General features: G+C 41.9%; 1 pseudogene; it reads right to left on the bottom strand.

Annotated features, from left to right (window-relative positions):
* Positions 1-47,999: 47,999 nt before the first annotated feature.
* LOC104660114 lies at positions 48,000-67,715 on the bottom strand (annotated as a pseudogene).
* Between the last annotated feature and the right edge of the window lie 4,374 nt (positions 67,716-72,089).

Genomic DNA, 72,089 nt, shown 5'->3' with positions numbered 1-72,089 from the left:
TCTTCCACAATGGTTGAACTAATTTACCCTCCTGCCAACAGTGTAAAAGTGTTCCTATTTCTCCACATCCTCTCCAGCATCTACTGTTTCCTTTTTAATGATCACCATTCTAACTGGCGTGAGATGGTATCTCATTGTGGTTTTGATTTGTGTTTCTCTAATGACAAGTGATGATGAGCTTTTTTTTCATGTTTGTTGACTGCATAAATATCTTCTTTAGAGAAGCATCTGTCTATATCCTTTGCCCACTTTTTGATGGGGTTGTTTATTTTTTCTTGTAAATTTAAGTTCCTTGTAGATTCTGGATATTAATCCTTTGTCAGATGGATACATTTCAAAAATGTTCTCCCATTCTGTAGGTTGCTTGTTCATTCTGATGATGGTTTCTTTTGCTGTGCAGAAGCTCTTTCATTTAATTAGATCCCATTTGTCAATTTTGGCTTTTGTTGCCATTCCTGTTGGTGTTTTCGTCATGAAGTCTTTGCCCATGCCTATGTCCTGAATGGTATTGCCTAGGTTTTCTTCTGAGGCTTTTATGGTTTTAGCTCTTGCATTTAAGTCTTATCCATCCTGAGTTGATTTTTGTATAAGGTGTAAGGAAGGGGTCCAGTCTCAGTTTTCTGCATATGGCTAGACAATTTTCCCAACACCATCTGTTAAATAGGGAATCCTTTCCCCATTGCTTATTTTTGTCAAGTTTGTCAAAGATCAGATGGTTACAGATGTGCGGTGTTATTTCTGAGGGCTCTGTTCTGTGCCATTGGTATACATATTTGTTTTGGTACCAGTACCATGCTCTTTTGGTTATTGTAGCCTTGTAGTGTAGTTTGAAGTCAGGTAGTATGATGCCTCCAGGCTTTGTTCTTTTTGTTTAGGATTGTCTTAGCTATATGAGCTCTTTTTTGGTTCCATATGAAATTTAAAGTAGTTTTTTTTTTTTTTTTTCTAATTCTGTGAAGAAAGTCAATGGTAGCTTGATGAAGATAGCATTGAATCTATAAATTACTTTGGGCAGTATGGCCATTTTCATGATATTGATTCTTCCTATCCATGAGCATGGAATGTTTTTCCATTTGTTTGTGTCTTCTCTTATTTGATTGAGCAGTGACTTGTAGTTTTCCTTGAAGAGGTCCTTCACATCCCTTGTAAGTTGTATTCCTGGGTATTCTGTTCTCTTTGTAGCAATTGTGAATGAGAGTTCACTCATAATTTGGCTGTCTGCTTGTCTGTTATTGGTGTATAGGAATGCTTGTGACTTTTGCACATTGATTTTGTATCCTGAGACTTTGCAGAAGTTGCTTATCAGCTTAAGGAGATTTTGGGCTGAGACGATGGGGTTTTCTAAATATACAATCACGTCATCTGCAAAAAGAGACAGTTTGACTTCCTTTCTTCCTATTTGAACACACTTTGTTCTTTCTCTTGCCTGATTGCCCTGGCCAGAACTTCCAATACTACATTGAATAGGAGTGGTGAGAGAGGGTATCCTTGTCTTGTGCCGGTTTTCAAAGGGAATGCTTCCAGTTTTTGCCCATTCAGTATGATATTGGCTATAGGTTTGTCATGAACAGCTGTTATTATTTTGACATACGTTCCATCAGTACCTAGTTTAATAAGAGTTTTTAGCATGAAGGGTGTTGAATTTTATCAAAGGCCTTTTCTGCATCTATTGAGATAATCATGTGGTTTTTGTCATTGGTTCTGTTTATGTGATGGATTATGTTTATTGATTTGCATATGTTGAACCAGCCTTGCATCCCAGGGATGAAGCTGACTTGTTTGTGGTGGATAAGCTTTTTGATGTGCTGCTGGATTCAGTTTCCCAGTATTTTTTTGACGATTTTCACATCGATGTTCATCGTGGATATTGGCCTGGAATGTTTTGTTGTTGTGTCTCTGCCAGGTTTTGGTATCAGGATGGTGCTGGCCTCATAAAATAAGTTAAGGAGGAGTCCCTCTTTTCCTATTGTTTGGAATAGTTTCAGAAGGAATGGTATCAGCTCCTCTTTGTACCTCTGGTAGAATTTGGCTGTGTATCTGTCTGGTGCTGGTTGGTAGACTATTAATTATTGTCTAAATTTCAGACCTTGTTATTGGTCTATTCAGGGATTCGACTTCTTCCTGGCATAGTCTTGCAAAGGTGTATGTGTCCATGAATTTACCCATTTTCTCTAGACTTCAAGTTTATTTGCATAGAGGTGTTTATAGTATTCTATAATGGTAGTTTGTATTTCTGTGGGATCAGTGATGATATCCCCTTTATCATTTGTATTGTGTCTATTTGATTCTTCTCTCTTTTCTTACGTATTAGTCTGGCTAGTGGTCTATGTATTTTGTTAATCTTTTCAGAAAACCAGTCCTGGATTCATTGATTTTTTTGAAGGGTTTTTTTGTGTCTCTATCTCCTTCAGTTCTGCTCTGATCTTAGTTATTTCTTGTTTTCTGCTAGCTTTTGAATTTGTTTGCTCTTGCTTCTCTAGTTATTTTAATTGTGATATTAGGATGTCAATTGTACATTTTTTCCCACTTTCTCCTGTGGGCATTTAGGGCTATACATTTCCCTCTAAACACTGCTTTAGCTCTGTCCCAGAGATTCTGGTGCACTGTGTCTTTGTTCTCATTTATTCCAAATAACATTTATTTCTGCCTTAATTTCGTTATTTATCTAGTAGTCATTCAGGAGCAGTTGTTCAGTTTCTACATAGTTGTGTGGTTTTGAGTGAGTTTCTTAATCCTGAGTTCTAATTTGATTTCACTGTGGTCTGAGAGAGTTTGTTATGATTTCCATTCTTTTGCATTTGCTGAGAATGTTTTACTTCCAATTATGTGGTCAGTTTTAGAATAAGTGTGATGTGGTGCTAAGAAGAATGTATATTCTATTGATTTGGTTGGAGAATTCTGTAGATGTCTATTAGGTCAACTTGGTCCAGAGCTGAGTTCAAGTCCTGAATATCCTTGTTAATTTTCTGTCTTGTTGATCTGTCTAATATTGACAGTGGGGTGTTAAAGTCTCCTACTATTATTGTGTGAGAGTCTATGTCTCTTTGTAGGTCTCTAAGGATCTGCTTTATGAATCTGAGTGCTCCTGTATTGGGTGCATATATATTTAGGATAGTTAGCTCTTCTTGTTGCGTTGATGCCTTTACCATTATGTAATGCCCTTCTTTTTTGCCCTTCTTTTTTGATCTTTATTGGTTTAAAGTCTGTTTTATCAGAGACTAGGATTGCAACCCCTGCTTTTTTTTGCTTTCTGTTTGCTTGGTGAATCTTCCTTCATCCCTTTATTTTGAGCCTGTGTGTGTCTTTGCATGTGAGATGGGTCTCCTGAATACAGCACACTGAGGGGTCTTGACTCTTTATCCAATTTGCCAGTCTGTGTCTTTTAATTGGGGCAGTTAACCCATTTTTATTTAAGGTTAATATTGTTATGTGTGAATTTGATCTGTCATTTTGATGCTAGCTGGTTATTTTGCCCATTAGTTGATGTAGTTTCTCCATAGTGTTGAAGGTCTTTACAATTTGGTATGTTTTTGCAGTGGCTGGTACCGATTTTTCCTTTCCATATTTGGTGTTTCCTACAGGAGCTCTTGTAAGGCAGGCCTGGTGGTGACAAAATCTCTCAGCATTTGCTTGTATGTAAAGGATTTTGTTTCTCCTTCGCTTATGAAGCTTAGTTTGGCTGGATATGAAATTCTGGGTTGAAAATTCTTTTCTTTAAGAATGTTGAATATTGTTAAAGAGAGTCCCCACTCTCTTCCGGCTTGTAGGGTTTCTGCAGAGAGATCCACTGTTTGTCTGATGGGCTTCTCTTTGTGGGTAACCTTATCTTTCTCTCTGGCTGCCCTTAACACTTTTTCCTTCATTTCAACCTTGGTGAATCTGATGATTATGTCTTAGGGTTGCTCTTCTCGAAGAGTATCTTTGTGGTGTTCTCTGTATTTACTGAATTTGAATGTTGGCCTGCCTTGCTGGATTGGGGACATTCTCCTGGATAATATACTGAAGAGTGTTTTCCAACTTGGTTCCATTCTCCCCATCACTTTCAGGTATACCAATCAAACATAGGTTTGGTCTTTTCACATAATCCCATATTTCTTGGAGGCTTTGTTTGTTCCTTTTCATTCTTTTTTCTCTAATCTTTTCTTCGTGATTTGTTTCATTAAGTTGATCTTCAGTCACTGATACCCTTTCTTCCACTTGATCGAATCAGCTACTGAAGCTTGTGCATGTGTCATGTAGTTCTCATGCTATGGTTTTCAGCTCCATCAGGTCATTTAAGTTCTTCTCTACACTGGTTATTCTAGTTAGCAATTTGTCTAGCCTTTTTTCAAAGTTCTCAGCTTCCTTCCATTGGGTTAGAACATGCTCTTTTAGCTTGGAGGAGTTTGTTATTATCCACCTTCTGAAGCCCACTTGTGTCAATTAATCAAATTCATTCTACGTCCAGTTTTGTTCCCTTGCTGGTAAGGAGTTGTGATCCTTTGGAGGAGAAGAGGGCTTCTGGTTTTTGCAATTTTCGGCCTTTTTGTGCTGGTTTCTCCCCATCTTTGTGGATTTATCTACCTTTGGTCTTTGATGTTGGTGACTGTTGGATGGGGTCTTTGAGTGGATTTACTATTCCTTTCTGTTTATTAGTTTTCCTTCTAACAGTCAGGCCCCTCTGCTGCAGGTCTGCTGGAGTTTGCTAGAGGTCCACTCCAGACCCTGTTTGCCTGGGTATCACTAACAGAGGCTGCAGAACAGGAAAGACTGCTGCCTGTTCCTTCCTCTGGAAGCTTCGTCTGAGAGGGGCACCTGCCAGATGCCAGCCAGAGCTCTCCCATATGAGGTGTCGATCCCTGCTGGGAGGTGCCTCCCAGTCAGGAGGCATGGGGGTCAGGGACCCATTTGACAAGGCAGTCTGTCCCTTAGCAGAGCTCGAGAGCCATGCTGGGAGATCCTCTGCTCTCTTCAGAGCCAGCAGGCAGGAACGTTTAAGTCTGCTGGAGTTGTTCCTGCAGCCACCCCTTCCCCCAGGTGCTCTGTCCCAGGGAGATGGGAGTTTTACTGCTGCCTTTCTTTCAGAGGTGCCCTGCCCAGAGAGGAGGAATCTAGAGGGGCAGTCTAGCTACAGCGGCTTCGCCAAGCTGTGGTGGGATCTACCCAGTTTGAACTTCCCAGAGGCTTTGTTTACACTGTGAGGGGAAAACCGCCTACACAAACCTCAGTAATGGTGGATGTCCCTCCACCCACCAAGCTGGAGCATCCCAGGTCGACTTCAGACTGTTGTGCTGGCAGCAATAATTTCAAGTCATTGGATCTTAGCTTGCTGTGCTCCGTGGGGTTGGGATCCACTGAGCTAGACCACTTGGCTCCCTGGTTTCAGCCGCCTGTCCAGGGCAGTGAACAGGTCTGTCTCACTGGTGTTCCAGACACCACTGGGGTATGAATAAAAACTCCTGCAGCTAGCTCAGTGTCTGCCCAAACGGCCACCAAGTTTTGTGTTTGAAACCCAGGGCCCTGATGGTGTAGGCACTGGAGGGAATCGCCTGGTCTGTGGGTTGCAAAGACTATGGGAAAAGTGTAGTGTGTGGGCCAGAATGCACCGTTCCTCATAGCATGGTCCCTCACAGCTTCCCTTGGCTAAGGGAGGGAGTCCCCCAACCCCTTGTGCTTCCCAGGTGAGGCAATGCCCCAACCTGCTTCTGCTTGCCCTCTGTGGGCTGCACCCACTGTCTAACCAGTCCCAGTGAGATGAGCCGAGTATCTCAGTTGGAAATGCAGAAATCACCCTCCTTCTCTGTTGATCTCACTGGGAGCTGTAGACCGGAGCTGTTCCTGTTCAGCCATCCTGCCATCCACCCCAATCTCTGCTTCTATATTTTATATCTCACAGCTTGGCCATTGTCTGGGGACTCTGTCTCTTTCCCTTTCTTCAGCTTGCAAACTCCAAGGAAGGATTCTGATTGGGCTGGTTTCAAAGCCCACTCTTGGATCCCAATCATCTGTGGCCAGATTGGAGTCAACAGTGAAATGGTCACTCCATTCAAGTTCCACAAGTGGAGTATGTAAGAGAACATTTCCTAGAAGAAGGGATGTTGCTGTTACCACAGATCTCAAGAGCAGAAAGAGAGGCAGGGATGGGGGCTGAATAACCAAAAAACTGATGTTTCCCACACAGGCCTGCTTTTCACGACCCCAGCATATACCACGTACCCTCTCCTGTTAAACTTTCTCTCCAAATTTCTTCCAGTCCACTAAACTACTTGTCTTAGTCCATTTGGGCTGCTATAATAAAATACCTTAGATTCGTAATTTATAAAGGAGAGAAATGCATTGCTCACAGTTCTAGAGACAGAGAAGTCCAAACTCAAGATGCCAGCAGATTCAGTGTCTGGTGAGGGCTTTCTCTCTGCTTCAAAGATGGCACCCTCTCATATTGGAAAACAGCAAGTGAGTTGCTGCAAGCCTCTTTAATAATGGCATCAATCCCATTCATGAAGGTGGAGCCCCCATGACCTAACTGCCTCCCAAAGGCCCCACTTCTGATACTATCCCATTGGAGATTACATTTTAAACATGAATTTTGGGGAGGCAAACATTCAGACCACAGCACTACCTTTCTATTAAAGTACGAAAAAAGACTTCATCAAAGACCTAGACATAAATAGCCCATTTACATCAATAAATTAAATGAGTTCCTGTGAAGGTTTCCTACAACTGATATTCAGACACATCACTTTTACTTGAGCCCTATTAGTCCATTTTCATCAACCCTCAGGGAAGTTAACTGGAATGAAATGACATGACTGAATCTAAAGTTCTTACTGAAACAATCTTTTTATGTAATAATTTCACCAGGATGTCTATCCATGATACTTGTTTGTGCTCTCTGCCCCCCATGTGCACTAAAACAGACACAGTAGGTCTCCTGTCATTTCACAGCACGGGGTGCCAGTGCCTTTGGTTCATGCATTTGTTTCTCCAGGGTACTTGCTGTAGGCTGATATTCACTGGTGTTGCATCTAATGACTATCATACCTTTGGAAATTCATCAACTTGTAATAATCGGCCTTAGCCTTAACATTACTTTCCTTTGTGATTTATGTGGACAATATGTGATCCAGGAAAAATTAAAAGACATACAAAATTGTATCTATATTTTGCCAGAAATAAGTCACAAAGTAAATGACAATCACATACACTTACACACACTCACACAGACTCTCTCATACACACAGAGATACACACTTACCTCTCTCTGTGCTTCACAATAACAGCATTGTTTCAGATTATCTTAGAAGAAAATATTTTTTTCTAAACAGAAGCGTTAAGAAATTTTTACTGATTTTTTTTACAAGGGGTCTATAAACATGCTCAGCTTCTAATAAAGCTAGTATTGATTCTATTCAACCACATGATTTACTTCATCCTAGTACATATGAGAAAAATCAGAGTCTAATGATACTACAGATTTATAGAAGATGGTATAGCACACCTACAGAAAAACTGCACTTGCTGTACTACAAATGACTGCTTTTCAAAATACAGTAACTTTCCTAATCACAGCCACAGAACAAAGCAAACAAAATTCCATTTGTTAAGCAATACCCAAAGAGTGAAATCCATTTTCATCTCAACCACAGAAATCCCTCTATTAAAAAGAGACACAGCCATGGTCATTGGCAAACGCATCTTTGTGCATCGGTTTCACTATTTGCAGTTCATTAGCCTCTAGAGGTGACACATTTGCTAGGAACCATGCAAAGGAAAGTATGACATGGTTCCCACACCGTGGGGCTTATAATCAAGAAGAAACAACCAGGAAATATTAAGCAAGACCAAAAATAGGGGTAAAGAGCTGGCACAGAGAGGAGAGAAATTCGAAAAAGAAATCTAAGGCATGGAGAGAAAAGGCATTGAAATTTGAATTCCTCTTCAGGGTTAAATTCATCATCCAATATTAGAAAGCAGCTCAAATGCTTGAGGAAATACAATATTCCAGTGGACCAGAAGAAAAAGTTGGAAATAAAAGAAATGGTAAATTCCTTCATGTCAGAGGTGGTAGTTTAATCTCCACAGTCTTTAACCGAAGAGTAGCAACATGAAACACAAGTAGGCTAGCAATAATCGTCAAATAAAAGGATCAGTGAAACCACTCTTTAGAGCTGTATTGCTTAAAGATTTTTCTGAAGCACATTGTGCAAGCTAAGTGGTCTGTAGACAGGGGTCTTTGTGGTCAAGTAAGTGCACTAGTGCTGTCCAATGTCACTTATAAGATGCATGAAGACCCTGGGCATATTAAAGCCTCAGAGAAATCCAGCAGTAGAGAAAGTTTGTAAATGTATTGACCCTATTTCTCTCAACTCATGTGACCTCAGAATCTTTCTGGAGTTTTTTGTTTTTTGTGTTTTGTTTTTCATTCATCACCTGTTGGTAACCCAAGACTCTATTCTAAGGCACAGACTTTGAGAAATACTGCCTTTAAAAGCCTTAAAAAGCAAGAGCAGAGAATATAAGAAATGGTTTTTTAGAAAGACTGTTAGTTTTAAGAGGTCAAAGACTGTGTCGGTTTGACTTGCTGGTTGTATCTCCAGAGCCTGAAATAATAGCCAGACAAAAAGTGGTCAGTAAACATTTGATGAGTGAACGAATGGAGGAAGAAGGAGAACAGGTTAGGATAATTGGTTAACCTAATGGGTCCTGGTCTGTTAGACAAGATAAGGGAGATAATTAGTCTGGCAATTGACAGGTTGAGGTTGTGGCAACTGTAGAAAATCTAAATGGAAATTTCCAGTTGGATGGATGGCACTCAAACCAAACTCAAGATCTGAGATAGAGCTAATCAATTTGGATTATTATCTATCTTAGTCCAATCGGGCTGCTATAACAAATATATCATAGATAGGGTGGTTTAAACAACAAACATTTATTTCTCACAGTTCTGGAGGCTGCAGGGTGCTGGCATGGTTGAGTTCTGGTGAGGGCCTGCTTCCTGGTTCGCAGATGGCCGTCTTCTCACTGTGCCCTCACACAGTGTAGAGACAAGAGAGCTCTCTGCAGTCTCTTTTATAAGAGCACTAATTCCATTCAAGAAGGCTTAGCCCTCATGACCTAATCATCCCCCAAAGTCTCTACCTCCTAGTACCATCACAGTGGAGTTTAGGTTTCAACATATGAGTTCTGAAGAGACACAAATATTCAGCCTTTAGCAGTGTCCTTTAAAATAGAAAAGAAAGATGAACCAAGAATACATGCCTGAAAAAACAGTTAGTTGCCAAGGAGTAGTTAATGTCATTGGAAGGGGTTCATCCACTGTCCTCCCGCATATTTTCCCACCCTAGCCCCAATCTCCCCTCTGCTCTTTGTCTTGTTTTCCCTACCTGAGAAAATGGCACACAACTATCTTGCCCCACAGTGCAGAAACCTGAGGCTCATCCTCCGTTACAAGGCCTCCCTCATCAACACTTATTGACTCCAGCCAGAATCCTGACTTCTGTTGGATGTTGAATGATTAGCACCAATACATGGAATAAATAATACCAGGGACAATACTATCCTGTCTTTAGATCTCTACAGCACATTTTCAAAGATACTGTCTCTAATTCTGAAAAGAATCCTGCATCCTACATCATTATCTCTCAGAGGAGAAAACTGAAAATACATAACTTTACTCAGCACACACAACCAATGAGAAGCAGATCTAGGAATGGAAACAAAGGGACAGTGTGTTGTCTCTTTCACAATTAATTAAAATATATGCACGTAACACTTAAGCCTTAGAAACTCTTTAGAATCAAAGACATGTAAGGCTTAACCATTTTCAAATTCTGGCTCCTTGAAAACATCAGCAAACCAACTTGAAGATAAGAAGAGCAGAGATTATTACTTACCACAATAAGGCAGAACTCTCCCTTGATGCAGTCTTAATATCACATTGGAGAGGACAGGTGAAGTTGAGATATTTATAAGGTTTTGGAGTCCAGACACTAAGACATTTTTCAGTGTTGGGGCTTAACTGGGATTGAGTAAAGATCATGGTACAATAGTCTAGGATCAGTGGACAAAGCAATGAGAAAGCTTTGGTGCACAAGAAGAACTGGGGAGTAAATAGTCCCTTAAGGCTATGTATTCCGCAATGCTCATTTAAGTGGATTTTTGCAGAATGGCCCTGGTATAAACAATAAAATTATTATTATTTTTTTCTGAGCAAGAGTCTCCTAGAATAGTAAAGACATGTTGATGAAAACAGTGGAGTAGTAAAATTAGTAAAGACAAACAAATAATACAATCATGTTAACATAGACAACAAGTGTGTGAGTATAAATAATTTTAGTTCTCACTACCAAAGTGGTATTGTATGGAAGAAAGAACAGAAATCCACACCTAGATTTGAAAAAAACACTTCCCACATACTACCTTTATAAGCTTGGCCAAGTTACTTAACCTCTCTGAATACCATCACACAATGTAATCTTATTTGAGATGCTTTGTAAAAATAATAATAATAAATAAATGCAATCCATTAGACCCTAAGAAAGAACAAAAATAACCTAAACCAGCAGTATTTTGAGGCAATGGTGGAATACACAGGTGGATCTAATTTCACACTCTGGTGATGAAAACATGATAAAGGAAAATATCTCTATCAGTAAGCTAACATTTTCTAGGATCCATGCCTTTACATTTTTTCCCCTTTGAGTGCCCTTTTTGTTGATGGAATGGAATAATAAAGAATCTTTTAACTATATCAAAGGGAAGGAGGGAAAGGATGAGGCAATTCATTACAACCTATTAATAAACAAATTTTACCCTGCCTGGCAAGATTATATTTTAAATCAAATGTTTGAGCTAATTATAATCATACTAAGGTCCACTTAAGTTCTACTAGTGTGCTGACCCTTTACCCTGTTGAACGTCAGCTAGTGCCAGGCCCTAAAGCAGATATACCAGCACTACCTCCTTTAAAGTGTTAACTGAGCTAGAGCAAAACTCCCTTTTACAGAAGTACTGATTTTCTTATTGCTTTCAAATATGGAAAACATGTGGCAGATCAAATATCAATTCCATGATCTTCAAATGAAACATGAGACTCCAAGAAATGTTAAGAGATCAACTTAATGAAAATGATGCAAGAAAATGAATGAGAAAATATTTCCTTTTTGAGTGACAAAACACCATAAAGAAAATGTTAAGGAAGCTAGTTGTTCAATCATTGAAATGGTGTAACTTGTGACACAGAAGAATTTGAACCAAAAAATCCTGTCATCCTTTGGAGAAGGAAAAAAGCAATAAAGTGGTTTTGCACTATGTGGCAGCCTATCTCCAAATCTGAATTGGAAATAGAGACTTTAGAGAATAAAAGTTCTGTTACCATTGACAAAACTGAAAGGTTAGACACCGAAACTCATCATATTGACTGACAAAATTCACATACTTTGTTATGACAATAAATTCATTAAATTAAAACTGAAATTGGGGCTGGGCGCGGTGGCTCACGCCTGTAATCCCAGCACTTTGGGAGGCTGAGGCAGGCAGATCATGAGGTCAGCAAATGGAGGCAGGCGAACACAGTGAAACCCTGTCTCTACTAAAAATGCAAAAAACTTAGCTGGGTGTGGTGGCAGGCACCTGTAGTCCCACCTACTCGGGAGGCTGGGGCAGGAGAATGGCATGGAGCTTGCAGTGAGTGGAGATCGCACCACTGCACTCCAGCCTGGGTGACAGAGCGACACTCTGTCTCAAAAACAAAAACAAAAACCAAAAAACCGAAATTGGAATTGAAATAGTGCAGACACCAAGAACCAAAAAACATTATAGAAACTAAGGACCCAAATTTCTCCCTACAGGAGGTAGAATTGAAAATGATTTCTGTAATGAAACATGAAGAGATGAAGTTTGGTAATACATCAAAGAATGTTTTTCTATTTAAAAAACGGTTTAATAGAAGACAAATATCAATGTCTTGGAAGGAGATACTTCCTGGCTAACCAAAACATTGTGTTCATGGCAATCAAATGTTAATTAGAATTAAGGAGTAAGAGGTGAACATCTGAAAAAAAAAAGTTTTAAAACTTATTCAAGCAAAGCTTCAAGGGACTTGAGAGTGCTGACTTACTTCCCATGCTCTGCTGTTTAAAAATATTGTAATCACTTTCTACTCATGAAATTTTTAGGTCAGTGCAAAAGTAACTGCAGTAATTGGCAAAAACTGTGATTATTTTTGCACCAATATACTACATTGTGCAGGGTCAGTCTTAACGTAGCAAAATTGCTGCCCACTCATGTGATCTGATCTGAAGAAATACCAAACCCACCAGCCAAAATATAGCCCTGCCAGTCTGCCATTGCCTTATTCTCCCATTCTCTTTGGCCTGCAATTCACTCAATAACTCATTGACTATAACTTATTGACTATAAGGCTTTTGGGGGCCCCTGAGAGTAATTAAGTAGACACGATTGCTCTTCTCGAGGAGTATCTTTGTGGGGTTCTCTGTATTTCCTGAATTTGAATGTCGACCTGTCTTGCTAGGTTGGGGAAGTTCTCCTGGATAATATCCTGTAGTGTGTTTTCCAACTTGGTTCCATTCTCCCCATCACTTTGAGGTACACCAATCAAACGTAGGTTTGGTCTTTTTACCTAATTCCATATTTCTTGGAGGCTTTGTTCATTCCTTTTCATTCTTTTTTCTCTAATCTTGTCTTCACACTTTATTTCATTAAGTTGATCTTCAGTCTCTGATATCCTTTCTTCTGCTTGATTGTTTCAGCTATTGATACTTGTATATGCTTCACAAAGTTTTCAGGCTGTGTTTTTCAGCTCCATTAGGTCATTTATGTTCTTCTCTAAACTGGTTATTCTAGTCAGCAATTCCTCTAACCTTTTATCAAGGTTCTTAGCTTCATTGCATTGGGTTAGAACATGCTCCTTTAGCTTGGAAGAGTTTGTTATTGTCTACTTTCTGAAGCCTACTTCTGTCAATTCATCAAACTCATTCTCCATCCAGTTTTGTTCCCTCACTGGCAAGGAGTCTGACACTTTGGAGAAGAAGAGGCATTCTGGTTTTTGGAATTTTCAGCCTTTTTGCACTGTTTTTTCCTTATATTTGTGGATTTATTTACCTTTAGTCTTTGCCGTTGGTGACTTTTGGGATGGAGTTTTTGCATGGTCATCATTTTTGTTGATGTTGATGCTATTGTTTTCTGTTTGTTAGTTTTCCTCTACACCAATAACAGACAAACAGAGAGCCAAATCATGTGTGAACTCCCATTCACAATTGCTACAAAGAGAATAAAATACCTAGGAATCCAACTTACAAGGGATGTGAAGGACCTCTTCAAGGAGAACTGCAAATCACTGCTTAACGAAATAAAAGAGGACACAAACAAATGAATATTCCATGCTCATGGACAGGAAGAATCAATATCATGAAAGTGGCCATACTGCCCAGGGTAATTTATAGATTCAATGCCATCCCCATTAAGCTACCAATGACTTTCTTCACAGAATTGGAAAAAACTACTTTAAAGTTCACATGGAACCGAAAAAGAGCCCACACTGCCAAGATAATCCTAAGCAAAAAGAACAAAGCTGGAGGCATCACACTACCTGAGTTAAACTACACTACTAGGCTACAGTAACCAAAATAGCATGGTACTGGTACCAAAACAGAGATATAGACCAATGGAACAAAACAGAGGCCTCAGAAATAACACCATACATGTACAACCATATGATCTTTGACAAACCTGACTAAAACAAGAAATGGGGAAAGGATTCCCTATTTAATAAATGGTGCCGGGAAAACTGGCTAGCCATATGTAGAAAACTGAAACTGGATCACTTCCTAGTGCCTTATACAAAAATTAATTCAAGATGGATTAGAGACTTAAATGTTAGACCTAAAACCATAAAAACCCTAGAAGAAAACCTAGGCAATAGCATTCAGGACATAGGCATGGGCAAGGGCTTCATGACTAAAACATCAAAAGCAACAGCAACAAAAGCCAAAATATACAAATGAGATCTAATTAAATTAAAGAGATTCTGCACAGCAAAAGAAACTGCCATCAGAGTGAACAGGCAACCTACAGAATGGGAGAAAATCTTTGCAATCTACTCATCTGACAAAGGGCTAATATCCAGAATCTACAAAGAACTTAAACAAATTTACAAGAAAAAATCAAACAACCCCATCAAAAAGTGGGCAAAAGATATGAACAGACACTTTTCAAAAGAAGGCATTTATGCAGCCAACAGAGACATGAAAAAGTGCTCGTCATCACTGGTCATCAGAGAAATGAAAATCAAAACCACAATGAGATACCATCTCACACCATTTAGAATGGCGAACATTAAAAAGTCAGGAAACAACAGGTGCTGGAGAGCATGTGGAGAAATAGGAACACTTTCACACTGTTGGTGGGAATGTAAAGTAGTTCAATCATTGTGGAAGACAGTGTGGCGATTCCTCAAGGATCTAGAACTAGAAATATCATTTGAGCCAGCAATCCCATTATTGGGTATATACCCAAAGGATTATAAATCATGCTACTATAAAGCCACATGCACACTTATGTTTATTGCAGCACTATTCACAATAGCAAAGACTTGGAACCAACCCAAATGTCCGTCAGTGACAGACTGGATTAAGAAAATGCAGCATATATACACCATGGAATACTATGCAGCCATAAAAAAGACGAGTTCATGTCCTTTGTAGGGACATGGTTGAAGCTGGAAACCATCATTCTTAGCAAACTATTGCAAGGACAGAAAACCAAACACCGAATGTTCTCACTTATAGGTGGGAATTGAACAATGAGAACAGCTGGACACAGGGTGGGACACATCACACACCAGGGTCTGTTGTGGGGTGGGGGGGATGGGGGAAGGATAGCATTAGGAGAAATATCTAATGTAAATGATGAGTTAATGGGTGCAGCAAACCAACATGGCACATGTATACACATGTAACAAAACTGCACATTGTGCACATGTACCCTAGAACTTAAAGTATAATAAGAAAACAGAATTTAAGTGAAAATCATGTAATTGTGAATATCAATATGGAATCAATTTTATTTTTTTTTAAGAGATTATGTCTTGCTTTGTTGCCCAGGCTGGTCTTGAACTCCTGGCCTCAAGTGATCCTCCTGCCTCAGCCTCCTGAATCACTGGGAATACAGGCATGAGCCACCACATCCAGCCTCAGCTTTCTATTTCTAAAAACTTTGGGCTGGGCACTGTGACTCATGCCTATAATCCCATCGCTTTGGGAGGCTGAGGCGGGCAGATCACGAGGTCAGGAGATCAAGACCATCCTGGCTACCACAGTGAAACCCTGTCTCCCCTAAAAATACCAATAATTAGCTGGGTGTGGTGTCAGGTGCCTGCAGTCCCAGTTACTTGGGAGGCTGAGGCAGGAGAGTGGTGTGAACCTGGGAGGCAGAACTTGCAGTGAGAGGAGATCATGCCACTGCACTCCAGCCTGGGTGACAGAGTGAGACTCCATCTCAAAAAGGAAAAACAAAACAAAACAAAACAAAAAAATCTTTGTATTTCCTAGCTCTGTCAACTGAAAGCTCTAAAGGCAATGACAACCCAGTAGCAATGAGTGCCTCTAGTGTTGAGATTGTGTTCCCTAAATACCATGTGTAGTAGCATGTGTTCTTGTAAAAGGAACCAGCACTCTTTTGAGAAATTGCTGACTCCAAATATGGAGCAAGAAATGTAAGATAAGCCTAGGATATCTATTCATGTGAGATAGCAGGGAAGTGCTCAAATACTACTGGGGTAGTGTTAAAAGCACACAAGAGCAAATGGTCAGAAATGGGACTAATTGAGAGTTAAGAAAAGTCTTCAATGAATTGACATAATTTGAATATATAAATCTATGAATTCAATATGAAATTGAAAGTGACATTTTATTTATCATTTTTTTGAACTTGCTAGGCGACCAAATTAGTATTTTAAACACAGATACATAAAAAGAATTAAGCAGGTATACTGTCTTTTGTAGGTTACCTCTGTTTCAGGGTAAGCAAATAGTTGATGAGAGAAAATTCCTTATGGAAAAACTTCAACTAAATAAATGTTGGGGAAATGGTATAACTTTCAAAGCATTGTTTTACAGCTCTATTGGAATAACGGATCTAGGCAATGGTCATCAGTGGCTACTAACACTCTCATGCGTACAGTCGATTGGACACTTTACAAGGGATGCATCAGACTGACTCACCTGAACCTATTATCAACCTTCACTTCTTTAATAATAGGACAATCAGATATTATATGCCTTTTGATGAGATTAGTTAGGAAATACACAATATCATCTACTAAGTACACCTCAAAAAAAAAAAGGCAGAAAAAGAAAACATTTCATCTAAATCTGATTAAACCTTTAAATCTAATGAGAATTGACAGGATACACAGGAGATAGAGTAACATGCTAACCAATACCACATGACTGCAACTAGCTGAATCCAAAAAATGAAAAATTCTATACATTTCTCCAACAAATAAATGGCAATACAGTGCACCGTAAAATGAACACAAAATACAAAATAAAAACAATGAAGAGAGTTGAGGGAACTGTGATGGGTATAAAGAGATATAAAACATCAATAGAATGCAATGCATGAATTTAAAAAAAAACCTGATTTGAATGAACCATGTGTATGAAAATTTTAATTTAATTAATTAATTTATTTATTTTTAAACTTTATTTTAGATATGGGGTACATGTGCAGGTTTGTTATACAGGTAAATTGTGTGTCACCAGGGTTTGGTTTACAGATTATTTCATCACCCAGGTAAGCATATTACCCAATAGGTAGCTTTTTGATCCTCACCCTCCTCCCACCCTTGACCTTCAAGTAGGTCCAGTGTGTATTGTTCCCTTTTTTGTATTCATGTGTACTCAATGTTTAGCTCCCAATTATAAGTGAGAACATGTGATTTTTGGTTTTCTGATCTTGCGTTAGCTTGCTTAGGATGATGGCCTCCAGTTGCATCCATGTTCCTGCAAAGGACATGATCTCGTTCTTTTTTATGGCTGCATAGTATTCCATGGTGTATATGTACTACATTTTCTTAATCCAGTCTACAAATGATGGGCATGTAGGTCGATTGCATGTCTTTGCTGTTGTGGATAGTGTTGCAATGAACATACGTGTGCATGTGCCTTTATGGCAGAACAATTTATATTCCTTTGGGTATACACTCAATAATTGCTGGGTTGAATGATAGTTCTGTTTTAATGTCTTTGAGAAATTGCTAAACTGCTTTCCACACTGGCTGAATGAATTTACATTCCCACCAGCACTGCATAAACTTTCCCTTTTCTCTGCAACCCTGCCAGCATCTGTTATTTTTTTTCTTGAATTTTTAATAATTGCCATTCTGACTAGTGTGAGATGGTATCCCATTGTGGTTTTGATTTCAATTTCTCTAATGATTAGTAATGTTGAACATTTTTTCATTAGCTTGTTGTTCACCTGTATATCTTCTTTTGAAAAGTGTCTATTCATGTTGTTTGCCCACTTTTTAATGGGGTTAAGCAAATTAACAAGCAAAAAACAGACTACAACATCATTACTTTAAATAGCAAAATTAACAAAAATGCTTCCATATTTTTAATACCCACTCTGTGTTCAATGTTCCCTAAACGTCTCAAAACATTTTTTATACTGGGTGTGGTGGTACACATTTTTAATACTAGCTACTTGTTTTAATGACGGTATGGTTTGTTTTTGTCTTGTTAATTTGACTAAGTCTCTTATAGATTCTGGATATTAGACCTGTAGCAGATGCAAGTTTGCAAATATTTTCTCCCATTCTGTGGGTTGTCTGTTTACTTTGTTAATAGTTTCTTTTCCCGTACAAAGGCTCTTTAGTTTAATTAGGTAACATTTGTCAAATTTTGTTTTTGTTGCAATTGCTTTTGGCATTTTCATCATGAAATGTTTGCCAGGGCCTATGTCTAGAATGGTATTTTATAGGTTTACTTCAAGGATTTTTAAAAAATAGTTTTAAGGTTTTACATTTAAGTTTTATTTATTTATTGTTTGTTTTTGTTTTTGTTTTTTTAAGCCCCCAAACAATCAGGCAGAATATTTATTTATTTATTTTAGAGGCAGTGTCTCACTCTGTCACCCAGGCTGGAGTGCATTGGTGTGATCCTAGCTCACTATAGCCTTGAACTCCTGGGCTCAAGCCATCCTACTGCCTCAGCCTCTCAAATAGCTGGGATTATAGGCAGGTATCACCACACCTGGCATGAAAAACGTTTTGAGACATTTACGGAGAATTGAACACAGATTGAATATTTAAAAATATTGAAGGATTTTTGTTATTTTTGCTATTTGAGATAGTGATGTTGTGGTTTGTTTTGAAAAGTCCTTTTGTTAGCATTGTTGGTGTTACATTCTGAAGTATTGATAAATAACATAATATGATGCCTGTGTTTGCCTTAAAACAATTTTGCAATTTTTTTTTTAAAAAGGTGACAGAGGAATTAGATGATACAAAGATGGCAAAATGTGATCATTGTTAAAGCTGGAAAAGATTACACGTGAATTCATTATACTCTTCTCTCTAAAAATAATCATGTTAGAATTGATAAAATATAATATTACTGTCTAACTATATGCAGAACAATGAAATTGTGCCCCTACCTCTCACCATATACAAAAGTTAGGATGGATTAAAGACTTAAATGTAAGACCTCAAGGTTTAAAAAATCCTAGAAGACAACCCAGGAGATACTCTTCCAGACATTGGCCTAGGCAAAGAATTTATGACTGAGTCTTCAAAAGCCAAAGCAACAAAATGAAAAATTGACAGTTGGGACCTAATTAAACTAAAGAGCTACTGACAGCAGAAAAAACTATCAACAGAGTAAAGAGACAACCTATAGAACAGGAGAAAATATTTGCAAACTATAGATTTGACAAAGGACTAATATCCAGAATCTATAGGAAACTTAAACAAATAAACAAGGAAAAGCCAAAAAAACCCATTAAAAAGTAGGCAAAGGACAAGAACAGAATCCCTCAAAAGAAGACATATAAGTAACCAACAAACATATGAAAAAATGCTCAACACCACTAATCAGTAGAGAAATGCAAATCAAAACCTCAATGAGATATCATCTCATACCAGTCAGAATGGCTATTATTAAAAAGTCAAAAAATGACAGATGCTGGTGAGGTTACAGAGAAAAGGGAAAGCTTATACACTGTTGGTAGGAATGCAAATTAGTTTAGCCCTTGTGGAAAGCAGTTTGGAGATTACTCAAAGAACTAAAAATGGAATTACCATTTAACCCAGCAATCGCATTACTGGGTATATAACCAAAGGAAAATAAAATTTTTCTACCAAAAAGAAATTTGCACTTGCATGTTTATTGCAGCACCATTTACCATAACAAAGACAGGTTCTCTTCAACGGTGGTTTGGATAAAGAAAACGTGGTACATATACACTATGGAACAGCACACAGCCACCATAAAAAAGGATGAAAGCGTGTCCTTTGCAGCAACATGGATGCAGTCGGAGGTCATTATCCTAGGCAAATTAATGCAGAAACAGAAAACCAAACACTGCATGTTATCACTTATAAGTAGGAGCTAAACACTGGGTACATATGGACACAAAAGTGGGGAGAGTTGGGAGAGGTGCATGGGATAAAAAACTACTTCTTGGGTACTACGTTCACTACTTGGGAGATGAGATCATTAGAAGCTCAAACTTCAACATCATACAATAAATCCGTATAATGAACCTGCACATGAACCCCCTGAATCTAAAACTAAAATATAAAAGGATACAATTAAAATTTTTTTGTACAATACAAATTTCAGCTAGAAATTTTAAAAATCTCATTGTTCCTTTTTCTATTCTACTTTATTTTGTTCCTTTCTTGTCTTTTTTTCCCTCTGAGAGGTTTGTAAATTTCATTAATCAGAATCCTATTTCCATTTTTCAGTAGTTCATATTTTATCATTTATTAACTTAATAAAATCATGTTTATCAATATCTCTACATACCTTCCTGTGAAGCAATACAAGGTTCCAGAATGTTTTAAATTCAATTACTGTCCACCACAAATTTACATATTATTATTGTCCAGTTGATTAGTTCCATCTTAGTTTTATAATTCTCATTATTTATTATTATTGTATTAGACAAAGTTTTCATTAGATATTTATTAATTTCTGTACTCATCATTTCCTTTTACATTTAACATTTTGCTTTCCAGTTCCTTCTTTCCTAAGATATCCACTATTAATGTTTTCTTTAAAGATCTATTAGCTAAATACTTTTGTCTTCACTTTTCCAAAGAAATCTCTATTTCATTCTAATTTTTTTTTTTTTTTTTTTTTTTTGAGGTAGAGTCGCGCTCTGTCACCCAGGCTGGAGTGTAGTGGTGCAATCTTAGTTCACTGCAGCTTCAACCTCTCAGGCTCAAATGATCCTCCCACTTCAGCCTCGCAAGTAGCTGGGACTACAGTTGAGCACCACTACGCTCAGATAATTCTTTTTTGTAAACTTTTTTTGTAGAGATGGAGTCTTGCCATGTGGCCCAGGACAATCTTTAATTTCTGGGCTCAAGTGATTCTCCTGCCTTGGTCTCCTAAAGTGCTGGGATTACAGGTGTGAGCTATGGCTCCTGGCCTCACCCTAATTTTTGAGTGAGAGTTGGATGTAAGTGGTTTTTTGTTTTTTGACTTTTGTTTTTTGGTTTTTTGAAAATGTTGTTTAGTAGCCTTCTATCTTCTGTTATTGTTAATAAGAAATCTGCTATTGATTTGTTATTCCTTTTTAGTAATTTATATTTACTTATTGTTTGCTTTTAAAATTTCTTTTTAACTGGTGTTCTACAGTGTAACTATGGTATATCTAGATCTGAATTTATTTTTGCTTATCTTGCTCAGAAATTTTTATACTTTTAAAATCTGAATTATTGGATTTCACTAATTTTGTACAATTCTCAACAATTATCTACTTGAAAAAATTTTCTTTTTCATGTTTTCTGTTTTCTACTTTTGGAATGTTCACATTTTCTACATATTTGTCACTTTATGCTGCCTTGTTGATTAGTTCCTTAGATGTGTTTACAGAGTATCTGGAAAGAGTGTCAAATCTGCTGTTTAACCTATCATTGAGTGCTTAAAATTTAGATAACAGCATTTTACATTTCTGAAATTTTCCATTTTTAACCTTTAAAATATTTTTTCAGTGTCTTATTTTCTTCCTGTATCTCAATTCTTTCTAAAATATCTGTAGTCATATATAGTGGTTTCTGTGTGATTATATGTTATCTGAAGTTCATGGGGACTATTTAATCATAAATTTTACTTAAGGCAGACTTTTGGTTTTGTGTTCTGTAATGCTGGATTGCGAGCTCATCTTCAGCAGGCTTTTACCAATGGGAAGACCATGAGATCCAGATCAAGTCATCCATAAGAGTGGTTTTGTTTACTTATACTAGATTTCAAGGACGTATCACCAACCTAGGACTACATTTTTGTGTGTGTGTGTTTTAGATATTTTGATTTTTTTAATTGATTCTTTTGAATAGTTAATATAAGTTGCAATGTGAAAGAAGTTTCTTTCCATCTCTGTACACACAGTTTACCCTCCCAGATGGAACTGCTGTTGGCAGTTTCATATTCTTTTCTTCATTTATTTAACAAATGCTGAATGTCTATGTTCCAGGCCTTGTTCTAGGAAGTTGGGATACATCAATGAACAAAATAGACAAAAATTCCCGTTTCCAGAAAGTTTACCTTCTAGGGGAGTGTGTGTGTGTATATATACTGGGAAAGGGGGCAGAAAATAAATAACAAATGCAACCAATAAGTAAATTGTATGATATGATTGACAGTCAGAGTGATAGGTGAATGGGACAAGTAAAGCAGTGTTAGAAGAATAAGAGTGCTGGGGCCAGGGACCAACTGCCTTAATACATGATATCCTCATGGTAAGTCTCCTTGACTTGATGAGACTTGATCAAAGACTTTAAAAGGCAAGTCGTTAGCAAGTGGATAACTGGGAATGCATGTTCCAGGCCAAGGGAACAGCTCGACCAAGGGGTAAAAGGAAGGAACATGCCTGGCATGCTCACAAAATAGCAAGGAGCCTAATGGGCTGGAGTGGAGGGCAGGAATGGGAAGTAGTGAAATATCTAGAGGTACGGGAGCACAGATCACGCAAACTCTTGTAAGCCATTGGGAGGACTTTGGCTCTTACTTTGGGTGACACTGGAAGCCATTGCAGGAATTTGAGCCAAATATATATATATATATACACACATACATACACACACACACACACACACACACACACACACACACACATATATATATATATATATTTTGAGATGGTGTCTTTCTGTATCACCCAGACTGGAGTGCAGTGGCACGATCTTGGCTCACGGCAACCTCTGCCTCCTGGGTTCAAGCGATTCTCCTGCCTCAGCCTCCCAGGTAGCTGGGATTACAGGCATACATCACCATGCCCAGCTAATTTTTGTATTTTTAGTAGAGACAGGGTTTCACCATGTTGCCAGGCTCATCTCAAACTCCTGACCTCAAGTGATTTGCTTGCTTCAGCCTCCCAAAGTGCTGAGATTACAGGTGTGAGCCACTGCTCCCAGCCATGATCTTCTATTTTTAAAGGCTCACTCTGGTTTATTTATTTGTTTATTTGTTTATTTATTTTTGAGATGGAGTTTCACTCTTGTTGCCCAAGCTGGAGTGCAATGGTGTGATCTTGGCTCATCGCAACCTCCGCCTCCCAGGTTCAAGCAATTCTCCTGCCTCAGCCTCCCAAGTAGCTGGGATTACAGGCATGCACCACCACGCCCAACTCATTTTGTATTTTTAGTAGAGACGGGGTTTCTCCATGTTGAGGCTGGTCTCGAACTCCTGACCTCAAGTGATCCACCTGCCTCAGCCTCCCAAAATGCTGGGATTACAGGCGTGATCTGGCTTCTAAATTTAAATTACAATGTGTGAGTGTGGTGGGGGGAACAAAGGTAGAAGCAGGGAGACCTGTGAGAAGTTGGTACAGTGATGCCGGTTATCTTATATTCTTTCATGAGATGGTTAGTTTGAGGAGGCCACAAAATGGGACACAATAGAGGCATAGGAAAATATAGTTTATTATCCTCACAGGTCCTAGAGAGATAGACTCACTACACACCACCAGAGGGTCACACAGGAAGGGCACCAAAGGAATAAGCTCAGCCAAGCAGTGGGGAGAAGGGAAAGAATTAGGACACTGGGCCTAGTAATTCTGGGTTAGGGTAGAATATATAAGAAAAGTTGCAAGGTGACTTCACTGGTGGATATGAATATCACTGGTCACAGTACAGGAAGGGCAAGAAGGAGAACTTGTGCCTTGCATCAGTCTTATCACATAGGCTCACCTAGTTGCCTGGGCGGAATGCTCCCAGGCTATCCATGGGGATGTTGAGGCAGCTGGAAAATATGACGTTTCAAAATTTACAACACACAGGAATTCTTATGATGATGATTTTGTCCAGGGTGGTGCCATGGAGAAAGTATAATGCAGTAGGATTCCAGACATATCTTGAAGATAGATCCAATGGTCTTTCCTAATGAATTGGATGTGGGATGTGAGAGCAAGCACAGACTCAAGGATGACTCTAAAGGTTTAGAACCAAGCAGCTGGAAGGATGGATTTACTGTCAGTGAAAATAGGGAAGGATGTGGGGGAACAGGCTTGAGAGGATATAAGAAAAGTTTTCGATTTTAGATGTCTCATACGTCTAAGTAGAGATTTTGAGTTGGCTATTGAATATCCAAGTCTGGGATGTGGGAGACAGGTCTGGGCCAGAAGTATAAATTTGAGAGCAACCAGTTTAAAGTGATCAACAAGCCTTGAGGCCGGGTGAGATCTCTAATAGAGTGAGTATCACTAGAGGAGAGATGAGGATCAAAGACTGAGCCTGGGACACATTTTTAGGTAAGATGGTCTGTGCACATGCAACATATATGTTCATGGCTATTATTACTTTTTACATTAGTGGTACTCTATTACCTGCACTGTTTTGTATCTTACTCTTTTTTTTCTCACCATAGATCTTATTCCATACTGTTCCATGTTTATGTTATTTTCTTAGGCTCCATGCTCCAGAACCCTCACATAGTGTAAATTTCAACCACAAGCTTAGGTGAGGGCAGGCCTATTGTTTCAAATTATCAGGGAGGGGTTTTTTCCATCAGAGCTTGTGTTAGGATAGACCAGCTTTCTTGTCATCTCCTTGTGTTTGTGGGCAGGTTTTTCTAGTCTTTACTTTTCTTGCTGTTGTTGTTGTTGAACACCTTTTCTTTTTGAATTTTTAAAATTTAACTTAATTTGATTTTAAGTTCCGGGATGCATGTGCAGGATGTGCAGATTTGTTACATAAGTAAACATGTGCCATGGTGGTTTGCTGTACCTGTCAACCCATCACCTAGGTATTAAGCCCTGCATGCATTAGCTATTTATCTTGATGCTCTCCCTCTCCCCCGACACTCCCACCTTTACTTTTCCTGAGGTGTAGGAGCCTTTTCCTTTCTCGTGAGATATTCTGTGCATTCAAGGGATTGTTATATTCCATGCAGTATTTGTGCATGGGGCTTTTCTTTTAAGTTTAGTCTTCTATATAGCCTTAAGTATACCCACTATCCAATCTTTGCTGTGGTCACTGTCAAGTAGTTCAGGCCCTCTTAATTTATTGTTTTACTACTTCACAAGCCTCCTGGCTGAACTCTTTTTGCCAGTCTCTCCTCTTTCATGTTTTTATCAGATGGATTTTTTATGATGCAAATCTGAAGATTCTATTTCCTGGCCTACAGGTTTGTTTGTTTGTTTTCAACTTTCTCTCCCCAGAAAGATAAATCTCAATGTCTTCGGTAGGGTTTGTAAGGATCTTTGCTTCTTCTTTCATTTAACACTCTCTACCCATGGTTTTGTTCCATCTAACCTAAGTGGTTTGTTTGTTTTGTTTTGTTTTTGTTTTTGAGACAGAGTCTCACTTTGTCGCCTAGGCTGGAGTGCAGTGGCGCAGTCTCAGCTCACTGCAGCCTCTGCCTCCCAGGCTCAAGCAATTCTTGAGCCTCAGCCTCCTGAGTAGCTGGGATTACAGGCCACCACCATACCCAGCTAATTTTTGTATTTTTTAGTAGAGGTGGAGTTTCTCCATGTTGGCCAGGCTGGTCTCAAACTCCTGGCCTCAAGTGATCTACCTGCCTTAGCCTCCCAAGGTGCTGGGATTACAGCTGTGAGCCACCATGCCTAGCTGAACCTAAGTGTTTTTTAAACACATCATGCTCTCTTATGCTTTCTTACCTTTGCTTAGTCTACATTATTATCCTGGAAGGATTTTTCTGCTTAGTTATCACCAGATGGCCTCTAGGACTGGCTTCAAATGCCTTGTTCTTTGAAAGGTCTGTTTTCAGAATGGATCACGATGCTTTCCTTTGGCTTCCAACTCCTAGCTCCATAGTTCCAGTACATACTCTTATTATTATTCTTATTCCTCACATTGTGATGGGAGCTTCCCCACTTAGAAGGAGCAAATCTTGAGACAGGAACTGTCTTCTCATCCGCAGTGCCTAGCACTGAGTGTGTCCTGGTACATAACATGTACTCAATAAACATTTGTTGAATGATTGGAAATATGGAGACAGGAATGGAATGCATTGTGTCTTTACAGAATTGAAGATTTTGTGTTGATTTAGAAGGAAAAGATGCTTAAAAATATGAGATTTAAACATGTTTTGAAAAACCCACTTTTTTGTGTTAACACCTAAATGATACCTGTATGGAATGGGAATTGTTAAATAATGACAGGAAGTTGAAATTACTACACTTGTTCAAATCTAGCAAGAATAGAAGCCTATTCAAAGCAGAGGAACACTTTATGTACCTTAGGACTCTTTATATAAATATAATGTAAAACAAATCTTCAGGGTGCATTAACAGTGGCCAAAAATGATAAAATGATGAAATAGCATTTACAGTTTAGGATGGGAGGGTGATGTGCAAAGCTGAGGCCATCCGGACTGTTGAGATTGTGTGATTCCTTCTGCTTTAACTGACTGTAAGCTCCCTTAGGGCAGGGGTCACATGGTGCTTGATGCCTAGCAAGTGCATAATATGTATCATTGAACTAAAATGTTCTTAAGAATACTGTGAGATATTCTTTCTTTTTTTTGAGACAGAGTCTCACTCTGTTGCCCAGGCTGGAGTGCAGTGGTACAATCTCAGCTCACTGCAACCTCCCCCTCCTGGGTTCAAGGGATTCTCCTGCCTCAGCCTCCTGAGTAGCTGGGATTATAGGTGCCTGTCAACCATGTCTGGCTAATTTTTGTATTTTTAGTAGAGAGAGGGTTTCACCATGTAGGCCAGGCTGGTCTCGAACTCCTGACCTCAGGTGAGTCACCCACCTTGGCCTTTCAAAGTGCTGGGATTACAAGCATGAGCCACCCTTCACCACTGGCCTACTGTGGGTTATTATTAAAGAATATGAAATATGTTTTAGCAACAATGTCTAAGAAGGGGATTTTTAAATTCTAATTTTTATTATAAAGGTTATGATAATGATATGATGGGAAATATTCTAATGACAAAGAATCAGAAACATTCACATAGCACTTATTATGTGCGAGTTTTCTAAGCAGTTTTATGTACAATGACTCATTTAATCTGTACATCAACATTACTAGGTAGGTATTATTACTTTTTCTATTTTACAAACTGGAAAACTGAGGCACAGAGATTAAGTAACATTTCCAATGCCTTACAGCTGGTAAATGGTAGAGCTGGGATTCAAATATATAATATTTTATAAGCAGGTATTTAGATTTTTGTTTAGTGCATTGTAAACGCTTTCCCAAAGTGTTACAGATGTCTAAGCATTATAATTTTAAATGACTGCATCACATACTACTAAGCTGGGCATCATAATGGGCTTGATTGTTTCATAATTGTTGCAATTTGGGTTGTCTTTAATTTTTTTCTATTGTGCGTAATACTAAAATGTTCATATCAATGCACATAGCTTTTTAAAATTTAAGTATGTGGGCAACCCCCTTTAGGTCCCCTCCCATTGTATGGAAGCTCTGTTTTCACAATATTAAATCTTGCAACTGCACACGCTTCTAGTCCATGTTTGTTAAAGCTCAAGCTGAGCTTTCGCTCACCATTCACCACTGCTGTTTGCCACTGTCACAGACTTGTCACTGACTTCTACCCCCCTAGATCCGACAGAGTGTCCACTGTGCTCCTGATTCAGCAAAGTGCCCATTACTGCTCCTGATCGGGCTAAAGGCTCGCCATTGTTACTGCATGGCTAAGTGCCTGGGTTGGTCCTACTCGAGCTGAACACTAGTTGCTGGGTTCCACGGTTCTCTTCCATGACCCATGGCTTCTAATAGAGTGATAACAGTCATCACATGACCCAAGGTTCCATTCCTTGGAATCCGTGAGGCCAAGAACCCTAGGTCAGAGACCGAAAGGCTTGTTGCCATCTTGGGAGTGGCCCACCACCATCTTGGGAGCTTTAAGAATAAAGACCCTCCGTTAACATTTGTTGGCCCATATGGGGATTCTCCAAAGCAATGGGAAATGTTTCCTCCAAGGCAAAAAAGCTCCTAAGATGTATTCTGGAGAATTGGGACCAATATGACCCTCAGACACTAAGAAAGAAGCAGATTATGTCCTTCTGCAGTACCGCCTGGCCACAGCATCCTCTTCAAGGGGGAGAAACCTGGCCCCCTGAGGGAAGTATAAATTGTAACACCATCTTACAGCTGGACCTCTTTTGTAGAAAGGAGGGCAAATGTAGTGAAGTGCCATATGTGCAAACTTTCTTTTCATTAAGAGACAACTTGCTATTATGTAAAAAGTGTAATTTATGGCCTACAGGAAGGCCTCAGAGTCTACCTCCCAGCCCCGACATTCCCCTGGCTCCTTCCACAACTAATAAGGACCGCCTTCAACCCAAACAATCCAAAAAGAGATACATAAAGGGGTAAACAATGAACCCAAGAATGCCAATATTCCCCGATCATGCCCCCTCTAAGTGGGGAGGGGGAGAATTCGGCCCAGAGTGTGTGTATCTTTTACCCTCTCAGACTTGAAGCAAATTAAAATAGACCTAGGTAAATTCTCAGATAACCCTGATGGCTATATTGATGTTTTACAAGGGTTAGGACAATCCTTTGGTCTGACATGGAGAGACATAATGTTACTGCTAAATCAGACACTAACCCCAAATGAGAGAAGTGCCGCCATAACTGCAGCCCTGAAAGTCTGGCGATCTCTGGTATCTCAGTCAGGTCAATGATAGGATGACAACAGAGGAAGGAGAATGATTCCCCACAGGCCAGCAGGCAGTTCCCAGTGTAGACCCTCACTGGGATACAGAATCAGAACATGAAGATTGGTGCCACAGACATTTGATAACTTGCGTGCTAAAAGGATTAAGGAAAACTAAGAAGAAGCCTATAAATTATCAAATCATGTCCACTATAACACAGGGAAAGTATGAAAGTCCTACTGCCTTTCCGGAGAGACTAAGGGAGGCATTGAGGAAGCATACCTCTCTGTCACCTGACTCTATTGAAGGCCAAGTAATCTTAAAAGATAAGTTTATCACTCAGTCAGCTGCAGACATTAGAAAAAACTTCAAAAGTCTGCCTTAGGTCTGGAGCAAAACTTAGAAACCCTATTGAACTTGGCAACCTTGGTTTTTTATAATAGAGATCAGGAGGAGCAGGCAGAATGGGACAAATGGGGAAAAAAAAAAGGCCACTGCTTTAGTCATGGCCCTCAGGCAAGCAGACTTTGGAGGCTCTGGAACAGGAAAAGGCTGGGCAAATCGAATGCCTAATAGGGCTTGCTTGCAGTGCGGTCTACAAGGACACTTTAAAAAAGATTGTCCAAATAGAAATAAGCCGCCCCCTCGTCCACGCCCCTTATGTCAAGGGAATCACTGGAAGGCCCACTGCCCCAGGGGATGAAGGTCCTCTGAGTCAGAAGCCACTAACCAGATGATCCAGCAGCAGGACTGAGTGTGCCCAGGGCAAGCGCCAACCCATGCCATCACCTTCACGGAGCCCTGGGTATGCTTGACCATTGAGGGCCAGGAGGTTAACTGTCTCCTGGATGCTGGCCCGGTCTTCTCAGTGTTACTCTCCTGTCCCAGACAACTGTCCTCCAGATCTGTCACTATCCGAGGGGTCCTAGGACAGGCAGTCACTAGATACTTCTCCCAGCCGCTAAGTTGTGACCGGGGAACTTTACTCTTTTCACATGCCTTTCTAATTATGCCTGAAAGCCCTACTCCCTTGTTAGGGAAAGGCATTCTAGTAAAAGCAGGGGCCATTATACACCTGAAAATAGGAGAAGGAGCACACGTTCGTTGTCCCTTACTTGAGGAAGGAATTAACCCTGAAGTCTGGGCAACAGAAGGACAATATGGATGAATGAAGAATGCCCATCCCGTTCAACTTAAACTAAAGGATTTCGCCTCCTTTCCTACCAAAGGCAGTACCCCCTTAGACCCGAAACCCAACAAGGACTCCAAAAGATTAAGGACCTAAAAACCCAAGGTCTAGTAAAACCATGCAATAGCCCCTGTAATACTCTAATTTTAGGAGTACAGAAACTCAATGGACAGTGCAGGTTAGTGCAAGATCTCAGGATTATCAATGAGGCCGTTGTCCCTCTATACCCAGCTCTACCTAACCCTTATACTCTGCTTTCCCAAATACCAGAGGAAGCAGAGTGGTTGATAGTCCTGGACCTTAAAGATGTCTTTTTCTACATACCTGTATATCCTGATTCTCAATTCTCATTTGCCTTTGAAGATCCTTCGAACCCAACATCTCAACTCACCTGGATTGTTTTACCTCAAGGGTTCAGGGATAGCCCCCATCTATTTGGCCTGGCATTAGCCCAAGACTTGAGCCAGTTCTTATATCTGGACACTCGTGTCCTCCGGTAGGTGGATGATTTACTTCTACCCACCTATTCAGAAACCTTGTGCCATCAAGCCACCCAAGTGCTCGCCACCTGTAGCTACAAGGTTTCCAAACCAAAGGCTCAGCTCTGCTTATAGTGGGTTAAATACTTAGGGCTAAAATTATCCAAAGGAACCAGAGCCCTCAGTGAGGAATGTATCCAGCCTATACTGGCTTATCCTCATCCCAAAACCCTGAAGCAATTAAGAGGGTTCCTTGGCATAACAGGCTTCTGCCAAATATGGATTCCCAGGTACAGCGAAATAGCCAGGCCATTATACACGCTAATTAAGGAAACTCAGAAATCCAATACCCATTTAGTAGAATGGACACCTGAAGCAGAAGCAGCTTTTCAGGCCCTAAAGAAGGTCCTAACTCAAGCCCCAGTGTTAAGCTTGCCAACGGGGCAAGACTTCTCTTTATATGTCACAGAAAAAACAGGAATAGCTCTAGGAGTCCTTACACAGGTCTGAGGGACCAGCTTGCAACCTGTGACATACCTGAGTAAGGAAATTGATGTAGTGGCAAAGAGTTGGCCTCGTTGTTTACGGGTAGTGGCAGCAGTAGCAGTCTTAGTATATGAAGCAGTTAAAATAATACAGGGAAGATATCTTATTGTGTGGACATCTCATGATGTGAACGGCATACTCACTGCTAAAGGAGACTTGTGGCTGTCAGACAACCATTTGCTTAAATATCAGACTCTATTACTTGAAGGACCAGTGCTGTGATTGTGCATTTGTGGAGCTCTTAACCCAGCCACATTTCTTCCAGACAATGAAGAAAAGATAGAACATAACTGTCAACAAGTAATTGGTCAAACCTATGCCACTCAAGGGGACCTTCTAGAGGTTGCCTTGACAGATCCCGACCTCAACTTGTATACTGATGGAAGCTGCTTTGTAGAAAAAGGATTTCAAAAAGCGGAGTATGCAGTGGTCAGTGATAATGGAATACTTGAAAGTAATCCCCTCACTCCAGGAACTAGCACTCAGCTGGCAGAACTAATAGCCCTCACTCGGGCACTAGAATTAGGAGAAGGAAAAAGGGTAAATACCTAGTCCTCCATGCCCAAGCAACAATATGGAGAGAAAGGGAATTCCTAACTTCCAATGGAACACCTATCAAACATCAGGAAGCCGTTAAGAGATTATTATTGGCTATACAGAAACCTAAAGAGATGGCAGTCTTACACTGCCAGGGTCATCAGAAAGGAAAGGAAAGGGAAATAGAAGGGAACCGCCTAGTGAATATTGAAGCCAAAAGAGCCGTAAGGTAGGACCCTCCATTAGAAATGCTTATAGAAGGACCCCTAGTATGGGGTAATCCCCTCCAGGAAACCAAGCCCCAGTACTCAGCAGAAGAAATAGAAAGGGGGCCCTCACAAGACATAGTTTCCTCCCCTCAGGATGGCTAGCCACTGAAGAAGGAAAAATACTTTTGCCTGCAGCTAACCAATGGAAATTACTTAAAACCCTTCACCAAAACTTTCACTTAGGCATTAATAGCACCCATCAGATGGCCAAATTATTATTTACTGGAGCAGGCCTTTTCAAAATTATCAAGCAGATAGTCAGGGCCTGTGAAGGGTGCCAAAGAAATAATTCCCTGCCTTATCACCAAGCTACTTCAGGAGAACAAAGAACAGGCCATTACCCAGGAGAAGACTACCAATTAGATTTTAACCACCTGCCCAAATCTCAGGGATTTCAGTATCTACTAGTCTGGTACATACTTTCACTGGTTGGGCAGAGGCCTTCCCTTGTAGGACAGAAAAGGCCCCAGAGGTAATAAAGGCACTACTTCATGAAATAATTCCCAGATTTGGACTTCCCCAAGGCTGACAGAGTGACGATGGCCTTGCTTTCAAGGATGCAGTAATCCAGGGAGTATCCCAGGCATTAGGTATACGATATCACTTACACTGCACCTGGAGGCCACAATCCTCAGAGAAAGTTGAGAAAATGAACAAAACACTCAAATGACATCTGAAAAAGCTAACCCAAGAAACCCACCTCACATGGCCTGCTCTGTTACCTATAGCCTTACTACGAATCTGAAACTGTCCCCAAAAAGCAGGACTTAGCCCATAGGAAATGCTGTATGGACAGTCCTTCCTAACCAATGACCTTGTGCTTGACTGAGAGATGGCCAACTTAATTGCAGATATCACCTCCTTAGCCAAATATCAACAAGTTCTTAAAACATTACAGGGAACCTGTCCCCGAGAGGAGGGAAAGGAATTATTCCACCCTGGTGACATGGTATTAGTCAAGTCCCTTCCCTCTAAGTCCCCATCCCTAGACACATCCTGGGAAGGACACTACCCAGTCATTTTATCTACCCCAACTGTGGTTAAAGTGGCTGGAGTGGAGTCTTACATCACACTCGAGTCAAACCCTGGATACTGCCAAAGGAACCTGAAAACCCAGGAGATAACACTAGCTATTCCTGTGAACCTCTAGAGGATCTGTGACTGCTCTTCAAGTGACAACTGTGAGGAAAGTAACCAGAATCGTAGATCCCTATGGTCCTCCCTTGTCATTTTCTCTTTACTGTTCTCTTACCCCATTTTACTCTCACCGCACCCCCTCCATGCCGCTGTACTACCAGTAGCTCCCCTTACGAAGAGCTTCTATGGAGAATGCGGCTTCCCAGTAATATTGATGCTCCATTGTATAGGAGTTTTTCCAAAAGAAACCCCACTTTCACAGCCCACACCCATATGCCCCTGCACTTCAGGCCATACATTTCAGTCCCTGTATCTTAAACCTCCTTGTTAAGTTTGTCTCTTCCAGAATCGAAGCTGTAAAACTACAAATCGTTCTTCAAATGGAGCCCCAGATACAGTCCGTGACTAAGATCTACTGTGGACCCCTGGACCAGCCTGCTAGCTCATGCTCTGATGTTGATGATATCGAAGGCACCCCTCCCAAGGAAATCTCAACTGCACGACCCCTACTACACCCCACTTCAGCAGGAAACAGTTAGAACGGTCGTCAGCCAACCTCCCCAATAGCACTTGGGTTTTCCTGTTGAGAGAGGGGACTGAGAGACAGGACTAGCTGGATTTCCTAGGCCGACCAAGAATTCCTAAGCCTAGCTGGGGAAGGTGACTGCACCTACCTTTAAACATGGGTCTTGTAACTCAGCTCACACCTGATCAATCAGGTAGTAAAGAGGGCTCACTAAAATACAAATTAGGCTAAAAGCAGGAGGTAAAGAAATAGTCAAATCATATATTGCCTGAGAGCACGGGGGGGGGGGGGGGACAATGATGGGGATATAAACCCAGGCATTCAAGCAGGGAGCGGCAACCCCCTTTGGGTCCCTTCCCATTGTATGGGAGCTCTGTTTTCATTCTATTAAATCTTGCAACTGCAAAAAAGAAAAAAAAAATTTAAGTATCTTCAGGGCAAGTACAGTGGCTCATGTCTATAATCCCAGCACTTTGGAAGGCTGAGGTGGGAGGATTGCTTGAGCCCAGGAGTTTGAGATCAGCCTGGGCAACATAGTGGACCCTGTCTTTACAAAAAATAAAAAATTATCCAGGTGTTGTAGTGCTTGCTTGTAGTCTGGCTACTGGGGGGCTGAGGTGGGAGGATCACTTGAGCCTGGGAGGGTGAGGCTGCAGTGAGCAGAGATCTTACCACTGCACTCCAGCCTGGGTGACAGAGACCCTTTTGCAAACAAACAAACAAACAAACAAACTTACAAATAAATAAATATTTTCCTTAGCATAAATATCTTAAAGTCAGAGTAGTTGTAAAAGAATGTAAATGATTCCATTACTCTTGATGTATAATAAAAAGAATTACGTAAATATGGGCTGCTAACAGCAACATATAAGAATCTAACTCTTCCCAACTGTGCTTGCAATGGATATTAATCTCTTAATTTTTGTTAGGTATACTTGCTTACTTTTTAATAGGCATACAATAGGATTTCTTTCCTTTTAATTTTCATTTATTTATTAGGCGATTCAAATACTTTTCTTTTTTTTTTTTTGAGACGGAGTCTTGCTCTGTCGCCCAGGATGGAGTGCAGCTCACGGCAAGCTCCGCCTCCCGGATCTCAGCTCACGGCAAGCTCCGCCTCCCAGGTTTACGCCATTCTCCTGCCTCAGCCTCCTGAGTAGCTGGGACTACAGGCGCCCGCCACCTCGCCCGGCTAGTTTTTTTTTTTTTGTATTTCTTATTAGAGACGAGGTTTCACCGGGTTAGCCAGGATGGTCTCGATCTCCTGACCTCATGATCCACCCGTCTCGGCCTCCCAAAGTGCTGGGATTACAGGCTTGAGCCACTGCGCCTGGCCCAAATACTTTTCAATAAAATATTTGCTCATTTATTGCCATTTTGCTGCAAATATATTTCCAATATGTTTGCCTTTTAAATTCTAATTTTGATAGTTACCTTCACAGAAATTTAAAACTTTCACAGGGTCAAATTTGTTTGTCTCTTTAGTTATAATGTCTCCTATTTCTTGATTTTTAAAATGTTATCACATATTGTGGGTCATTTGTTTAATGGCCAGAATACTATTTGATTTTTGGTACAAAAGTTTTAAATTGTTAGGAAACTATAAAAGTCTCAGAAGTGTCTAAAAGGCTCTGAAGGAAATGTAGTTGGAACTACATAGAAAACTGTACTGATTGCTCTGTGACTTACCATATCTAAACTATGCTGTAGCAGTTCACAATTTAATGCCCAGTGTTAACTGAATTTATTTATAGTTCAAAGACCCTGAATCCTTTCCTGTAGCACAGATCTGGCCCGAGACAGTAATATCTCCAGTTTTATAGGCTTCAAGCTGTTTTACAGTGTGGAATATTGGAAATGAACTGGCACATACACACCCAACACTGTTATACTGTTATTTGTTTAAATTTAAAAGGTGGCATGTGGCAATGTTGGGATGTTATCAAGGGAGGTTGGCTGTGTGAATGCTTACATAGCTCCTCAGTTGGCATTTACCTTCTGCAGATTCCACATGATAGCAGGTCAGCTTTTCAGCTTTGCAGCTTCAAACGTTATACATTTTAAGGATACTTGGTGGGAATCCGGTTCTCTGGGGGCAAAACTCCCATTAACCAACATGACAAGAGACTAATGTATAAATCAAAGTACCAGTATCATTTTGCAATAAAAACCTTGAGCTTCCTTTTGACAGATATTTCAGGCAATATGATGAGCCTATTATCTCTCTCAGCACCTTTCCTAGGAGAGTCAAAGTTATACACAGGAGGTTCCCTGATGAATATAGAATCGGAGAAAAGTGAAGGAGTTGTCTAATTTAGATAATAAATCAGTGTGTTTCAGAGGCCATATATATTTATGTCCACTGACTGTAGTGCTAGTCTCTATAGGCCACCCTGCCTCCTCCCTTCATTGAGTTTGTGTGGTCTTCTAACTAACCTGCCCGGTCTTCAAGTTTACCTGTTCTTTGTGTGAGGTTGCCTGTGTTTTCAAGTTCAAACAACCTTTCTCCTAACAGAATTCAACAGAGTTGACCAAGTTCCTGCTTACCTGATTGCAGTCACAATTTAAGTCCACTTTCCAGTGGTGATCCTTGGGTCCCCTTTACTGCATCTTGGGTGTTTTCAAACGTATTTCAATAGTCTTGGTGAGACCAGACCACGAAGAACTAGAATCGTAGATCCCCTATCTTATATCACATATAGACTTGCTGATTTAGCTCTTTGAGGACAAACTTTTCCCCAAGTTCTTGGGTGGGAGGTCCCTCCATGCTACTGCTTTTGGCTCTCTGCATAAGGTGCAGGGAAAATGAGGGGTTTCCATCCCTGTGTCTAAGTCCAAATACCCTTAATTCCTGGCATCTCCAGTTTGCCCCCTCTTGGGAATGTTCCTTAGGATAAATATCTTAAGATGCTTGGCCTACACCTCTCTTTTTTGGCAAATGTCAAACCACACCGATTTGGGGCTTGGTTCTCCCCCTGCAAAAGTCCCACGTGAATCCTCCTGAGCTGAAGCAAAAGGCCCAGACCTGTCTGTGGAGCTATTTGAGTCCCCAAATGCTGCATCCCAGCTGTATACCTAGTCTGTCCTGGTCTCCCTCTTGGGCCCCCTGGTTGCTCCTGTCATGTGAGCCTGGCTCCAGGCTGCACACCTGGCTCACCAATGCCGAACAAGCTCTGCCAGCTGCTGCATGATTGTTGACACTCAGGGGTGCACTGGCTGTTTGACCACATTCCGGAACACTCTTTGCTAAAACCGACAAAGTAAAGTATTCCTGAACATATAATGTAGTACTTTGGGGGGAAAATTAAGCATTTAAGTAGTATATTAAAAATAGTAAATTTCAGAATATTTCACAGTGCCTAGAGCAATGACCTAGTAGACCAGGGAGCTAGCAAACAAGAAACCAGTATTGCAAAGGTGAATTGGTTTTCATTGTAAAGATATAAAATGCAGCTACTGTGCACAAATATAATCCCCGAACAAAAACACTTTTGTTATCAGAACTCTGTTAAGTAATCAAGAACTTATGAAACTTATCAAATATTACAGCTGGAAAATTCATCATCATCATCTTTTTTTTTTTTTTAGAGGCATGGTCTTGCTATGTTGCCAGGCTGGCTTTGAACTCCTGGGCTTAAAGGATCCTTCTGCCTCAGCCTCCCAAGCAGCTAGGACTATAGGTGTGTGCCACAGCACCTGGCTCATCTTTTTCTTATTGTTATATAATAAATTAAATGGTAGTAGTGCATATGAAATGCACAAAGAGATTAGTCAAACAATAGTTTGCATAATATATATTAGAGATTGTGTGTATATGTATATACTAGCATATATAAATATGCTAGTATTGATTATATTACAGTGTAGCAATGGTTTTATCTGCCTGAATCAGTGGAGACAGACAAATGGTACAATCAAAGCTTGTGGAGATATGCAAGAGCCCTCTCTTACAGAATGGGTTGTCATCACATTAGCTCAGTGGTTCTCACGAACTTTTGGCTGGAGCTTCACTTCAGTAGTGCAAAATTAAGCAGTTAAGAGTATTTGCTCAAAACTGTTCTATCAGAATTCCTGAAAAGAAAATGATGAACTTGAAAATTTTGTTGAAAAAATAATAATTCTGTTGACTGTACATCATAGTGAATCTGACAACCATTTTTTTTTTTTTGAAAATGCGCCCTTTGGAGAATACAGGCATGCCCCGTATTGGCATAGCACTTTTAAGCACCTTCATGTCTCCGATCTCATTACAGCCTTGTGATACATGTGAAACTCATGTTTTCATAGACAAAGAGGTTCCCTTTATAAGAAGCACATCTGGGATTCTAATTTCAGGACTTTCCCTCCATGTGGTGGCCACTCCTGGAGAAATGATGCTTGTGTGTGACTAATGAAAGGTAGGCTTCCCACAGACACACTTTTCTTGCTAAGAGCCTATTCCTCAGGCTGTTGTATTTTGTTGTTAGCAGTGACAATGACAACCGCTAACAGGATGCTCCCTCTGTGTTTGAGAATGTGTAAGTGCTTTTCTGTGTGTGTGCTAAGCTTTTGCTTGGTTGCTCTCAGGCCCAATGTCTGTCCTTTCTCTCTGCTCTGTGTCTCTGGATACACTTCCCAGGCTCCTGTATCTTCTGACTTCTACCTCCTCTGGGCAAGGAGAGGCACTGGTAGGAGACTACAGGGTGAGGGGAAAAGAGTAGCCTGGGCCTTTCTCTCCTTCCTATCTTCCTTGTGTGGTATCTCCACATCCAGCAGCAGCGAATTCTCCGTGGCATTAGCTCCCCCGCCCCACCATGCTCCAGCACCTACTGGGGTGCCTGGATTAACTCCCCGGCTCTACAAAACAGCCATCTTCCTTTGTCCTTCCAGTTGCCTGTCTCTAGATGGCCTCTGTTCTGTTTGGCAACTTAGCTCTTCTATCCTCTGTGGAACTAAATCCCTGCCTTGAAATCTGTCTGCTGAAAGACCTACAGTGGTTTTGTTTCAAGACTAGACTGTGCTGCTTCAACTCGATATTACTTTTTACCTTCACAGCATTTCTAGAAGGAGGTAATATTATTATCTTCATTTACGGACAAGGAAACCGAGGCTTGAAAGATAAATAATGTGCCCAAGCTCATACAGTCTATAAGTGGGGGCTCTGGGACTCCAGAAATTGTGTGTTGTGCTTGCCTCCAGAGGATAGGTGACACTGAGAGAGTGCTTCCTTGTGCCAGGTCCCAGGGCCTGACTGTGCCTACATGTACCATCTCATGGTGTCTCCACAGCAATCTCCCCAGTGACCGATGAGGAAATGGAGCTCAGAGACATTACCTTGCCAAAGGAGCTGAGTTGGTAGGCAGCAGAGATGGGATTCAAACCTTTTTTTTTTTTTTTTTTTTTTTTTGAGATGGAGTCTCACTCTGTCGCCCAGGCTGGAGTGCAGTGGCGCAATCTTGCTCCCTGCAAACTCTGCCTCCCAGGTTCGAGTGATTCTCCTGCCTCAGCCTCTTGAGTAGCTGGGATAACAGGCGCGAGCCACCACATCTGGTTAATTTTTGTATTTTTAGTAGAGATGGAGTTTCACATACTGGTCAGGCTGGTCTCGAACGCCTGGCCTCAGTTGACCGGCTCACTTGGGCCTCCGCCTGTACAGTGCTGGGATTACAGGCATGAGGCACCACACCCCACCCAAACCTATTCTTTCTACTACTAGTTCTTTCCAAAAGTTAATGTGTATCACCATGTGGAATGTGGTTGAAATATACATTCCCAGTTCCCATTCCAGAAGCTCCAATTTGGTAGATTTGGGAAGGGTATAATATGCATTTTGCACAACTCTGCTAAGTGATGATGAGACCACATGGGGCCAACCCTGCTTATTCTTTATGGCCTTCCTATTCTACTGGTGACGCCCTGTGTCGCTGGTGCATGCCTCTCCTTGCTGGCCTCAGTTTCCCTGTCTGTAGAGTGAGGGGCTGGACCAGAGAATCTCCCAGGTCCTCCCAGGTTTTGGCTGAGTCCCCTAAACCTGTGTGCTGCAGAGATGCAAGGCACATGATGTTGTGCTTCCAGGGGGATTGCTGCGTCCACCGAGCCCTCCCAGAGCAGCAGCCAGACAAGGAGAGCAGAGGTTTCTCAGGCACCCCCAGACCGTGAGGCTCCACAGGAGCCCTCTGGCTTGTGGGTAAAGGAAAGCCCTGTTTATTGGTTTGCAGCAGTTGGCAAACTGACATTTAAAAAAGGAAGTGAATTGTGAGGTGGGGATTTTAATTCAGGGAAATATTTGAAGAACTCAGTGTTTGCTTAGAGAGGTCATTAAATAGGTTTTGTTCCCACACCCTCTGGAAAAATGATGCTTCATTAAAATGGCAACACGAGGTGTAGTGAAAATGGTGAAACTGGGAACGCTGAAAAGACACATTCACTAGATTCCACTTAAAATGTAAAAGGAGTGTAAAGAAAACAAATGGACATTTTCCTGAGGCAGCTGAGCGATACAAAACACAGGCATCTTTGTCTCCTTCTTGAAAACTTCCACAATGCGTTCTCCTTTCTTCCTCTCCACTAATCTGTACTTCCAAGAGGTGTTGAGTTTCGGCCAAACTTTCTGCTCGGCTGGCATCAAAGGCTGCCCTCTTGTGAATAGCCAGCTCTCACCTAATGATCTCCCTGCTCACTCCTGACCAGGATGCAGGTCATTCCCCAGAATAATTAGCTCACAGGCAGAGTTTCCAGGCGCTTCCAGGAGCATCAATCACCGGGATGAATGGGAAGCCCATGTGTGGGAACTGCAGGGGGAGCTGGGTGCAGAGCCACCCCAGCCTTGTCACCCTGCGGCTGTCCTTGACATGCTTCCTTGGACCCCCAGCTACCCTGTTCTGGGTGACAGGACGAGTTGGGCCAGTTACCAGGTAAGTGAAGAGGGCTGTGGAAGTATCAGCCCTAACACCCCACCAATGCAAGCCAGGTTGAGCTTCTGTTTCCCTTGTGACAGGATCTTGTCGCCTGGTTCTGATGATGTCTTGGTTTCCGGCTGGGGTTTTGTGTTTACCACCACCATTGCCTGCTGTCGGGGAGCTGCGTGTGTTTCACAACAAACAGGGAGCCAGGGAGACCACCCTGCGGGGCTGCCCCTTCCCTCAGAGCTTTCTGCTTGGGTCACCGGGGTCTTGCGGTGCCTTCATTCGTCTGTGGTGTGAGGTGCTAGTCCAGGCTGACGCGCTAACAGTGAATGAGAAGGAGAATACGCTCTGCAAGTGCAGTGGAAGGTCATTATGGAGTCTGGTTTGCTCTTAGACTCTTCCCAAGGCCGATGGGCTTCCTCTTCCCTCCTGACCAGGGGTTTTGATGCCCCTGGCCTGGACTGCCTGGTTCCTGCTCTGAAGTCTTCAGAAAGATCCTAGGGCCTGGAGACCGTGAGTTCAGCTTCAGATGCCTTGCGTGGCCTGTGGATCCTGGTCCTGGTCTCTGTCCCCAGGCCCGTGTTCAGGGACCACTCTGAGCACCAAAGGCAGCCCAGTCCTACTTTGACTCAGCTCCCAGGGCTGAGTCCCTTGCCCAGCACTGGGCAGAAGGAGGGCATCCTCAGGGCAAGTGTCTGCCATCAGGGGGCTCTGGCAGCAGCTCCCGGGCACTTTCAGATTCCTGCAGCGCAGAGACGTTTTCCTGGGGGAAGGGAGGACTCTGTGGCTGGAGAAACCCTGCAGCGAACACCCAGCGACCAGGTCTACAGCAGCACCAGGTCTGTGCTGCCCCCTGGTGGTCACAGATTTTACTTTACGTGGCCCACAAATAAAATGAGTTTCTCTTCAGTGGCCCGGTTATCTTCTGTCGTGTAGGAGGAAGTCCCGAGCCACGGAAATTCGGTAAGGATAGGATAATGGCAATGAAATCACAGCTCTAAATCTTTTCATGGAGTTGAAGACAGACATGTGGGAGCCATCTCATCTTTATCTGGTAAGAGCATAACCTGCTAAACAATGCCAAAATAAAAGTAACAAATTCAATGTATTTAAGTCGGTTTTGACAATGAGGAATTGAAATTAAATTCATTTAATCTATTTTGACTTTTACCCAAGTTTTTCTTACAGTTCCATCTCGTTTTTCCCTCCTTACATAGTTTGGGGAGCAGAGAACAGTCTATTTTTCACTCACATGTAACTGACACGGAGACAGAGGCCTGCGGTCCCTTGGGGGATTAGTGGCCGACGCAGGTGTGCAGGCCACCGGCCCCTCAATCAGAAGTGGAATGTGAGGCAGGGAGCTTGGGAGAGCTTTCATTTTGGATTAGTGGTTTCCTCTCGACTTTTCCTCATTTTTGTCACAGCACACTCGGAACACTTCTCATCAGCTGTGTACACTATGTCAGGCATTTCAAATATGTTTCTGGAAATTGTCAGTGCTGTTCTCTATGAGGCCTGAAGGAAAAATTCAATGTTTGCAGTAAATAAAGTACTAAAATTATATCAGCTATTAAGAGGATGGATTATTTCCAAGTTGCTTAGCCATATTGGTTGAGTGTTGAATGCAGCAATGGTGCCAACATATTAAGCACAAAAATCTTGTATTTCTGGATACTGGAAGTTCCCTAGAAGATGGTGGCGCAGGGTCAGCTGGGTGGGGATGTCAAGGGGTGTTCAGTGGACTTCAGATTTTATGGAGATGCAAGAGAAGGTTCTGAAAACTTTGCTAGGATGGACAATTAGTTCTCAGGGAGGCTGATTTGGAGGAGACCGGTGACATCAGAAGCTAGAAATAGTGTTTCACAAACAATGAGCTTCCAGGGAATATTCATTCCTCAAACTGAAGACACATGTGTATGGGTTCTGTCTTCCCCTCTGTCTAAGTCTCTGTTTTGGGTGAAATTGGGTCCTCACCCCAAATTCACATGTTGAAGTCCTAACCCCTGTACTTCAGAAAGTTGATTGCATCTGGAGCTGTTTTTGCAAAAGTGATGAAGTTGAAATGAGGCTGTTAGGGTGGGCTGCAATCCCACATGACTGGTGTCTTTATACGGAGAGGAGATAAGGACACAGACACACACAGAGGGGGGAAGATCATAGGAAGACCCAGGGAGAAGATGGATCTGTACCGCCCTAGGAGAGAGACCTCAGAAGAAACAACCCTGCTGATGTCTTGATTTTGGGTATCTAGCCTCCAAAACTTGGAGAATATATATTTCCCTTGTTTAAGCCACCTGATCTGTGGAGCTTTATTACAGCAGCCCTAGCTGACGAATCCAGTGTCCTTTTGAACTTAAGGAGCATGACTGGATGACCCATCCATTCAGTATCAGCACCAACCAAGTAGAAACCACCAAAGCAACTGAACGCGGTGGCTCAGGCCTCTAATCCCAGCACTTTGGGAGACCGAGGTGGGAGGATCACTTGAGCCCTGGAGTTTGAGACCAGCCTGGGCAACATAGGGAGACCCTGTCCCTAAAAAAATTAAAAAATTAGCTAAGTGTAGTGGCATGCGCCTGTTGTCTCAGCTACTTGGGAGGCTAAGGTGGGAGAATCGCTTGAACCTAGGAGGTTGAGGCTGCAGTGAGTCAAGATTGCTGCCACTGCACTCCAACCTGGGCCACAGAGTGAGATCCTGCCTCAAAAAACAAAAACAGCCTGGGTGCAATGGCTCGTGCCTGTAATCCCAGCACTTTTAGGGGGTGAGGCGGAGGGTTGATTGAGCCCAGGAGTTAGAGACAAGGCTGGGCAAGATGACGAAACCCCATCTCTACCAAAAATACACACATGCAAAAATTAGCTGGATGTGGTGGGGCATGCCTGTAGTCTCAGCTACTCAGAAGGCTGAAATGGGAGGATATTTTGAGCCTGGGAGGTGGAGATTGCAGTGAGCCCAGATTGCACCATTGCACTCCAGCCTGGGTGACAGAGTCAGATCCTGTCTCAAGAAAACAAAAAACAAAAAGCAAACCCAAACCCCAAACCAACCAACCAAACAAATAAAAACAACCAAAAAACCCATCTGATATGGTTTGACTCTGTATCCTCACCCAAATCTCATGTTGAATTGTAATCCCCATGTGTAAGGGGAGGGACCGGGTGGGAGGTGATTGGATCATGGGGGAGAACTTTCCTCTTGCTGTTCTCATGATAGTGAGTGAGTTCTCATGAGATCTGGTAGTTTGAAAGTGTGTAGCAGTTTCCTCTTTGCTCTTTTTCTCTCTCTCCTGCTCTGCCGTGTAAGATGTGCTTGCTTCCCCATCACCTTCCACCATGATCGTAAGTTTCCTGAGGCCGGCCAGTCATGCTTCCCCAGTTTTGTGGTGTCCTGAAAAGGAATCCAAATAGTTTGGAAAATATCCTCAAGTCTAAATGAATCATGCAGCCAAGTTTTACGAAACCAGCCTACAAAGTTATCAATTGTTCCACGAAAGAAAATATTTACTTCTGTTACTCCTAGTTTTGTTTTAGCTCTTCTGAGATATCTGGGGTTTAGCTTATGGATTGCATGATTTGATGAAACTCTACACAACAGTTAGCGAGGAAACGAACCTTAGCGCTGAGGACTTAGGGTCCAGCCGATGGCCCGGGTACTGCAGCATATCTTTCACTCATGGTGGTAGTGAAGGTAACACTGATGATTAAGCTAACCTCTACCAAGCACTTCCTGCCCATGGCCACTAAATTCAATGCTTGACATATTTCATTTATGTTTCACAGAAATGCTAAGACCTGAGACATGGTATAAGGGAGTGGTTCAGTTTTGGTTATACTCAGCTATGTGGCCTTGAGCAAATTGCTTCACTCTCTGTGCCTCGGTCTTCTCATTTGTAAAAGGTTGTTGGTAATGCAGGTGAGGCGCTTGAAGCAGTGCCTGGCACTGACGAAGGTTTTCCTAAGTGTTGACCACTAGTATTTTTCTTCACACCCTCAGCTGAGGAAACGAAGGGCAGTGGAGGTGTTAAGCAATGTGTGTAACCACTTGTATGCCATCACGTGGGGGGAATCTGGCAGCACAAGAGGCTGCATCACTGAGACTCTGCACCGCCTCCCAGTTGGGCATGCTATCCTTGCAGGTACTTGTCTCATTCCTGCTGAGATGCACAAAGGTGACTTTAATGTACGTGGCCCGGCTGGGCGCAGTGGCTCATGCCTGTAATCTCAGCACTTTGGGAGGCCGAGGCAGGTGGATCACCTAAGGTCAGGAGTTCAGGACAGCCTGACCAATATGGTGAAACCCTGTCTCTACTAAAAATATGAAAACTAACTGGGCTTGGCAGCAGGTGCCTGTAATCCCCAGCTACTCGGGAGACTGAGGCAGGAGAATTGCTTGAGCCCGGGATTTGGAAGTTGCAGTGAGTCATGATCGTGCCACTGCACTCCAGCCTGGGTGACAGAGCAAGACCCTGTCTCAAAAAAAAAAAAAAAAAAAAAAAAAAAAGTGTGGCCCATGCTCTTTTACCCCCAACACTTCAGTGTGCATTCTCCAAAAACAAGGTCATTCTCCTCTATAATGATAAAATCAGGAAATTGACACATTTAATCTGTAGATCTTATTTGAATTGTATTAACTGTTTCCCTTGTGTACTTTTTAGGAAAAGAAAATGGTTATTTTCCTGGTCCAGGAGCCAATATCCAACCTGGGGTCTCTCATTTCATTTCACTGTCATGTCTGTCTTTCTTCGGTCTGGAACAGTTCATCAGCCTTTTTGTTTTTAACTTTTATGACCTTGACTTTTAGAGTACAGGACATTTACTTTGTGGACTGCCATTCAATTTGACAACAGATTTGTTTTTAATGTGCACTTTCTGGAAACATGATATTGTTCCTCAAATAAATGAAAAAATGTTGGGAATACATGACACATCATAACAGACACCAGGTGGGAATTTTTGAGGTGGATAGGTCTGAATAACATTCAAATTGAACTGTAAAATGGATAGCATGACTGACTCTGCTATGAAAGTTGTTCATGGTTTGTATTGGTAGTTCGGTTGCCTTATATAAAATTATGGGTTTGATGTATGTGGTCTCTAATATTTTGTCAAGCTCTGGCATTATTCTAATGTGAACGTCTGACATATTGTTAATGATGCTATATGATGCTATTTACATGCTTTCTTTTTGTTTTGTTTTATTTATTTTTTTTGAGACAGAGTCTCGCTCTATCGCCTGGGCTAGAGTGCAGTGGCACAATCTTGGCTCACTGCACCCTTCTCCTCCTGGGTTCAAGTGATTCTCCTGCCTGAGCCTCCCAAGAAGCTGGGATTATAGGCACTCACCAAACATGTCCAGCTAATTTTTTGTATTTTTAGTAGAGACAGGGTTTTGCCATGTTGGCCATGCTGCTCTTGAACTCCTGACCTCAAGTGATCCACTGCCTCGGCCTCCCTAAATGCTGGGATTACAGGTGTGAGCCACCATGGCTGTTTAAACCTTCCCACACTGGTTTCCTATGGTAAAGAACACCTTAATTCATATCACTTTAAAACACATCTTAGTTAATATCCCGTATATCCAGCTGTTCAATTCCCTCTAACTTTACAGTTTTTATTCCACTTTCTTCATGTACTCAAATGCCTTATTCTGAGCACGCCTCTGCCACATGGCTGCTTTTGGAATGTAGTAAAACCATCACATGCTAGGACTGGGATCCAAAACATTTCCTCCGTAAAGGAAACCACCAGCCACTGGGGGCAGCTCTATGTGTAGAACTCTCAGCTCACTGTCACCTCCGGGGCTGGCTGTAGCTTAGTCTTCCTAAGAAATCCATTGCTGTGTATATACACCTGGCAGCCACTGGACCACCTGCTGAACCACAATGCAGGCTTGGGTTGGCCTTGATGCCATTGTTCCCTGGGTGGATGTTCTCAAGCACATTTTGTAGGACCCCTCCCACCCCCGACCCAAGGGGCCTATGTGCTCCATGTTTGCTTTTTAGGGTAAAAGAGAGAGGTAAAAGGCCCATGGTAATGTTAGACTTTGGAAGTAAGTCTCAGAGAATAATGATGCTGAAAAGAAAGATAAAATTTTGCTGACAATTATAATACATAGTGAAGGTGTACAGTTTGTAGTTCCTGTTGAAATGGAAAAGAATTGGCTCTCTACTTGGAGGGTGAGAAGGATGGAGTGGAAAAAGGGATGTTTGAGTTCCAGACAGCCATTTGTGTGTGATAGTTATAGAGTGAATGGAAATTGAATGGTTTGCGCTTTACAAAGCACTTCTAAGTATCCATCCATCCATCCATCCATCCATCCATCCATCCATCCATGCATACATTCATCATTTATTTATTTAGCATATTCCATGGTTCATTCTATGTCATGAGAATGCAGAGGTGGAAAGAGGAAAATCTCAGTCTATTTGGTGGTACAGGCAGCACAAAATGTCGTTACAATGTGGTATGCCAAGAACTGTGAAGAGGCCATCAATGGCCGGGCGCAGTGGCTCATGCCTGTAATCCCAGCACTTTGGGAGGCCAAGGCAGGTGGATCACAAGGTCAGGTGTTTGAGACCAGCCTGGCCACCATGGTATAACCCTGTCTCCACTAAAAATACAAAAATTAGCCGGATGTGGTGGCACATGCAATTCCAGTTACTTGGGAGGCTGAGGAGGTTGCAGTGAGCCGAAATCACACCCTGCACTCCAGCCTGGGTGACAGAGTAGGACTCTGTCTCAAAAAAATAAAATAAAATAAAATAAAATAAAATAAAATAAAATAAAAAAAACATTGATAACTGTAAGGAGGCCTTTAATGGGATATTAGGGAGCACAGAAGGACTAAGTCAGGAAACACAGAGTGGAGACAATTAGTCTGGATTTTGCAGAACATGTAGAAGTTTGCTGTGTGGAGAAGAGAAAGAGAGCATTTTAGATGCAGGCAAAGGCCTGGAGTTACATACAAAAAGGAGCTGGTCTCTGGAGGCTTGGATTTTGACCAATTATTTGGGTAATTGGAGCCATTTTGATTAGGCAAAATCAGCCCAGATGAAGTAAGGAAGAGGGAGAAGAAACTCACCTGACCCCCTTCCTGTGCCTTTCCTGGGTTTCATTCTTTTGTTGTCAGAGGGAATGGGCTTGGAAAGTGTGTAATGGAAGAACGAAATGAATAACACTTTGAGAGAGTTGTTTTCACCCAGTGATGCATTTCAGAATCTCTTTGGGAAGTTTTTGAAATTTACGTGGCCAGGCCTGACATCTGACTCCGAGGCCCAGGGTGTGGAGCCAGCACTGACCTGCTCTGCTGAGCTTCTCATGGTGTCCTTGGTTGGGAACACCTGTCACGTGTGTTTCCTCTACTGGGAGAATCTGCCTATGGGAAGAAAGGGCACAGATGCTATACAGCCATCTCTGGAGACAGTGCCTGTGGAATTTTTCAGGGTAACCACACCCTTTATTCTGCTAGCTGGGTGAGAATTCTAATGATAGCAACATCTGCCAGTGTTCCTAGGAATCTCAATTTCAGAAGATACTTTCAAGTAAGATTTTCGAATCTCTTCTAGAGTTCCAGAGTCTGTTTACATCCCATTCCTTTGTTAATGTTTATAGTCGGGTTTTATCATCATATTAGAGACGGGGAAGAGGCTGACTGGGGCCTCCTTGGGTGCTGGCAGTGCTTGATTTCTTGCCTGGATATTGATTCCATGGGTGTATTCATGTTGTAAAAATTCAGTGAGCTGCTCATTCAGCATTTGTGCACTTTTCAGTAAATATATGATACTGCATTTGAAAGTCAATTTAGAAACAAATGAATATATTTAAGAGTTTAAATTATAGTACCATGAATGCAGAGACCGTTTTCCCCATGGCTAAGTCCCCAAAGGCTGATGTACTCCTAGGATAACTGGCCCCGTGGCTCTGTGCTTTGCCAAGGATGCAGTTTGGCACCCCAGCAGGGACACAGGGTCACCTGTGCAGAGAGCCTCCGTGGGCGGTGGGAATGGCAATCTTGGATTTCCTGACTTTTGTGCATTGATGGTTTCACTCACAGAGTCACTTTAACCCAGTTTTGTAGACTGAATGAAACCATTGGCAACTTTCTGATTTGTTTTTCAGCCTGAGTCGAAGCTGGTAAAGAGGCCAAGAATTCCCAAGCTTTCCCAGGCAAGTGGGGAAGAACACTGGGACGCCTTTTCCTCCTCCTCTGTCCATCTGCAGGCCAAGTGTGCATCAGTCACAGGCAAACTCTGAATCGAGCTTTGTGCAAGTCTCTGGAAAGAGACCCAAGATCGTGTGAGGAGCAAAAGTGACAGTGCTGGTGGCAGCGACATCTGCAGAGCCAGCCCCATCCCTGTCTGCAGCAGAATACGTATGGGAATCCTTTGTGCGAACAATCCACCCAGGGTAGAATGGGGCTTTTGACATCAGCTGAGACCCAGGCTGCCTTACAATGAGAGGCCTGTTGGTCAAAGGAAGGACTATTTAATGAACTGAGAATCTGAGGCCAGCTCTGGCCATCTGCACTTAGAATCATTAGAGCAACTCTACTGTAACTGGCAACATTGAATAATGCAACAAATTCATATTTCAAAATTGTGAACTTTAAAATTTTGTGTTTGTGTCTATGATGAAAAGCATTATATAAACATTTGATACTACCATTTTTTTAGTAAGGAAGCCTGAAAAAGTGTCTCTCTTTTGACTCTGAGGTCAATAATGATAATGGTTTTTCACCTACACTGGGATAGAAATGTTCTGTCAAGGATATGAAAGCACTTTATGAGGATGAAATTCATTAAAGCCCTTGATAATCAGGTAGGGAAGACAGGTGCTCACAATTGTCACCACTTGGTGAGTGAACACACCGAGGCTCGGGGAGGACAATGACTCAGGAACAAGGTCGAATCGCAGGTGGGGGGTGAAGCTGATCCCTAACAGCATCCTCCAGCCCCTAGCGCTGAGGAAGGACATGGAGGGCTTGCATCGACTTTTCCTGGCAGGCTTGTGATTCCCAGCCAGAATGCAGGTGGCAATGTTATGATTCCTGGCATAACCTTCAATGCTTCAATGATAATCTCTGCCAGTGCCAGGCACCAGCTGAGTGTCACTGTGCAACTTCCAGGCTTAAGTGACGCATGCCGAGGTTTTCAGAGCAGTCTCTCATTTATTAGTTGTGTTGGAAAGAAATCTCTGTTACCTAACTGGGTACCTCTGGATTTTAACAGCTGTGGTTTATAAGAGATTTGGGAGGTGGTTTGTTTTCAAAGTGCCTTTCACAAAGTAACACCTTAGATTGTAGTTTACATTCCGTTCCAGTAGGATAACTTGCAACACTTCTGTGCTCAGAAATCCAACTGTGCAAGAAAAGTCAGGTTATATTTTCATACAGCCCATTTTGGCAAATATGCCTTCACACTACTTTCCCTCCTCCTCACCGCTATTGGCAATAGTCCCAATGGAAGAGTTTTATGTCAAATGTTGAGTATCTTGGAAGCTGTCCTGCACAGACACGACTGCTTGGCTGCGTGTTGGAGAGTCGTGGTTGGACTGGGAGACCAGGAAGGTCACTTCTAGCCTGAGATGTTATGACTCTAGAACTAATTAGTTTCAATTCATAACATGAAATGCTACTAGCTACCATTTGGTAGGCTTTTTCTGTGTTCCAGGCTCTCTGCTAAGATCTTAACATTATTCTAATTACAAAATCCCTGCCATTATTAACCTCGTTTTACATAAGAACAAAGGGGTTTAGGGAAATCAAAAACTTGTCCAATGACACAGATTTAAGATTTAGCAACTGATGGCCACAAGGAAATGGATTACAGATTATTCTAATTTGACGCTCTAAAACCGCAATTTAACCAGAATGAAATTTAGGGCTGCGTGCTGTGGCTCATGCCTGTAATCCTAACACTTTGGGAAGCCAGGTGTATCCCTTAAGCCCAGGAACTTGAGAGCAACTTGGGCAACATGGTGAAACCTGTATCTACAAAAAATACACAAATTAGACAGGTGTGGTGGTGTATGCCTGTAGTTCCAGCTACTCAGGAGGCTGAGAGAAGGGAGGATCGCTTGAGCCTAGGAGGTTGAGGCTGCTGCAAGCTGTGATGGTGCCACTGCACTCCAGCCTGGGCAACAGAGGCAGACCCCAGCTCCAAAAAAAAAAAAAAAAAAAAAAAGTAGGTACCTTGTGATTGCCCTTCTCTGAGATTAGCTCATGGCTCCAGCTCTCAGGGTGGCGAGTAATGATTCTGTGGTCAGATGCAGTTTTGAAGTCAGGCAAGAAAACCTTCAACAAGAGCTAGAGATGTCCTGTCTATGAATTTCTCCTCTAGGCTTAGGGATAGCCCTGGGATTCCTGTCATGCCAGTTAGAGATCCACTCATGGTAAGCAATACAAATGCCCCGGAAGAGACAGTGCATTAATTGTCACCCGTTAGCAGCATTGTGTGAATTAGTGTGATTTAACACTTGCCCAGAGGGATGAAACTCTAGCTCCATAGGGTAGGTCCTGATATTACTCCTGGAGCGGGCAGCCAGCTCAGCTCACGGGGAGCTCTGAGAAGTCTCTCAATGCCTCGCATGCAGCCCCTGCTCAGGAGTCATGTGTCACTTCACAGTCTTGCTTTCCAGGGGGTCAAAGCATGATGTTTATGAGAAACAAATACTCAAAATTCTGACTTGTGCGAATACAGGATACATGCAACAAAACGACTGCAATCTATTTTTAACATGTGGCCTGAGAAGTCAGGTTTAATACGACTATGTAATATATAAATAATATATTTTCCACAAAAGGAAAATGTAAATAATATGTCTATTTCCTTTTTTTTGTGGAAAATTACTCCCACAATTTGGTCCCAAGGCGGTCTTATTTGTCATCAGGTCTGTGGCTAAATGTCTTATAAAGGAATGCTTCTTTCTTTCCAGAGGGGTACAGGAACAGTCTACACTGACTGCTTTTACCTGTAAATGTTTTGAGAATTCAGAAGTCACTTTCCTTCCACAATAGGTGCTAGGCATTTTGTTTAAATAAAGCAAAAACCTTTCTGTCATAAAGAAGATGTTAATAACTATAGTGTTCTTAAAGCTATGCAAAATATACAAGTACAATCTAACACTCATGGTGAAAAATACAGTAATTAAGAGCAATTCAAGTTTATTTTTGTTTTGGTTTAACTTTGGAATTAAAATAAACTCAAAAATTAAAAAAATAGAAAATGGTTTTATTACATGTCAGATAATTGAGATATAAAGTATATACCAGATACTGCAAGAAAATGTTTCATCTCATTTTAATGGGCACTCAATGCCCATTAAAAAATCAATACCCAATACAGATTTCATCCATGAAGCTAATATTTTCTCAGATTTTATGAGGGCTGTTTTTCAGCTCTGATGGTTTCAAAAACACTTTGAGGCTCAGGTGGAAGCTGTGTGGTGATGACGGGCTGCCTCCTACTGGCTGGCAAGAAGACGGGGTTTTCTGAGCCCAGCCCAGGGCCAGTGTCTCCTGCAAAACTACACTTCTGTGAAAGGGGTAGGACCAAATGCTAACCATGAGGGCCTTTTGGCTTCTGCAAGGAGATCACTGAGACTCTACAGATCACATAAAATAAGCAAGGAAAATGAACTCCCATATGTATCTCTCTCACTGCCACTGTACCATTTGAAAGATGTCCTAAAACTTCAAACGCATGCAGGCAGGTGAGATCTAGTCCACCTTTAAGGCCTATGAACTATTATGAGATTCTTTTTGTTCAACAAGTGAGGGGAGCATTTATAAAATGGTAAAAAAATTATCTTGGAAAGCATCCTCACTAGTAGAAGTACCTCATTAAATAGAGGTACAAAGGGTGGGGGAATTTAGGTGGGCCAAGGTTGGAATTGCATCCTGACCCCACACCTGGTCCCGCATGTCCTGAAGTGTGTGCAGGCCCCGCAGAGTCTCCCTCCTGCTGCAGGGCTCAGGCTAAGGGCATCTCTTGATGAGGATATGTGCTCCGAGGCCAGTGCTGCTGGGGAAACTTCTGCAGCTTCAGTGTCTCCTCTGGATTTGCTGACCTTCTAGACCCATTGGTCTTCCCTTGTCCTTTATAAAATTTGAGTCTTTGTTGCCTTTCTGAACACTAGGATTGCCATGGTATATAGAAAGGGGAAAGCATTGGAGGTGAAATCAATCCATCCGTCAATCAACAAATCAATTTTGAACTCACAGAATAAAATGTCCAGTGCAAGACAGGCTGGCTAAAATAGGATTTTGAAGGAGTTATACTTGAAATTTACTTATTAATCTATGTATCTTTGACACTGACATTTCACCCAAACATCCATTCAATATCTCCAATACCTGTCATGTTTCTTCTGTTTTTGTCTTATTAATTATCTTATTAAGGTAATAGTGTAAATCTTTCAAAATTCTTTTAGTGCTGGCTGGACAAATGAATCCTAAATTAGGGAAAGCAGATATATTTTGACTGGTACTTCTGTTATAGCAAACTGACCAACTACCAAGTGGACCTCTTGTAGCTACCCCATCTTAATCCTCTTTATGATTTCTTTCTATGTGCTTATCAATAGATCCACAATTCTCCTATTTACTCAGACACAACATTTGGGGACCTGTCACTCATTCATTTATTAATCTACTTGTTTTCTTAATTAATGAATATTTATGGAACGCTTATTAGGTCCCAGACATGGTTCTAGATGCTGGGAGTACAGCAGGGACCAAAACTGATCATCTCTGCTTTGTTTAGCTTATAGATTAGTAGGGTAGAAAGTCAATAAACTTGATAAATACATTTTATATCGGATAGTGATATATCTTCACATGGCCTCTCCTTCTGGGTCTCTGTGTCTTCTCTTCTGTCTTTTATTGGGACACATTGGATTTAGGGTCCACCTGGATAATCTGAGATGTTCTCATCTCAAGACCCATAACTTAATTTAATCTACAAAGACCCTCTTCACAAGTAAGGCACAATCATATATTCCAGGTGTTAGGATGTAGATATATTTTTTTGGAGGGGGGAGCACCATCCAACCCACTACAAAGAAGAACACTGGGGTAATTTTTTTTTTCAATTTAAAATTAGACCTTATTGGGGAGGCCTTTCAGAGAAGGTGAAATTTGAATAAAAATGTGAAAGGAGCAAAGGATCTGCAGACTCCTGGGGCAAATCACGCAGGTGGCAGGAAGGGCAGGTGTGAAGGGTTTGCCTGCATTGTTCAGGAACAAAGAGGCCAGGTTGGGTGCATTGCAGGCCTGGGTAATGATATAGGATTTTAAAAATTTATTTTAAGCCAGGCATGATGGCTCACACCTGTAATCCCAGCATTTTGGGAGGCCGAGGCAGGAGAACTGCTTGAGCTCAGGAGTTTGAGACCAGCCTAGGCAACATAGCAAGAACTCATCTCTACAAATAAAAAAATAAAAAAATTGACTGAATGTGGTGGTATGCATCTATAGTCTCAGCAACTCTGGAGGCTCAGGAAGAATGATCACTTGAGCCTAGGAGGTTGAAGCTGCAGTGAGCCATGATCGTGCCACTGCACTCCAGTCTGAATGACAGAGTGAGACCCTCTCTCAACAATTTTTTAAAAATTTCATATATATTTTTTCATTATTTTTCTTTTATATTTCAGAGATGGGGTCTTGCTATGTTGCCCAGGCTGGAGTGCAGTGGCTATTTTTTCTTTTTCCTTTTTTGTATTTCTAGTAGAGATGGGGTTTTATCACGTTGGCCAGGCTGATCTCAAACTCCTGACCTCAGGTGATCTGCCTGCCTTGGCCTCCCCAAGTGCTGGGATTACAGGAGTGAGACACCGGGCCCGGTCTTGTAGTGGCTATTCACAAGTGCAGTCATAGCTACCTGTAGCCTTGAACTCCCATGCTCAAGCAACCCTCCTGCCTGAGTCTCCTGAGTAGCTGAGACCACAGGCATGTGCACCAGCACTGCAGGCTGACACGACCTGACTTCTGCTTAACAGCACAATGCTGGCTGCTGTGTGAAGAATAGACAGAAAAGGCAAAGAGAGAGGCAAGAAGATCTGCTCAGATGCAATAGTCACACAGGAGTGGATGGTGGCTTGAACCACAACGGTCGCTGCAGAAATGGTTGGGTTCTGCTGTGTTTTAAAGACACCATTGACAGGATTTGCTTATTCATCAAATGTGGGGGTGAAGAAAAAGAGGAGTCAAGGATGACTCCACATGTTTGGCCTGAGCAACTGGAAAAAATAAAGTCATTACTGAGACGTGGAAGACTGGGGGCATCAGAAGCTTAGTTGTGGACACTGCAGGCCATCCAGATGACATGGCTAGGAGAGAGTGGGGTATGCAAGTCTGCGGGACAGGGGAGGTCTGAGCTGGAGATGTACATTTGGGACTTACAAACCTAGAGAAGATACTTAAAGCCACGATATGGGGTAACACCACCAAGTGTGGAAAGGAAAGAGAAGTGTGCCGGGAACTGTGCTCTGGGACACTCCAGTCCTTAGCGCCCTGAGGAACCAAGGAATCTGAGAAGGAGAAGGTGGAAAATCAGAAAGCACGGTGTAGGTCAGACGTGGTGGCTCATGCCTGTAATCCCAGCACTTTGGGAGGCTGAGGTGGGTGGATCAGCTGAGGTCAGGAGTTTGAGACCAGCCTGATTAATATGGGGAAACCCCATCTCTACTAAAAATACAAAAAATTAGCCAGATGTGGTGGCATGCACCTGTAGTCCTAACTACTTGGGAGGCTGAGACAGCAGAATTGCTTGAATCCAGGAGGTGGAGGTTGCAGTGAACCAAGATCATGCCATGCACTCCAGCCTGCGTGACACAGTGAGACTGTCAATAAAAGAAAGCAAGGAGGGCCGAGTCCGGTGGCTCTTACACTTAACCCAACACTTTGGGAGGCAGAAGCAGGAGGATTACTTGAGCTTAGCAGTTCAGGATCAGCCTGGGCAATACATTGAGACGCTGTCTCTACAAATAATAATTAAAAAAAATAAATAGCCAGGCATGGTGGCCTGCACCTGAAGTCCCAGCTACTAAGAGGCTGAGGTGGGAGGATGGCTTGAGCCTGGGAGGTGGAGACTGTAGTGAGCTATGATTGCGCCATTGCCCTCCAGTCTGGGTGACAAAGCAAGGCTTTGTCTCTAAAAATAAAAAAAAAAAAATTTTTAAAAGCATGAAGCAGGGAAGGCAAGAGAAGAAAGTTCTCGATTTTCTACTCATTCATCCACTCTCCAGTTATGGCCCACGCACATCCTCCAATGCAGCTATTTCTTCCTTTCAATCATTTCTTATCCCTTTCCTGTTCTTCCTACACTCATGTTCTTCCCCATTTTTTAGCACTAGAATCAGTTTGAGGTACAAAAGGTGAGATTTCTTTTTTAAAGTGTTGAGAAAAATAAAGCGTAGAAAAAGAAACCCCAATGGTGGGATTTCAGACCCCCATTCTTCCACCACAGGCATACTGGTTCCTCCTCTTTTTATTCTGTCTGCATGGTGGGGGTCCTTCTTGATCGGCTGGTGGAGGAGGAGAAAGGCCAAGCTTTGTTTGTGGACGGGTCAGCGTGGGGTAAGATGCAAGCCGACACTGGACTGCTGCTGCACTGCAGCTTCTCTCAGGCTGGCCCTGAAACACAGAGGTGACAGGAACGCCAAGGGGTGGTGAGTTGGGCAGTGCGCCTCATCATTCACTGAGCGCTAAGGAGAGTGACCGGGATTCCTGAACTAGGGCAGACGGCTGGGCTGGTGGGCCTAGGCCTGCAAGGAGAAAGCCTGGACCATCAGGGACAAGCAGGTCTGGGGCACAAGTGAGTGGCTGGGCACCGGCATGAAGATCTTGGTTTCTCTCTTTGGAGCCTGCCAGAGAGCATCCACCATGCCTGAGGCACTGAACTAGCAGGAAGAGAAGGGCTCACTCCGCAGAAGCCAGCCAGCCTTTTCATTGGCCACTCCAGTGCTGGTGGCATGGCAACACTGCAGATGGAATAGCCATGGTGCCGGATTCCAGGCAAGGCATGGGCCCACCCTGGAGACTCCGGCATGGTGCGATCCCTCTAAGCGACCGCCTGGGGCAGTTGGATCACATTGGACTCTGTAGCGTCTGGGTGGAAGAGAAAAAATAGGAAAGAAAAAAGACGAACACCTGACAGGAAGTCACTGACTGATAGGGAGTGCGGTCACCACTACTCTTGGTGTCTTTATTTCTGTGTCTGTATCACAAACAGGCATGCACATTTACATTTTATTACACTTTTCAAAATATCCACTAGGTGGAGAACTTGCACCAAGTTTGCCACAAACAGCGTTGCCCATCTAGAATCAATGGAGTTGCATTTATTTATTTATTTATTTATTTATTTATTTATTTAACCACTACTGAAATAAAATGATAGGTTCCAGCCGACAATGAAATGCATTTATGATTCTTCTTTGTGGCCTAAGCTTTTCACACATTTTAGGCCTGAAAACATTATACAGAATTACATTCCTCTTGTGATTGACTGTAACCATGGAATGTTTTAAGTAGGAAGAGATGAACTGTGTGAGGACAAGACTAACATTTTCACATAATTGTTTTTGCTGAACACTGCCTCTTGATTAGTTTATTGTGATTTATTCTAAGCTTTAAAAAATTTTCAAGGTGGTCTTTTTTTTCTGAAAGTGACTATTGATTGAAAGATAACTGTAGATTAAGAAAACAATTTTACTCATTAAAAAGCCTTATCCATTGATGTGCTTTTTACATCTCAATTTTCAAACACTGGGCAAAGGAATTTCTTTCTCCATGCATTGTTATTCTTCCTGATTATGGAGAAAGTTTTATGGAGGTCATAGAATGTAGGTTAATAGAATTTAGTATACTGTGCGTTCTTGGTTGCAGCTCCAAGCAGTGGGAATGTGGCCCCAATTTAGGAGCCAGCCAGCCCTGCTGCGAAAACATTGTACCAGGAATCCTTGCTGGCTCTGGAGGCCGCTGCTGTGCAGGCCTGTGTAGGTCCAGAGCCAAGAGCAGCATCTAGTTAGGGTCAGCCCTACGCACAGTCACAGCAGGGTGTCCTGAAAATAGCCTAGACCTCGGTCTCTAGCTCTTTAGAGCAGGGATTAGCAAACCAGCCCTTAGGCCAAATCCAGCCCGCTGCCTGCATTCCTAAGGCCCTCAAGCTAAGAATCGCTCCTACAAGCAAACATCTGCCATGGATTTAGGGAGAGGGAATGCTAACTTCCAATCATAATTAGGTGAACTGTTTTTCCTTCCCTGCCACATCCACTCTTCCCATTAGTAGACTTGTACTACAGAAAAATTATACTCAATTATTATTGCTATATTTTGAATTTTATCATTTAAAGTGTGTGGGAATTTATTTTCTCTCTTATTATATAAGTACATACATAATGTCCAAGATTTTACCTCTTGACCTACAAAGTCTAAAATAGTTACTATCTGGCTTTTACAGAAAAAGTTTGCTGACAGCTGCTTTAGAGGGATATTAACTTTTTGCTCCTCCTAAAATTATAGCTAAAATAGTGTGTGAAGCAAGTGAAGCTTTTCTGGAGAGAAGGTACCAGCTTTCTTTGATCTGAAAGGTGGCTATGATTAGCTACATGTTAAGAACCACCAGTCCCACTGGACAAAGGCCTGTCCATGCCATATAGTAATAATAACACTAATGGTAGTGGTAGTAGTAACTCGAAGTATTATGGGGCCAATACACAAAGATTGATCATGCATGCAAATATCTGTCTCCACAGTGAATTTAGGGGACCAAGTGGAGGGCTGAATTGAATTATTAAGAATTTGAGGACAGTTCTTTAGCCATAAATACAAAATATACAGATGCTCCTGAATCTATGCTAGGTTATCTCCCAAACCCATTGTATGTTGAAAATATTGTTTAAGTTGAAAATGCATCCAATACTCCTCATCTGCTGAACATCACAGCTTAGCCTTGCCTGCCTTCAACACGCTCAGAGCACTTACATTACCCTACAGTTGGGCAAAATCATCTAACACAATGCATATTTTAAATAAAGTGTTGAAGATCTCACGTAATTTATTGAATTTTTACTGAAAGTGAAAAATAGAATGGTTGTACATGTACTCAAAGTGCAGTTTCTACCGAATGAGTCAAAAACAGGAGTTACCCCCTCCGCCCCACCTTTTTTTGAGACAGGGTCTCACTCTGTCACCCAGGCTAGCATGATCACAGCTCACTGCAACCTTGAACTTGTGGGCTCAAGCGATGTTTCTGCCTCAGCCTCCTGAGTAGCTGGGACTACAAGCATGTCTGTCTAATTTTTAATTTTTTTGTAGAGACAGGGTCTTGTTATGTTGCCTGGGCTGGTCTTAAACTCCTGGCCTCAAGAAATTCTCCCACCTTGGCCTCCCTAAGTGCTAAGATTACAAGAGTGAACCACCATGCTTGGCAGGAGCCCTTTTTTGATGGACTTAAAGAAGAGCACAGACCTTAGCACTGAATATGCTTGTCATTTGTGTCTACAACTGAATGGCACATTGAATACGATTAACTGGGCATTTAAAACAGGTTACAATTAAATGTATGCAATGAGAGTTACTGAAGTTATTTATTCTTACGAATTTGAAGCTAACCTAACTATGACAGTATTCACAAGGAGTGAAGACATAAATTCTGTTATTTGGCATTTTCTGTGTCTCCTAGGGCCTATTCCGTTTTTCTAATAACAACTGCAAGACTCTGAGAGCTAACGCCTCTTGGAAAACAGAGAGGGGCAGAAAACCCTCTGACAACCAATAGTGAGTCCTTAGAATGCATGTTCAATATTTTAGTTCCATTCAGTTAGAATTTCTGGGAAGCTGAGCCTGTTCTAGGCTTTTCAGATCACACCCACAGGAATATTCAAATAGTCTAAATGAATATTGACCAAACACACCCTTCACCTTCTTGGTGGCATGCGCCTGTAGTGTCATGTCAGCTACCCTGGAGGCTGAGGCAGGAGGAGTGCTTGAACCCAGGAGTTGGAGGTTGCAGTGCACCATAATAGAAGCTGTGAATAGCCACTGCACTCCAGCCTGGGCAACACAGCAACACCCCATCTCTTAAAAAAAAAAAAATCAAAACCCAAAAAAATCCCACAATGCCTGCTTCATTTCTGGAGGTGGCTCAGGTTTATCCTTTTAGCAAAGATGAATGAAAACACTGGGTCTTTAACCCACCCACTGGAAAGAACTAGGGCACAAAGGAAAACAGACAGGACTATTACCTGTCATCCAAGCCAGCATATTCTGGCCCAGCAATCTGGGAAGTGGTGTCTCAAATGACTGTCTTTTTCCTTCTTTTTTTTCCAACAGGATACTTGCTCCACCTCATAAAAAGGAGGAGGATTTGCACCCCTTCTTTGATTGAGCTGTTTATGTTGGTGTGATTTCTGGCAAATGCCTCTGAGGGCTTAGCTGAGTGATTTGGATACAACATTGCCGACTGTTCCAATTTAGGAAACTCTCATGAGATTGCACGATGACAAAGACTCTGCAGAGAGGCGCAGCCCCACAGCGTTCGGATGCTCTAATCGGAATTCTGCTCTGCAAAGTTCCTTCTAATCCTCTTGTACCCTGCTGTGGCTAGCAGTCTAGGGAAGGGCAGCAAGAGCGAAAGCTGCAGGATACAGATTTAATTCAATCTAGCAAACATTGACTGAGCACCTCTGGTGTGCCAGACACTGGGCCAGGTTCTGGGGCTATAAAGATTAATAGGATATAGTCCCAGAACTCAAGGAGGCCATTGTTTACAGGCAAAGAGCCACAACCACAGTGGATAATAAAACAGAAACGGGGATGGAAGGGAGTTTGCCACTGAAGGAATGACATGGATGTGTCTTTAATGATAAGGAGACCTTGATAGGGAGAGAAGGGCAAGTGGCCATCCAAGGCAGAGAAAACCTCACAAAGCTAAGGAGGTGTCAAAGTCCATGGTATTTAGGGTAAAAGTTGGAATTACTTTGTCTTGGGGAGAGGTGGGAGAAAAGACTAGAAATGTGCAGCAACTGAGGGGCAATTGTTTATTCATTCAACAAATATGTACTGCTGGGATATAAAAACAAAAACAAACAAACAAATCCCTACCTATGTAGAGCTCACCTTTGGAGGCAGGAGGTGGAGTAGGGTGAAGACAGGTAATAAATAAAAAACCCAGGCAAATGATACAGTATATGTTTCAGTTTGCTAATGTTGCCATAACAAAGTATCACAAACTGTGTTGTTTAGGCAACAGAAGTTTACCATCTCATAATTCTTGAAACTGGAAGTCCAAGATCGAGGTGTCAGCAGGGTTGGTTCCTTCTGGGGGTGGTGAGGGAGGATCTGTTCCAGGTCTTGTCCCCAGCTGCTGGTGGCTTGCTGGCAATCTTTGGTGTTTCTTGGCTTGTAGGAGCATCACTTAGATCTCTGCCTTCACCTTTGTGTGGTATTCTTCCTGTGTATCCCTGTATCCAAATTTCTTTTTATGTAAGGACATTAACTGTATTGGATTAGGGCTCACTCTAATGACCCTATCTTTAGTTAATAATCTACAAAGATCCTGTTTTAGTTCACTTTTGTGTTGCTACAAGGAATACTGAGCTGAGTAATTCATAAATAAAAAAGATTTATTTGGTTCACGATTCTGCAGGTTGTGCAAGAAGCCTGGTGTCGGCATCTCCTTCTGGTGAGGCCTCAGGAAGCAAAGTGGAGCCTTGCAGAGGTCACACGGCCAGAGCAGAAGCAAGAGAGGGAGGGGAGGAGGTGCCAGGCTCTTTTTAACAATCAGTGCTCATGGGAACCAATAGAGCTAGAACTCAACACTGTGAGGACAGCACCAAACGTTCGTGAGGGACCTGTCCCCACAAAACAAACACCTCCCGCCAGACTCCATCTCCAACACTGGGATCAAACTTCAACACGAGGTTTGGGGGACAAAGAGCCAAACCATAGCAGATCCTCTTTCCAAATAATGTCACCTTCACAGGCTCTAGGGGTTAGGACTTCAACATTTTTTGAAGAGACTCAATTTAACCCACAGCAGTCTGTGAGCATGTAATGAGGCTTTGGAGAAAGATAAAACAGCAACAGTGTATTGAGGAGGGCATCTGTGTGTGGCACAGGAAAGGAGGAGGTTTGCAGATCTCAAGAAGGTGGTCTAGGATACGGTTCACTGCAGAGGAGACATTTGAACAACATCCAGAAGGAGGTGAGGGAGTGAGGTTCACAAATGCCTGGGGGAAGAGTGTTCTCAGCAGAGGGAAAAGTGGTGCAAAGGCCTTGAGTTAGAGTGTGCCTGCTGGATGTGAGAGGGGAGGAGGCTGGTGAGGCTAGAGCAGGGTAAGAAGAAGGCCTTATTAGGAAATGAGGTCAGTGATCATGGGCAGCAGGGGCAGGCAGGGTCTTACCACCACTGGAAAGACTTTGACCCTAGTCAGGGAATAGTATGGCACAGAAGAGTGAGACAATCCAATTTCAGCTTTAAAAGCTTTCCAGGATTGGCACAGTGGTCCACACCTGTAATCCCAGCAATTTGGGAGGCTGAGGTGGGAGGATTGCTTGAGCCCAGGAGTTCAAGACCAGCTTGGACAACACGGTGGGACTCTGTCTCTACAAAAAATTTTGTTTTTAAATTAGCTGAGTGTGGTGGCATGCACCTGTAGGCCTGGCTACTCTGAAGGCTGAGTTGGGAGGATCGCTGGAGCCCAGGAGTTTGAGGCTGTAGTGTCACTGCACACCGGCTTTGGCAACACAGCTAGACCCCTAAAAGAATCTCCCAAAACAATTTTAAAGTGACTTCCAAAATGCTTCTCCTAAAATATGAAATCTGTTCCATAGATTCCTATCAGATGATACACATCACCCCCTGCTTCCTCTTGACAACTCCATGATTTCTTTCTCTTTCTTTCTTTCTTTTTTTTTTTTTGAGATGGAGTTTCACTCTTGTTGCTCAGACTGGAGTGTAGTGGTGCAATCTCAGCTCAATGCAACCTCCACCTCCTGGGTTCAAGTGATTCTCCTGCCTCAGCCTCCTGAGTAGTTGGGATTACAGGCATGCACCACCACACCTGGCTAATTTTGTATTTTTAGTAGAGACAGGATTCCACCACATTGGTCAGGCTGGTCTCAAACTCCCAACCTCAGGTGATCCGCCCACCTTGGCCTCCCAAAATGCTGGGATTACAGGTGTGAGCCACCACAACCAGCCAACCCCGTGATGTTTTACAGCAGCTGACTTTCCCTGTACTGGCCCACAAAGCCGTTCCCTCCCTGCCCACAACTGCCTGCCCAGTCTGCCTGCCACTGCTCTTGACCTCAGATTCTATATCTCGTTCTCACTGGACTGGTGCTTTTCAGGACTTTCCTCCAGTCCCCACTTCTCTATGCCCAGAAGAAGACTGTGATGGGGAACAGTAACCATGGTTTAATATCCTGCCTTTTTGCTGATGTTGTTCACCTTTGTGGAACAGTGGAAAGAGCATAGATGTTTGGGGCGGGTGCGGTGGCTCATGCCTGTAATCCTAGCACCTTGGGAGGCTGAGGTGGGTGGATCACGAGGTCGGGAGTTCGAGACCAGCCTGGCCAACATCGTGAAACCCCATGTCTGCTAAAAATACAAAGGTTAGCTGTGTGTGGTGCTTGTAGTCTCAGGTACTTGGGAGGCTGAGGCAGGAGAATCACTTGAATCCAGGAGGTAGCGGTTGCAGTGAGCCGAGACCATGTCGTTGCACTCCAGCCTAGGTGACAGTGAGACTCCATCTCAAAAAAAAAAAAAAAAGCATGGATGTCTGAGCCAGGAATACTTGCATTACAATCAGGGCTTTGACAAGTGACAAGTGATCAAAGTGTGTCTTGATCACTCTCTGATCTCCATCTCGATGATGGACATAGCAATGTTTACTTAGTGGGAGTATTATAAAGGTAGAGGCAATGTGGTTAGAGTCATATTCAGTACCAGACTTGTAAGAGGCACTCAAGGAGTGGAAACTATTAGTATTAAATATTAGTTTGGAGCTCAGGGGAGAAATTGTTTGGAATGAGACTCTCAGGAGTTGTGAATATCTGTGGAAACTTGGGAAATTTACAATTTCCCAGGTAGATGGTGTAGAGAAAGAGACAAGGACCCAAGACAGATCATACACAATTAATTTAAATTTTAAATGACACTTAAAATTTCACCACATTTCACCGGTTTAAATTCAACTAATTTAGATTTGATGATATTGCAGGCAAAACTGGGTTGCAACTTACTTTTGTGCTATTTATGAGAAAATTAATAGGGGAAATGTGATTCAGAGCTCCTAATGTGGGGACGTTTAACCTACTTAAACAAGTAAACGTTTTAACGTTTTGTGAGAATCAGTTTAGTAGGATCCATTTATGTAGAGACCATGTGCTACTTGAAATGATGTAGAGATGTGAAATTGGAATTTTGGAGTCAGAAAGAATATAGATGATTAACATAGCCGCCTCATTTTAAAGATGAGGAAATAGAGAAACAAAAAGGTCAGCTGATTTATGCAAGCCCACACGGAACACGCCACAGAACTGAGCTGAGAAGCCAGGCCACATGACTCTTGTAAAGGTTCCTTTGGATAGGCTGGACGTGAATTTCTGCGTTAAAAGTCATCAACATTTTTTTTCTAGGCCACACCTGGTTAGCCATTAGTGTTTTTGCAAATTCTTGTTGGCAGTTAAGGGGGTGCTATTCACAAATTATTGTGTAACTCAGACTTACTATTAGTTCATGCTAGTGTTCCCAGTGTGATTCTGGAATGGACTACAGGGATTTGGCTGGTTTACTTGGGCAGAGTTGTAAAGAGAGACCAGTACAATGAATAAAATCCTGTTGGCAGTATCACACCGAACAAATGTTCTTTATTCAAAATAAAAAAAAAATAAAAAATTGGCCTCTAAACACTCAATTTAACTCACTGGTCCTTAATTAGGACCATTGTAAGTTTAAGATTTGCTGTCCAGAGTAAATTTTCTGAATCTTAAAGTCTGGCTTGCTATGCAACTTAGTCTCAGTTAAGATACAGAGCATTTTATCCACAGTTAAGATACAGAGCATTTTATCCACAATACAACACCCTCCCCTTATGATCTCACAACAAGGAACTACGGGAAATGCACTTTCAGCGCCATGGCTTTTCAGCCTTCCTCATTGGCTGAAATGTGAACACGCACACATTTATCACATTGGTTGTGTTCTGAGAAAAATCAGCTAAGACGAATGGTCTTAAAGAGTGAAGAGTTTATGCAGATTATTGTTGTTTGTGAAACCTTTTTGGCCAAGAGTGTATGAATTCTCCAGAATTCTTACTACTTGACTTCAGGAGAATCCGGAAAGAAGGAATCCAGTGAGATTCATTTTCAAAAGGTCTGTGTGTTTGTTTGACATAAAAATGTGTACTCTTAGCATTTTTTTTTTTTTTTTTTTTTTTTTTTTTTTTTTTTTTTGAGACGGAGTCTCGCTCTGTCGCCCGGGCTGGAGTGCAGTGGCCGGATCTCAGCTCACTGCAAGCTCCGCCTCCCGGGTTTACGCCATTCTCCTGCCTCAGCCTCCCGAGTAGCTGGGACTACAGGCGCCCGCCACCTCACCCGGCTAGTTTTTTGTATTTTTAGTAGAGACAGGGTTTCACCATGTTAGCCAGGATGGTCTCGATCTTCTGACCTCGTGATCTGCCCGTCTCGGCCTCCCAAAGCGCTGGGATTACAGGCTTGAGCCACAGCGCCGGGCATTGTTGTCCAGGCTGCCAAGACAAAATAAATCAGTGTGTTAATTACTTGAATAAAATAACAGTAGAAAAACAGCTGCAACTAATGGAAAGAAAACAAATAGAAGTCTGAAGTGTTATTCCACTGTGGAAGATTACAGACTATGCTGGAATTATACACATTAAGAAATCAATGAGAATGGACGCTTCGGACCTCTTTAAATCACATGACCACAATTAACTGTATGGACTTCTTTCTACCTGGCGAGGAAGCAGACAAATTATGACTCACCCTTTAAAATCCAAGATATGCATGACTTTGTCTTTTCTTCTTTTTTTTCTCCCTTGCTTTCTCCTTGAATTTATAATTATGATGGGAAGAAAAATGTAGATAAGACTTAAACATATATTTTTGGTCAGAAGAACAAAGAATCTATAAAAGATATTGGCATGAACCCTACTGCATTTATCATTTTTCCAAAGCATGTGGCTGGGATGTTCCAGATGCCCTAGGGCCAATCTTTCGTGCTGCAGGGTACTGGAACTTGCTGCTCCTTCTGCCTGGAACCTGCTCTTTCCTTGTCTGGTGAACTCTGACTCATGATGCAAAATTCAGTTCAAATACTTCCTAGTGACCCTCCCTGCAGACCAGGACCCCAATGTGTGCTGTCATTTCCTCCTGTACTTTTCCTTCATAGCTCTTCTTGGACATTGTAATTAAGGATTTACTTGATACTTTGGTCAATGTCTGCCTCTCCCTCTCAATGGTAAGATCCATAGGGCAGGGTCCTAGGTTGGTTTTCTCATCACTGTATGCCCAGGGCCTGGAATAGTGTTGGATTATTATTATTTTTTAATACCAATAGCTAGTTTTAATTTTTTTAAGGAAATACTACAATTTAAAAAAGTTCCAAAAAATTAACAAAATTTCCAGCAATGATTACTTTTGAAATGCAAAGATTTGAAGCATAATTTATACAAAACTAAAAACCGAAAGGATTTATTCTTACTTTTTCCTTTTTAAAAAAATCCTGACAATTTGTCACAAGAAAGTTCAGCAAGTTACAGCAGCTGCAGCCTCCATCACCCTTGGAATCACTGTCCCTCTTCATGAGGACAGAGTGCCACATTGAGGGCAGCAACACGTCTTCAGTTGGTTTCTTAGGGTTTTCCTCCAAGTCTGTGTTACTCGCTCCAGATTCAGACAGTTTCCACTCCACCTTATCTCTTGTCAAGTTCATGCTGCCAAACACCAGAGGACGGATAAACTGAGGCTTGATATCTCCTTCCAGGTAAACAAATATCGTGGGCAGATTCCTATCAGGATAATTGGGTGTGCAGGTTGTTGTTGAAATGGCTTTGATAAATTTGACATTAGGAAACTTCCTGGCAAGTCCACTGAGGTGCTGATTTATCAGGGCACGGGGGGAAGTCCTTGTTTGTAAAGGTGCAAGATGACCCGCAAACCCTCACCAGGTAACTTCTTGAACATAATCCTTTCCTGAGACCTCCAAGACTTCTCCACATTTATTCTTCAGTTTAGGTACTTTCCACTCACCCAGTCTCTGCTGCCTGTACATTTCAATAGCATGTTCATCCTCCTCATTACATTTGTCTTCATGACCCTCCAACTCTTCAAAGTCATATCTTCATATGTTTTCACCACTGACTGTTGGAGGATACATTGCTACTCTTCCTCCTTTTTCTCCAATTCTTTCAGACTTTCCTTGGCGGGAAATTACATAATTACATCTTACACAGCAAGGGCATCTTGAAAGAACTCTGTCTGCCTTGGGGTACTGCATCTTGTTTGCAATTGCTCAAGCCAGTTGCGCTGTGGTGCCCCCATCCCTCCGCTCCCTTTTGCCCAGAGTTGGATTCTCAATCAGTATTTGTTGAGTAAAACAACAAACCTCTGCCCGCTCAAGCCTGTAATCCCAGCATTTTGGGAGGAGGCTGAGGCGGAAGGATTACTTGAGGCCAGGAGTTCAAGACCGGCCTGGGCAACATAGTGAGACCTTGTCTCTACAAAAAGTACAAAAAATTAGTCAGTGTGGTGGCACTAGCCTGTGGTTCCAGCCACTTGGGAGGCTGAGGTAGAGGATTCCTTGAGCCCACAAGGTTGAGGTAAAGTGACCGGTGATCACGCCACTGCACTCCAGCTGGGTGACAGAGCAAGACCCTTTCTTAAAAAGCCAAACAGGCCGGGCGCGGTGGCTCAAGCCTGTAATCCCAGCACTTTGGGAGGCCGAGACGGGTGGATCACGAGGTCAGGAGATCGAGACCATCCTGGCTAACACAGTGAAACCCCGTCTCTACTAAAAATACAAAAACTAGCCGGGCGAGGTGGCGGGCGCCTGTAGTCCCAGCTACTCGGGAGGCTGAGGCAGGAGAATGGCGTGAACCCGGGAGGCGGAGCTTGCAGTGAGCTGAGATCCGGCCACTGCACTCCAGTCCGGGCGACAGAGCGAGACTCCGCCTCAAAAAAAAAAAAAAAAAAAAAAAAAAAAAAAAAAAAAAAGCCAAACAAAACACTTTAACTAACAATAATGCCCACTGTTTATGTAATGTTGTTGTGTCAGGTACTGTAACAAATGCTTGCCATATTTTAATTAAATATCACTTCACAAAGTTTTACTTTATTCCCAATATATATATAACACTATCTTCATTAGTCAGTCATTTGATATAAGTCCAGACCTTTTCTTTGATTATGAGTTCATTGATTATGAGTTCACTGATTGGAAGTTCTTTAGTTTTTTTTTTTTTTTTTTTTTTTTTTGCATACAACACATCTATAATGCCTCATTTATAATTTCTAAAATGTCTAGGATATAAGAACACCTGCAATGGAATTTGAGTGCAGAATCTTTTTAGATTTTTAAAACTTCTCCCAAACCAATTTTTCTGGCTAATCACCAACAACTAATTTGACAGCATTTTAAAATGATTTGTCTTTTATTTTTTGTCTTTGTACTTTATGGGTATATAAAATGTTTGTTCTGTAATTAAAATAGCAACTAAAATTGGCACATTTAAAAACAAACACAATTGTATTTTGGTGGTGAACCACTGGTAGGCGGGGCTTTATCTTCTTGTGGGCCTGCTTGCATGGGGGATTCTGGGAGTGTGCGGAAAAGATATTGATGCTAAAGGGAGCTGGGAAGATCTTTTTTCCTCTAGAAATGCTGAATAAACTTTGTGTTATGTGCCTGTGTTTCTACTGTGACTCATCACATGAGGTCAGGTGTGAAACTTTCAACTTTCCACAGGTGGCATCATGTTGGCATTCAAAAAGTTTCAGATTTTAAAGCATTTTGGATTTCAGATTTTCAGGATTTTAGGAATGCTTAACCTATAATAGGAATCTCAGAAGACTGTACAGAAAAAATGGGTAGGAGGAAATATTTCAAGAAATAACAAAAGAGGTTTACCCACAGCTGAATGATCCCAGAATGTTTCCCAGAACAATGACTAGGTAATAGACTCATTTCAACTTACCACTGTAAAGTTTCCAGAAAAATATTAAAAGAGAACAAGAAATTTCCAGAGATAAAGAAAACAAATAAGCAAAAAAACAAAGTCACTTATAAAAGAACAAAAATCAGACTATCTTTTGAACTTCCCCTCAGCAATCCTGGATTACTAACGAATACTGGCATGTACTTTCTTTTCTTTTCTTTTTTAAGAGAAGAGCCGCCCCCTGTTGCCCAGGCTGGAGCGTAGTGATGCGATCTTAGCTCACTGCAGCCTTAAATTCCTGGGCGTGGCACAGGCAGGTCTTGAACTCCTGGCCTCAAGCGATCCTCCTGCCTTGGCCTCCCAAGGTGCTGGGATTACAGGTGTGAGCCACTGCACCCAGCTGGAATGCATGTTCTAAGTTACAAGGCAACACTATTTTCAATCTCACATTTTATACTCAGCAAAGCTCTCAATCAAGAATGAGGGTAGAATGAATAGCTCTTCAGGTATGTAGGATTTAGGTTTACTTGTTCCATATAGTTTCTTAGGGAGTTACTTGAAGGACGCGATCCAGTTCAAGGAGGGAGTAAATCAAGAAAGAAGGCATAGGGTCCATCTCAGAGGAATAACAAAGTGAGGTTCCCGCATCATAGCTAAGGAGCACATCTGCAGACCCTCTTAGTCTAGATGGAGGCACAAAGAGGGAAAGATCTGGAAAAATGGGAGACTGACGATTTGTGGGATCTTTGAGAAACTGGAAAAGTAAAGATTTGATACAGGCAAGCAATGCAAAGAAGCAATTGAAGCAGAAGAAAGGAGAAACAGGAAAAGGGAAAGGAGGAGGAAGAGGAGGAGGAGGAGGAGAAACTCTTAAAGAACACAAAAGAACACAAAAATTTGGAATGTAATAATAATACTTGGCAGCATAGTCAATAATATTACATAGGCATAATAACAGAAATAGTGTTTGCTGATTTTCAAATTTTCAGATCAATCAAAGAACAAGGGAAAGAAGACTTGATTATGTATACACACAAAAAAAGAGTTATCAAAACTGACAAGAAAAAGTAAGTCAAGGTACTTAAAGTAGTGCTGAAAGTTATAAGGTAAAGTGGAGAGAAAAGAAGAAAGAAAAAGACCACTAATAATCCCTTTTTACCACGTAAGAGCTCAAGAGATATCTGCATATTTATATGCAGTATTTAAGTTAAAAGATAATCAACAGGCCGGGCGCGGTGGCTCACGCCTGTAATCCCAGCACTTTGGGAGGCTGAGGTAAGTGGATCACGAGGTCAGGAGATCGAGAGCATCCTGGCTAACATGGTGAAACCCCTTCTCTACTAAAAATACGAAAAAGTAGCCGGGCGCTGTGGCGGATGCCTGTAGTCCCAGCTACTCGGGAGGCTGAGGCAGGAGAATGGCGGGAACCTGGAAGGTGGAGCTTGCAGTGAGCTGAGATCGCCACTGTACTCCAGCCTGGGAGACAGAGTGAGCCTCCATCTCAAAAAAAAAAAGAAAAAAAAAAAAAAAAAAAAAAGAAATCAACAGAGGAACGAACAATTCTTACTTTCAGTGGCAGGAGGGGAGGAGAGAGGAAGGCTGTCATGCCTTAGAAAGTCCATAGGTGTCGATACTTAATGTATCAAACCATAGTGATTTAAGCTTGTTATTTGGAGAGCAGGCAACTACCAGAAAAACTAAAAATAAAAAAATTATCATAGTTCATATAGTGCCCCTGATACACAGAATTGAGATTGTGGAGGCCCGGGAAACACAATTGTTGCTTTTCATTTTTAAACTCTTCTTATTAAATTCGAGCACTCATTAGCTTCATCAAAATTTAAAATATATCTATTTAAAAATAATGCTAGTGGGCCGAGTGCAGTGGCTCACGCCTGTAATCCCAGCACTTTGGGAGGCCAAGGCAAGTGGATCACAAGGTCAGGAGTTTGAGACCAGTCTGACTAACATGGTGAAACCCCGTCTCTACTAAAAATACAGTAATTAGCCAGGTGTGGTGGTATACACCTGTAATCCCAGCTACTCAGGAGGCTGAGGCTGGAGAATTGCTTGAACCCGGGAGGCAGAGGTTGCAGTGAGCTGAGATTGTGCTATTGCATTCCAGCCTGGATGACAGAGAAAGACTCTATCTCAAAATAATAATAATAATAATGCTAGTGAACATATCACATTAAACTTTGGTTATTGCTTGGTTATGTCTTCTATTCTTTAGGAAAAAAATTTGACTAGCTAAATTATAACAATTATTATTATTTCTAATACTGAGAAAAGTATTTCAACATAGGCATGTGTCTAGGACAGGGGACTCCAAAAGCTCTAATCAGTCTTTTGCTTTTAGTAAACCTAGGAAAATGTGTTAATGTTTGGCCACAAGGCAGTCTTTTCAAGGGTGAGATGTTTTTGTAGCTGCCTCTGTTATTTTCTCCAGAGGACTGCAGAGTGTGAAGACTATAGACAATTGCTAAGTTGCTTCTCAGGGCGTTTCCAGCCAGTGTCAAGGAGATGGCCACCTTTGTGCCTCTCTGGATGGGAGCTGGGGTGCATGAAGGCTTGGTGTTTGTCCTTGTACTCCAGGGTGTTAGATGGGGCATCCTGTGCTTTTGCTCAAGTGTCAACTTTCCAGAAAGGCTATCCTGGGCCCTGCTTTCTGAAGCAGTGTTCCCTGACCCCACTCTTTTCCATTCCTTTACCTACTTTGTGTTTTCTAAACTTCTCCTCACCTAGCATTATGCTATACAGGTTTTGGCTTTTGTTTTTAGATTTGAGGTCTCCCTGTTTTGCCCACGCTGATCTCAAACTCCTGGCCTCAAGCAATCCTCCCACCTCACCCTGACAGTGCTGGGATTACAGGCACGAGCCACTGTGCCTGGCTGGTTTTTGTTTATTCTCCATCTATTCCACACCAAAAGGTATGATGTACCTTTTGGGGGAAAAATGTTATTTTGCTCACTTCTCTATCTGTTGTTCTTTCTATTATATTTCTGTTTTTTTTTATTTCATATTAAGTCTTTCAAATCTGGTGTATATTTTACATTTAAGTTGCATCTTTATATTACTCAATAGCCACATTTTAAGTGCACATGCTCAGGACAATTCCTGAGTGTCTTCCGGAACATACTCTCTCACTTACTGAGGTCTCTCTTCTGGGGCATTTGGGGGCTTCCTTTCTGGGGAAGCAGATAGGAAGAAGCAATTAGCTACCTGAAAAAGTAGAAGGTTCTAAGAAACTGTGAAAGTCCAGAGCAACAGCCCTCCTTGGTGTTTATTGGATTTTAAATGGGTTTAACCTTAAGTTTGCTTAGTGACTGTCATGCCTTTACCAACATGTCTCTCGGTGATTTTTCTGGAGGTCAGTAACACCTAACTCCTCTCTCCTTTGTTATTGGCTGGGCAAAAGGCTTCTGAAGTTCCTTGCCTCCTACCTCTTAAGGTGTTCTTTCATATCTCAACCACTGGGTCTTGGGTGACATTAGCTGGTAATGGGGCTGTGCAAAGGGCTGAAACCACAGATTTAGATCCTTCTAGAAAACTCCAGATTAAGCACTTTGCTCTCAATGTCCTGTTTTATTTACGGAAATCATGCTAAGTCTATTTCTGTACGTCATTTCTAGGACATCCCTATTTAACCGCGTTTGCTCTCTTCCTTTGTTCATAAGAGATAGGATTGTGTTGATTACAAGAAGGAGGCAACACTGTCTTGTCATTGCCACTGAATACGATTAGTGTCTGTCTGCAAAGCAGCTCCTAAGGCACTGAGGGAAGGGGCTTATTGTCAGAGCACCAGGGCCCAATGTATAGCCATGCAGCAAGGTTTGTTGGGTGCTAAATAAATATTTCCATAACACACTCGAACAACTACTTCTTTCTTTTGGCTAATTACTTGGGAACAATATTAATTATGAGCGACTGTGGCAAGTTTCACTTGTAAAATGATTTATGCAACTCTGACAAGGGTATTGGGACCCGATAGGAACGTAAGAGCAATCTGAGTATATGTGAACTTG

This window comes from Rhinopithecus roxellana, chromosome 9 (genome assembly GCF_007565055.1).
Source record: "Rhinopithecus roxellana isolate Shanxi Qingling chromosome 9, ASM756505v1, whole genome shotgun sequence".
Classification (NCBI taxonomy): domain Eukaryota; kingdom Metazoa; phylum Chordata; class Mammalia; order Primates; family Cercopithecidae; genus Rhinopithecus; species Rhinopithecus roxellana.
This window is presented reverse-complemented; position numbering and strand designations above follow the sequence as displayed.